Source organism: Pygocentrus nattereri, chromosome 13 (genome assembly GCF_015220715.1).
Source record: "Pygocentrus nattereri isolate fPygNat1 chromosome 13, fPygNat1.pri, whole genome shotgun sequence".
Lineage (NCBI taxonomy): Eukaryota > Metazoa > Chordata > Actinopteri > Characiformes > Serrasalmidae > Pygocentrus > Pygocentrus nattereri.
Window position 1 is genome coordinate 24,886,397 of NC_051223.1, and position 72,089 is coordinate 24,958,485.

The 72,089-nt window shown below is 38.7% G+C and overlaps 1 protein-coding gene across 1 annotated transcript; it reads left to right on the top strand.

Moving 5' to 3' along the window:
• The first annotated feature begins 12,809 nt into the window (after positions 1 to 12,809).
• Positions 12,810 to 38,122, top strand: jcada (junctional cadherin 5 associated a). The gene is made up of 4 exons (XM_017710980.2): positions 12,810 to 12,907; positions 28,425 to 28,890; positions 30,382 to 34,451; positions 35,696 to 38,122. Exons 2-4 carry the CDS (start codon positions 28,541 to 28,543, stop codon positions 35,728 to 35,730), a joined length of 4,455 nt encoding a protein of 1,484 aa, XP_017566469.1. The 5' UTR covers positions 12,810 to 12,907; positions 28,425 to 28,540; the 3' UTR covers positions 35,731 to 38,122.
• The last annotated feature ends 33,967 nt before the right edge of the window (positions 38,123 to 72,089 follow it).

The following is a 72,089-nucleotide window of genomic DNA, read 5'->3' on the forward strand; positions in this document are numbered from 1 at the left end:
TTAAACAATGACAGATTAAGATAAAATACTTTTTGTGGTACATACACATACAGGCTCCTGCTTCAGTCACGTAACACACACCTCACATGATCTCTGTGAAGTTAATGTTTGGGTGTGGATGTGGGTGGAGATTACACTGATTACTCACTAACAGTAATTCAGGGAAAAGAAAACAGTAGTTCAAGGGAGGGAAAAGAAGACTGGAAATAAGATGCATGAATGATGTTTCACTGTTATTTTGCAATTGTCTGATATGGATCATTCCACTCAGAAGTCATAGTTCTAAACTTTCTTTGGACTTTTTACTGACATAGACTAAAAATCTTTTTGCTTCGAATGACTCTATATGCCCTATATACTCTGTTTTATTAAAATAAATAAGTGAACATTGTATTTTGTCAGTGCCAAAACAACACTAACACCTTTTACTTTAACAAATGTTGCAGTAGTGACTGTTTTGTTAATGACAGTTTTAGCTCATTTTGAACATAACTTAAAAATGCTAGCTAGTACATGACTGGCAGACACAGCTCTGAACAGTTACACACAAAATGTTTCTCAATAAAACACAAAAAAGTTTACTTAGTTGCAGAAAATATATATTTCAATAGTGTCAGTTCTTAAGGATACACACTGACTTTCAGACTTCATGTTCAAACACATTTACTTCAAAACATTGGGATGTATCTGCTCACCATGAGGTACAGGGATGCAGTCTCACTTTCTGCTCTAAAATGCAGGGGTGTGGCTAAAGTAAAGCTCTGCCTATGAACTAAAACTCTGTTTTGGTAGCGACTTTTTTAAATGAAGTTTTTTTTAATTCAAAAATAAAACTCAAAGTCAATCTAAATCTTTCTGCTTCACTAAAATAAATCAAAGATTAATACATAAATGTGTATCATATACCTCTCTAGGCATTTATTGAATCAAATGACTTTCTTTATTTCGGTTATTCTTTCCTGCACACTGAAAAAAGTAATGCACTGACTTAATTTGATTCAGATTTACACTCATTATTTCCACATAAATAAAATAAACAATCATGTGCAAAAGTTTGAACTCCCCATACATTGTGGTTGCATGTTCAGAGCTCGGAGCACTCTAGGCTGATTAGTCAGTAGAGTGATGGAGCAGTGAGAGCAGTTAGAGGGATAAAACAACACACTGCCGAGCCTCCAGATGCTCTGGAATTTGATCTCTGAGCACGCAGCTGAGCTTTGGTCCACTTTTTCTGAAGTTTAGCAACCTTTTCTCATAATTTCTTTGATTTAAGAGTACTGGATCATCTTGGATCATGTCCTGTGCGCGTGTGTGCGTGTGTGGCGGGGGGGTGGGGGGGTTTGTATGTGGAAACTCCAGATGTGCATTATCATTGTCTGTCTTCCAGAAGACCTTCCACACTGTCCCCCTCTGTCTTTATCTCTCTCACAGGCTGAGTACAGAGCTTCAGAGAGAAGAGAGAAGGTGAAAGAATTGGCAGTGCCTGGTACTGAAGCTGAGGTGACCTCATTCACATCCAGTGTCATTGTATTCACTAAATAAGAACAAGCATTTACAGGCTTCAAATTCTTGCTGATGTTTCTGAACTAGTACTTAAAAACCTCTCAGAATCACCCTGAAGGGAGAGGGAGACTCTTCTCTGAGACAGCGGTAGAATATTGTGAGTTTTGTCACAACAGACAGATCTACTACTAGAACTACTGTGAAACTGTTTCGTTAGAAAAGTAAGAGAGAAATAAAGAACAACAGAACTAGTATTCACACACGAATGCATGGTGGTACACATATGAGGATTACTATACTTACAGTTTTGAGATGAATTTTAAACTTGTCATGTCCCTTCTTGTCATGTCTGCTTCTGACTTCTTATAGCAAGTTTTGAATTTTGCGCTGAGTTTTTCTAATCATCCAGTAATTCGATTTTTTTTTTTTTGTTGAACTTCAGTGGCCAAGTGGAACATGATGCAGTTTGTTGCACTTGAGGTGAACAAGGCATGGCATAAATTTACAATGCATTCAACTAATCCAGCTATGCTTTGTATGTTTTTAACATTTTCCCCATATTAACAGTATCTGTACTATCTGAAGACCTTTCCTGATGACCTTTACTGTAGTTACAGTTTTGTGACTTAAAAAAAGGTTCTGGATCCTGAATATAGAATCAAATACTAATGTGTAAGGAGTGAATACTCACATATCCAAGTCATTTAGGCTGGACCACAGAAACAACATACAGTCCTGGCTCTATAAAGGGCTTTTTACAAAACTACAAAAACTGAATGCCCAAAGGCAGTTAAGGTTAGTTTTGGATTTAAGTTTAGAAAATTCTTATGTGCCATAAGTTTTACACAGATCACATTTATGCTTTATTTTTTTCAAGATTTTTTTACTCAGAAAATCAGAAAAACATCAAATGTCATTTGACCTGGGGTGCCGAAATATATGCATGTGACTGTATAAAATGTCGGACATAATATGATGTACATATAGGCAGTTGCATACATATTATACATATAGGGCAGACAGTAGGAGCCCACGTCCTGTATAAAAAACACACTTGTGTGTGAGGTGTGTACGCAGTGTGTGTGGTTTTGTTGACCATCTTCAACAATTAAAGCCATTCACTTTTACTGTAAATACTTCTGACCTTGTTAGAACAGCCAAAACACTCTCCCTCCCTCTTTATCTCCCTCCTTCCCTTACTCTCTCGCTCCCTCACTTTTCACTGTGCTGTGTTCCTGTGATACGGTAACACACATGCACACATATACACTTACATTCTTTTATTGTTTTGGCAGTGTGCTTGTCTGCCTTGGAGTGGTTGATGTTTGTATTTTGCATTCTGCCAAGTATGTGTGCGTGTGTGTCCTGGTTAATGAGCTACTGAGAAAGAGCTGTGGGCAGTGTGTGTGTGTGTGTGTGTGTGTATTTTTACAGTGCAGTGATAGTTGGAGCACAGACCAGATTGTAAATATCTCTGACTCCTGCACTCACACATCAAAACACACAACAGAGCCTCAAACAGCCTCGTAACGTTTCAGTTGAGTGAACTGAAACACAGAGCTTGCGGTCACGTTTTTCCCTACTGTAGCCGTACGCTCATTGCTCTTGCAAAGACATCTTTCTTACTTTGTCCATTTTACTAGTCTTGCTTGGAGGACTTGCTTGCTTTCCATTCTACCCATATTAGCTGGCTAATTACGTTAAAACTTTAAAATGGTGGAAGACATTGATGGTTGTTAAAATGATGCTAAAATGTTGCTTTACCATGGTGGATGGTAATGCATTGCTAGGTGCTAACATAAACAAAGTACTATAAATTCTTTGCCACTTTAATTTTAGGGTTATTTTAAATCAAATTCCACCTTAAATTCTGTGCCACCTTAAATTTAGTGCTGTATTAATTGTAGTTCCACCTTAAATGACTTTTCCACACCTCCAAAACGTCTTGATTTTTGATTACATCACTGTGTACCAGCGCCAATGTGTAGTATTGTTTGCCCTCACTCTCCAATCAACCCCTATCAACGGGTGAAAGACAGAGACCCTTCCTGATACTGTGCTTGACGCAGAAATATGTACAGAAGAAAAATGCCCTGTGATTTCCCATTCATACATACTTTAAATGTGTGTTATTCTAATTTTTGTGTGTGTGTGTGTGTGTCTGCACAACAGAGCGTGAGAGAGACCAGAAGAGCCTGTTTAGATCTAAACAGTCAATTATTTTACTGTTTTTGTTTATTGACATTTTTTAATCATTATTTTATTGATTTTACCCTCACCTTTCAGAGGGATAGCATTTAAAATACAATACAAATAAAATGGCAAGTAATGCAGCAAAGTGAATAAATAAATATAGTCATATGCAAACTTTATGCATTTTTCTACAGTTGTAAACAATTTTAGTGCACCATTTCTATTTTAAAAATAAATAAATAAATAAAAACCAAAAGAAAAGCAAAGTATGAAATATGCCAGAACTTTTGCACATGCCACAATTTATATTTTATTCTTTCCAATATGTTAAATTCAGCGAATAAACAATAATTTTACATTAAATGTGCAGAATTGTGTGGAGGAAGTTTATTTATTTTCACAAATATGTAATATGGCAATAATTAAATCATTACGCAAGTGCGATTAAAAAGATTTCATAAACTGTTTATTATTCAACACATGACTCTCACTTACAGTTTCTTATAGTTTGTTTTATATATTTTGTCTCTTCTTAGTGTCTCTCTCTCTCTCTCTCTCTCTCTCTCTCTCTCTCTCTCCCTCTCTCTCTCCTGATTATAACTGGGGGGAATCTCCTTTCTCAGCTTTCTCTGAAGTGCTGTGATGTCACAGTTGGCAGAGGAAGGGTCTGCACTGGCCATATTAAATTAGCCATGCTGTCTGGATGCAGGCATGCTGTTGACTCTACTCATCCAGCCAGCAAGCGGTCAGATGCTGCATGCTGCTCAAATAGAAAAACAGGAAGCGTTTAGCAGCCTTTGGCACATTAACATTGGTCCAATTCCAGAGGCCTTTCACTACTGTTTGATTATGTTTTCTTATTTGGCTGTTTCTGAATCTGTCGATTGTCTGCAAACTGAATGGACTTTTTAAGGGGCTCTTATAAGTGAGTTACAGAGAGACTGAGCTCCGTTAAAAACAGTCTCCTGACATTTCTGAATGGATAAGCAAGGCAGTGATTGAGAGTTTGAGAGGGTAGAGAGAGAGAGAGTTTTCTGTTTGCTGAAATTCTGATGCATTTTGAAGTGTCTGCAGAATGCTGTGTGGTATATATTTTTAATAATTGGATTTCACTATCATTCGTATTTCTATCATTCATGTGGTTTCCTGAATAACCATTTGGATCAGCTTTATTATCTGGAGATCACCTAGGGAGCTAACATACTGGTTATATGTGCTTCTTTCTCAGCTTTACTGTATTGCTTGACTTTCTAGCTCTTATTTCAAATGGATATGTATGGATCATTCTACTGAACTTGTTCAAAGTCAGAGTTGAAAATAAACAAAATTTTAGATTTTCAAACAACTTGGATTTTAGACTAAAATCCTTTGCTTTGGGTGACCCTATGCCTTAATTATGCTTATTTTATTACAATAAATGGTTAAACTTTTCATTTTGTCATTAAGAAAACAATAATAACATCTCCAAAACTTTACTAAACTTCCTGCTCTTAATTGCAAGGGTGTGGCTCTGTCTATGGGTTAAATTCTGTGTTTCATTAGTGATATGAAAATGGTGTTTTTTATTTATTTATTTATTTTTTTTATGAAACTCATTATGAATCTACATATTTCAACATCACTTCAAAATAAATTATTAAACCAACATTGAAAAAACGGCCACTTCCCAACAGAAAGTACGGTATAAATTATGATTTCATATATTTTTGGCTTATTGCTATCTCTATTAATGTTTAATAGATCATAACAAAATCCCTTTAAATATTTAAGGTCACACTAATAGTTTCATCCCCTCTTGAGGAGGATCACGGTTTGAAAATCACATTTACATTTCTGAATCATCACACATCAACTTATCTAAACTTAAACAGGCTTTCTTATGTAGTTTCTAACATTGTATGACATACTATCAATAAACATTAACAAAAGTATGAACGAAATTCAGACCTCAAGATGGCGGGTACCATTTTTCTTAGCCATGCAACTGACTCAAGCTTTGAGATTTACCCAGTCAGATCTATCTGAGGTTACCCACCAGTTTGAGGCAAAGGGTTTGAGGCATATGTGTGATGATTTATACATGACGTTAATTGGTGGCTGTGAGCCTCCATTACTTGTTAGCTATTTTAGCAAAACAACAAAAAAAGGAAACTTTAGACACTTTAGACAATTAAATTACAGGTTGTCTTGATTTCATATTAAAGTTTTTATGCGGGAGGTGTACATGGTCACACAACCACAGCCACTTACTTCAAGTGTGCACTAGAGAAAGATGATAGGCTAGTTCTCCTTCCAAACCAGATACAGCTTTGTGCACTTTTTTCCTCAGAAAAAAAGTTAACCAGATCTTCTCGATTAGGAGGCGCTGAAATATGAATATTCAAGCTTCTGCTGCTGCGTGCTGAACTGATATCAGAAAACTGGCAACCTCACCAAAAAAACCCACACTAGTTAAGTTGCTACAGTTTGACCAACTGGTGTGATGTAATTGGGTTTAATATGTGCAGGAATGTTGACTTGCTTGTAGCTTGTATGTGGCATTATTCATGCAACAAGCACTGAATGCGTTTGTTCGATTTTGCCATAGAGAACTCGACTTGGGCATGACACCAGCTACACTTACTGAAACATACACATTTGAGTGGTTAAATACATTACGTTAAAGATGATTATTATCAGATACATTCGTGTTTTGATTATTTCTGACTTCTTCAGAACAATGTTGCCGGTGCCGGTAAAGAATATGAAGTCAAACCAGATAAGCTGCCTTGCTGAAGCCTTTCATTAGAGTGGGCTTTGCTATAGCAGCTCGCTGTATGAGGCCGTGGGCTCGTTCCACATCAAAGTGGATCAGTGTGAATCGGTGTATCAACAGTAGGCAGCTGTTCGGCAGGCAGTTCAGAGGTGAGCCGATGCTACATGATCCTCATGTGCTGAACACAGCCCTCCTGCGCTCTTCCCTTCCTTACCATATCCAGATGCCCCAGCTGAGGCTGAATTTTATACACAACTCCACCCTTGCCCTACACCCCCTACTCCTCACCCTTCAAATGAGATTGTACTGCAAAGTCTCTTCTCCACCCCACACACATCTGTTATGCGTTAGCGTGGTTGCAAGCTCAGGCCGTCCCAGTCACTTAAGGATTCGCATTGGCCAAGGTGGAGGAGGAGTGGGGGATCACGGGAGGTCTGCTTGTCGTGTTAAGGGTATTTGCTTGCCATATTATGTGGTGAGTGAGCAGGCAAAACCACCGTGGCACTACAAATATCCGCTCTGTGTGTTTACCATGCTGTGTTTACTGTGTGCGTGTGTGCTTGGGCGGATGGACTTTATTTGGGGGTTTCCGGAGTCCTTTCATATTTTGACGGCACAGAGTCGAAGCATTTATTCATTAGTTTGAGGGCTAATTGAATTGAACTTTGTTCAGCATCCCCCCTATTTATGCCTGCAGCTTTATTTAGATACGTTTACTCTATGCATTTCCAATTTGCTTAAACAAAGAGGCTGCTGTGGCATAAATCAGGCTTTTTCCTTTCTTCATTCCAGTTTCTTTCCAGAGGAAAAACTGTAGATTTGACACTGCGGCTGGAAATAAGAAAGCAGTGACAGTTTTGAGAAGTGCCTGTACTTGTGATCTAACATAAGTCAGCTTTCTTTCTTCATTCTCACAGGGCCCTTAAAACTCATCTTAACAAATGTGTCAGCTTTAAGTGTGACTTTAATTTATAAGTTCTAAAACTTTGAAAAGAGTACATATAAAAAGTAATACTCTTAAAGGGGCACTCTGGCCAAAATTAGTAATTTAACCATTACTACTTGCCAACTAGTCTTCTACAGTGGTGCCATGGTAGTCTATAGACTGAGATTTCTGGGTTAAATACTAGGAAACCTCCCTTTTGCTAAAGTATCTTGAAGTAAGGTGGAACTTTTGCAAAGCCACATCTATATTTATTAGCCTCTACATCAGTGGCTATGCCTGCAGTCAGGAATTCTTTATTGCTGTGGGGGGTTATATTTATTCCAATGGTTACGGTTAGAAATAGACCAATTTTTTTCTTATGGTACAAAACCTTTATTTGAGCACTTTTTCCTTATATCAACCGCAGAGCAAAGAAACTCATTTTCATAAACTATAACATCATTCTCATCATTGTATTACAGTACATGCAAATATGCTGGACCACAGTATGCCAAAAATGTCCTTTCTGGTTTCTTGGTTTCCGATTTCAATATTCTCATGTGTCAACTGCAATCAATGCGGTGGCCATCAGGGGGTTCCGGCCAGGCGAACCTGAAGCAGGGGCTGCCCAGTGGCCTAGTGCTTGGTCTTGGAAACATTTGCTGGTCTTTTTAGGTGGTACAGACCCAAGTGACCATGGGCCAATGTGGGGTTTCTAAAATAGCCTTGCCAAATTATAGGTTCAGGCTGGACCCAGAAAGAGGAGAGCATGATTTCAGTCTGCAGTAACACTGTCTATGAACACTGGTAGTTATTCCATCTGATTTCAGTTTGGCATCCTTGTGTTTGCATGGATCTTGTGAACCCTGGTAATGTTTTCCTACTCTGGACTTTTTTCTCTTGAAACCACAGTCTGACTTTTCACTTTTTACTATTCCTGGCTTTAGTTTGTATGTCTATCAGCAAACCACAGCATTTTGAACTATGAAGGCCGACAAACAACTAAGTAGATGTAGCTGAAAAGAGAGCACATATTAGCTTTTTCATATATATATATATATATATATAAATGCTTTCTTTTCAGCTCTAAATCTGCTTGGTTGATATATATTAGTACTTTGTTGCACTGCAGTTTTTTTGTAACTACAGCTTCAAGACATCTACAGTTAAATCCTCCAAAATCCTTTCCAAAGTCCTCCATCTTCTCCAGTTCGGTTTCTCAGCCAATGAGATTAAAATCATGTTTCCTTTGATGTGCAGTAGTGCTTGCAGAGAAGCACAGAGAAGCAGCCCCATTTGTGACGCCTCTCACATCTGTACTTCACTTTGGTGTTGTTGAGATCACATGCAGAACTCTTTCTCCAAACATGATTGAGTTATTGCCAAAGAGTTCTATTTTTGTTTCTTCTGAATTCTGATTTGTCTGATTTGTCTCCTATACAAATCTTGAAGATAAGGATTTGATTTATTTCAACCTCATAAGCTTTAGTGAGCTCAGGTACTGGTTAAGGATGGTTAGTTGTGGATCACAAACGCTACTCTGACTCCAAAAGGCACTGGATGGTGTTCCATCAATCCAGACTCTGGCAATGGTCACCATAGGCTCATGTGCAGCTGTTTCAGAGTGGCCCCTTCTACTGGCAGTGCTCTTTTATGGAGAAGACACAAACTGTGCAATTGAATGCCTGTGTCAGCAAAGGGTGCCTTTGCTGAATTTACTAATTAGAAGGAGCATCTGAACACCTTTGGGCAAACAGTGTACAATAGACTTAGAGAACACTTTGAGTATACAGTTGTTTTGTCTGTTTTAATCTGTTTATTAGCTTTATATTATGCTAAACATTTATTAAAGCTCTAATTGGTGACAATAATAATGTGATATCCCTCCAAGCATTTTGAAGTCTTAAATTTCACTGAATGAGAACTAAATAATGTGTATAGCAGTGCTCAGAAATATTATATTGACTCCGTTAATCACATTACACAAGGGAGTTCAAGGTGAAGTGTGTAGATCAGGGGGGCTGAAACCTTGACTGGTGGATAATCTCTGTGTCTCCCTCATGCTAATCTCCCTGTGAGAGAGGTTAGCCATCACACTAGCTATCACCACTGACTGATTGGCTTTCCAAAGCCCATTACCTTGCCTTCTATTTCAGGCCAGCAAACCCTATAGCAGCCATACAAAAACACAGTTATACCCTGTGTACATATCTGCTACATAGCACATAAATGAAAAGCAAAAAGTTCTCTCTTATTCTTATGTATTTATGACCTTTTACTTTCACAGAAATAATAGACCAATTGTTGAGTTATTACAGCTTTTGCAGACAGAAGCAAGTACATACCATTAGGTCACAGTATTCTAGATTGCATCATACAAGCTGCTTGGACTTCGTAATAGCTGCAAGATGTTAAATAATCACACTCCCACCTGTAAGTGAATCAGAAACCTGAAGATCAGAGCCACCTACCACAATTCCTCCCACAAGACATTAGAAACAGATCTAAATCTTGGCCATGGTGCAGCTCACCCTGTCATACAGCTTACCAACCCCCAGTTCTACCGTGTGTTATATTAATACAGGCCTGCTTCATAAACTCAACCTGCATGAATTCAGCTACCTACTGGTATAGAGGTGTCATGTCCTTGACAAGCTAGAGCAGTGAGATAGCACCTTGAAGTGGCTTTGATTTGAAATGGTTTTTCAAGTTCCTTGACAATTCATCATACCTCTGGCCAGCAAATGAATTTGTCTTACTTACAATGACCTGTCCCATATAACTACATATAGGAATCTTACTTTAAGACCCCGAAAACTAAATAAAAAAAAACACATTGATATATATTGTAATGACCTGCTACTGACTGGAGGTGTGGTCATGTCAGTGGACACTGTGGAGGCTCATAGTTGGCATGCACCCTTCTGAAAAGCAATTTTAATGTGCTCAAATGTTGATGTTTGTTAGTGTAAATATGTGATGCATTAATTGCGTTAATATATGTTGGTGTACAGGTTTAGTGTATTTTGTCTTGGGGGTTGGTCTCCAACAAGTTCAGAGCACAAGCCTTGTAATGTTTATTAAGCTAACTGTTATCAGCTAAGCTAAGAAAACTCTGATCTTAACATTGTTCTGTGGCATGTTTTATCATTAGTCACCATATTAAAATGTGCAGTGTAAATGAAGTTCAGCTTTCCTAAGAGCTTTTAGTAATTTTGGATTTGAGCTATGACTGTTCGACCACCTAGTTTAACACCTTAAAATCCCAGCCTTGTTATTCAGTAACTACAGGGACTTGCAAATAAATGCAAACTGGCTGAGCTGCTCTTAGGCTATAGAAGTGGGACATTTAAGAGGTTAATCCATTTTTTCCAGCTTTAGGGGTGAAATAAAAGCAACTTCATCCTTTCTATGATCAGGACAGCATGTGTCTGAACTCCTCAGCAACACGTTTTACCATCTTTTAGCCTAATAATTCTGACTCATTTGCTGATATTGCTGTTCTTACTGCAGGATTGTTGTGAGGAGCTTTTCTTTCACTTGAGGGATTATATAGTAGTTAGAGATAGTTGTAATTGCCTGATTGGTGTGTCAGTAATAATACTGCAATAATATCTGATAGTTATCAGAAGTGGAATGTTAATGGTGCTATATCTATGACTAAAATATGGGAGGTTCAACCAATGCTATAATCATTATGATATGAAAATATTTGTGCTATATTATTAGATTTGAATGGGAATGGTCTCAATCTCTGTTCATCCAAGTCAGCCAGGGGTTACTTTCTTACGAGCCTTCATACAGTCTCTCACACAGTTGCTGTGTGTTACATTATAACATTGTCTATTGCACATTCATGCACTCCAAAATACACATATACATAATAGATGCAGTGAGAGCGGGAGCTGCATCATGTTATACAAGCTATGATTTTCCTTAAGTTTGTTTATCTAAGCTTAAGTAACCACAGGAGATTGGGGGGTGTGGAGCCAGACCTAAACAAAGGACAGATTTGCAGGAATCAGATAAGCATCAAATAGGTCATGTGAAGTGGACCGGATCTATCATGAACGTTAAAGTGGTCGGGGTTCTGTGGCCCTGAAGGTGCCCTTGGCAGATGTGCAAACGCTGAGGAGCCCCTGAAAACAGATCTAGTGAACACCAAAACAAGTTAATCATAGCACTTGCAGCATTAGCCCTTCTGCTGCCTCTTCAAATATTGAGGTGTGTTGTGTATTAAGGTTGGCCTACCACATACAAACAGCCCAACTTTCCATGAAAATCGTAGGCAGATTCAGTTATATGCAACATCTGTGTCAATATTGTGAAGTCTGTCTGCCTTTGTTCTTCTGAATTGCTCAAACTCTGCTCCATCTGAGAACAGTCAGCCATGAAAACACCCAGGTATGTGGAGTTTGTGTGTGTCTGTGCAGCTTACGCGGACAGCAGCTGCCAGCGATCAGTGTTTACTGTCAAACTCATTTTTAAATTATTTATGAAAAAAGAGACTTATCAGATATAGTCCAGATATAGTTTTACATGACTTACTTATATCAAATGATTATATAGTGTTAATCCATTAATTGCCTATTCTTGTGCTGTAGTGTTACAGTATAAATTACACTGCAAACAGATTATTATTATTATTATTATTATTATTATTATTATTATTATTATTATTATTGTACTGTTAGTATTTGTATTATTGATAATGCTTATTGTTGTCATTTTGCTGAATTACATTTATCAAATGTTTATGTAAATACTGTGTCCTTAAATTGCTGCTTCACTACAGTATTACACTATAAATAATGTTCAGTTATTCTTATTATTTAGAACTTTTGGGATTCTTCATCATCATCTTATTATTATTATTGTTGTTGTTATTATTATTATTAATAATAATAATAATTTCAATACCATATACCGTCTTATAATCATCATTTACGTTGTTGCTGTCATTGCTTTGTTTTTTCTGAATTACTTTCATCAGCAGAATTATGTAAATACCATGTTAATTAATTAATTGGTTATTGTCCTATTTTTTATATTAGTATTGCACTAGAAATAGTATCCCTGTTGTGTACATGATTGTTGTCTTCTTGTTTTTTCTGAATTGCTTTTGTTAAATGTTTCTGTAAATACTGTTTTAATCAGTTAATTAACTTAATTTGAGTTATTGTCAAACATTATTACACTAATATTACACTAGAAATAGTCAAATTTTGCGTGATCATCAAATGTTTCAGGTTTGTGTGTGCGCGCGCACGTGTGTGTGTAGGGTGAAGTTTATTCTCTCTTTGGGAGGAACCATTCCTGCCCTGCCCTACACACAGAGAGAGAGAGAGAGAGAGAGAGAGAGAGAGAGAGAGAGAGAGAGAGAGAGAGAGAGAGAGAGAGAGAGGGAGAGGGAGAACATTTGGAGTCTGGAGGTAGCAGCTCATTCCCCTCCGCCTCCTCCAGGCAGCCTCAGGACTACAGAGCAGCTCTCAGTGTTGAGCTGCAGCACTTCAACCGACAGCACAGCTCAGGTAGGTGGACACGCGCTTCACCCTGATCAATAAGACTGACCGGGCTGCGCGTTAAATTTGAGCGCACGGGCTTGTTTAGCGGGTCTGTCGCCTCCGTTGGGAGTGTGATTGGTGGGCTTTGGTCAGGGCTGGGCTGCGCTGTGTCCCGCATGCTTGAACTCGCTGACTAACGGAGCTGAGGGTGAAACCTCGCCGCAGACCGCGCTGCCGGACAGCCAGGCTTAGCCCAAGTTAGCTAGCAGACGGATTACACAAGGACGAATCATCGGGCTGATATATGAGCCGGAGCCGCGCTGTACAGCACAACTTTCCTCTGAGAAGAAGCGGCTCTGGTGTGATTCGCGGGGCTTTTTCAGTGAGGAGAGACAGTTTGGTCAGGCAGGCGGGAGCTAGCTGGTGAGGTTAGCTGCGTGGCTGTCTCAGGACGGGCTCTAACGGTCCTCACTGCTAGTTTCCTCATCAGCAAATTACCAGCGGTGACGCCAAACTGACTGAAAATAAGCAGTTTGAAAAGGAGCTAATATGTGGAAATAGGCTGTTTGGAAAGAAGCTAATGGACGGAAATGGGCTGTTGGAAAATGTCTACTTCTCTCAGACAATCTTTGGAAAGAGAGTGAAGTGCAGAGAACTAGGCGAAAAACAATGTCGACGTTTCGGACGAATCTGTCGATCATCTGTTTGTGCCCCCCCTTCGCACATCAGCAGTTGTTGTCTAGGTTTGGCAGGCTAACAGTTGGGGTTGAGGTGTGTTCACACCAGCTGGTAACTGAACTACTTCAAAGGGCAAACGTGTCTCTTGACAGTAAGGGGAGCGGACTGTACCCTTAGTGTGAACCTGGCGGGATGCTGCTAGTCGCTCAGCCGCCCCAGGTCGATCCTGAGCGGGGAAGTGTGAGGTCAGCCTCCGCGGCTCCTCTGCTACGGTGCTACTAAGGTGTGAATGGAGTCCAGTTGAGGAGGCTGACTTTCCCTCCGTTCAGAGCCGCAGCTTCATCTTGATAATGGTCTGTGTATGAACACAGCAACTAATGAGACTAGCTCTCACATTTTCACAGCTTTGAAACTTCAGAATACAGCTGGAGCATCTCTGCGATACATACATAAAATATAGTGCTGGAAGTTTAGGAGCAATTTGCAGCCTCAGCTGCTAATGAGTTATTTTTCCTCACATGCCATGAGCCCCAAAGTCCACAGACATAAAGAGAGTGATGGGGAGAAAGTGAGGAAAAACAAAAGATACACTGTCTGCCAGTAAGGAAACGTGCAGATGTCAAGTTGAGGTCAAGAGTATTACCTCAGCATGGAAAAACTGAGATGCACTGAATGTGAACATTGCTGGAGTTAACTGTAATATATTCAGCCCCCCTTTTAAACTAGAATCACAGTCCGCTTCCTGAATACTCCCTTCTCAGTGAGGACGAGTCTCATCTATGAGCTGTGAGGAGACCTCAGCGTAGGCCTAACCTTAGAAATCAGAGTGGACTCGGTGGGAGTCATAGGAAAAAGGAGGAAGGTTCTTTAGTCACAGCCAGAAAATCACTTATCTTATAGGATGTTAGGCCTACGTGGCAAGTACAGCAGAGTCTGTTTCTTGGTAGTAGGCAGATAGTTGGAGCTTGCATCTGCTTTTGGTCACCTAACTTGACTGCCCTATGAATAATACCGGCAGGTATGCATGTCTGAGTGTTTATTATGAAACCGATCAAAGAAAGGGATACACTGTATTGTAAAGTTTCTTATAGATTTTCAGGATGTAACTATTTATAGTTTTGCCTGCTTTTTGTATGGATTTTCTAGCAGACTGCTGCTCTCCGAATGCACTGTGTGTCAAGATGGCAGCTGCAAATAACATTAAAATCAGGGTCCCTTTCATCTAATGTCATACAATAGTAGATGTCCTTCTTCTTAAAGATGAATGGATTAAGCAGTTGTGTCTGGCTGTACTGCTGAAGGAAGACATGCATTCCTCAGTCTGATTGATTATCATGTTTGTACTCTGTGTCAAAACGTCTGCTAAGCATCATTATCTCATTCTGTTAAAATTGAGTCATTGTATGAATGCAACAAGGACCTTATTCACCAACCATGTCTTGGAGAGAGGGTGGTCTCAGAGCTACTTCTGAGTTTACATCAGGACTTCTTGAGTAGTTCCACTTCCATACAGTTGACATTATTGGGATCACCTAATGTATTTTTGTTTTTTCAGGCTGGGGATGAGTTAAGAGAAATAAATAAAATAATTCATTAGTTCAGCTGGAAATATAAACTGTTAACCCCTTAAAGGAACAGGGCTCATATGTGGGTCTACATTTAAGATCCTCATTCTCATAACTAGACAACCTCTATATTAGTTTTATTGCAGTTAGTGAATAACTCATGGTTACTGAATAAGTGGGCTAAAATTAATAATAAGCCTACTCTGTGTTCAAAATTATCCAGAAACATATAAATCTAATTTGAGATTTCAGCTGCATTAAGGTGTACCCCTTGTGGACACAGGTGTTCAGCTGCGCACACACAGCTTGTATAATCTGCATAGAAAGCACTGTCAATAGAATAGGACGATTTAGAGCAGCTGCAAATGAGCCTAATGTCACCATGTCTAATGCCAAGCGTCAGCCAGAGGGTTATAAATCTCCCCAGCATTGGGCTGTGGAGCAGTGGAACTGTGGAGTGATGAAGCTCCCTCCATTCAATTTGGGATGAATTAGAGGGCCGTTTGTGATCTAGAACTAATCATCCAGCATCAGTACCTGACCTCACCAATGCCCTTGAAGTTCCAACGTCTAGTGTAAAGCTTGAAGACTCTCCAAGTTACTGCAGCAAAGAGATTGGTTTGCCAAACTCGCTCTTAATCCCAGGAATTCTGCTGAGTTTTCAAAATTTCTGTGTAAGTCAATCATTGGGATGTAAACAAAATCAGCCTGGTTAGATATGAAATGGTCGTTGTAGAGAAACTTGGATTTCTTCATGCTCTTGTTTATAGAAATCAAAGGTCATGACATCAATGCAAATCTAGCTTTCTTATATACAAAATGACTAGTGAAGCTAAGCCTGTCTTCTGTATTTTTATTTATATTTATGAATTTCTTTTATGTGTTGATTATGGTCAAGTAATTGTATATAGGAAAAATATGTTTTCTTTGCGTTTACTTCTACACCATGAATTACTTTAAAAAATATGTTTTAGATGAAAACCGTTTTCACACAACCACTCTGAATGGCTGGTGTAATTATGCACACATCTAAACAAAAATCAACAGAAAACCCTTTAATACCTTTGATTTGTCAAAAAATACTCAAAGAGAAGATGTGTACAAACATTTAAACTTATAGTGTGGGATTGTATTACATAGTGACACGAGCTTAAATTTATTTAGTATAATATTAATGAACATATGGCATTTTGATAAAAATAAGACTACGTTTATCACAGACAGCCTTGCTCTGGCTCACAGGGGTCTCAGAACCCCAGTTTAAGAGGCATTGTTGTTGTAGCCTGTTGTAGTCCATGATAGGATTCTTGACCTGTAATACTGACGGTAAGGTTTGTCTAGTCTTTGGAGTTAAAAGGGCACAATTTTCATTTCACTGGTCCCTTAATGGTCCATTCTAAAGAGGTTCAGCTATTAGACCACCGCTTCTCACCGCTAAGTTTAGCTAGTCACGAAATCCACCTCTGATGGTGGCTGTATTGTGTGAGAGACACTGTACTCCCAGTGGGAGACTCTCAGAGAAGGGAAGAGTGCAGAGAAAAGTGAAGGAAAGGGAGAGTGTTGGGGTCGGTGTGTGTAGCGTGCCATTGTTTGTGTGTGAAAGAGTGAGTAACTGTCTTTCAGTGTGTCTGTGTTTGTGCGAATGACCTAAGCACACTGGTCATTCTTGACACTGCTACCAGAAGAGTGTGGCGTGTGAGAGCAGAGTTTCCCTTTAAGTGGGAGCGTGTCTTTGGCTCCAGCTGCAGAGGAAAGGGCTGGTCAAACACTGCTGAGGCACTGGAAGATATTCCATGACTCATTGTTTTGAAAGTTCTTTCCCAGTAGTTCATCAGATCTCCGCAGAGACGCCAGTGCTGTCTAGATCCAGGCTATCTACAACCCTGATAAATAACTTATTGTGGTTATGTAATGTGGAAGGAGGATAGTAAGATGTAACATAGTGTAATAATGTTGCCCAAGGAAAACCTGACACATTTATAATAACAAATGTGGAGCTGCTCTTGTATTTAGGCTAATCACTGTACAAGCTGTACACATTTGTTTTCTATAATGCATGACCACGGAGACTACACTTGGCATTTGAAATGCCAAAAAAAAGGACTGGAAATGTTTGAAATGGTAGATAGCTAATGTGTCAACTAGACTGAAGTATTTTCATGCTCTGTCAACCAAAGTTGTTTCATTTATTTATTTAAAACGTGTTTAGTAGTGCCTGAAATTAAATTATGAAGTGGCTAATTCTGGTGCTAAAATCTGTTTGGCGGAGCCATTTGCCTATTGTGAGAGTACTCGATACATGCACATCGCTGACCACCTCACAGCGGTTGTACTGTTCTATATTACTGCACAGTCACTTAGAACAACATTTGACTAGCTGATCGCATAGACCACCAAGCATAACGGTGAAGAAAGAACCCAGTTCATTGTCCATGTTCTAGATGGATTTGCCTCGAGGAATACTAAACTCAGCATGGGAAAAGGGATGTACAACACAGTAGCTTGGTGCTAATATAAGACTGGAAATGGCATAGGAACACTGATGGAAATTTGCATTGTCATTGTAGTTAGAAAAACTGCTTATACAGAGAAAATCTTTATAATAAACAGCCTAATGATATGCCTACCTGTGAAAAAGTCACTGTCATGCACAGCCTCACGTGGTTTATTGCTTTCATAATATCTTTTTATCAGAAATCGTTGATGCTGATATTGTAGACAGTATTGCAAAATTGCTGTTTGTCATCATTTCTCAGCATATGTTGTAAAATAAGTAACAGCACCAAAGAGAGAGAGAGAAGCATGACAGTCATGTGACTAATACAGAAATTGAAGGCACCTTATTGCAAACACCCTACCACAATATTATTCATATCCCTGATTAAGCTATTGTTTGGTTTGATTGGGCATCAGGAGAATGTGTATATTAGGGATGTAACCATGGACATTCTTGGACATTCTCTTATCTGTTGCATTGAATGCAGTTGTATTGTTTCAGCCATAAAGTTTACAAACAACCAGCACTAGTCAACATCTCCCTCCATCATATTCATTAGTAAGCTGTGCAACATGGATACAGTCATAATTTTCCATCAAAATATTGAACTGTGAAGCCAGTATTAAGAATTGAAATGAACTATGGGATGAATGTATTGTTGCACTGCTAGTATATACCATGTGAAAAGTGGCAGTGGTAGAGTTGGCAAAATCATTTCTTCCAGCTAGTAGGAGTATAATAACAGAGCGAAAGAGGGTGGCTTCTGAAGATTTCTGTTGAAAGGTTCAGCTCAAGAGTAAGACTTGGCCTTCTCTGCACAAACCCTACATTCAGCAGTAATGGAAAAAAGTAAACTTTCAAATTCCTTCTGGTTGTGTTAGGCTGCAAAGTGCAACCATATGCAGATTAGTAGAAACTGGATTAGCTGCAATTAAAAGTGATGAAAGTTGAACGCGTGTTTGTTGCCTAATGATCTGATGCAGTCATTATAGACCCTATAGACATATGGAACACATGTGCACTGTTACACTCTCTATTCTGTGTAATTTTTTCTGGTCAGATTAATTACCATGACGTGATTATGCTCAAGGGAGAAGTATGTATAGATAAGCATCTGCTGTCGTGATTGTGCTGAGCTTTTTCCCATCTCCTGTTGAAAATAGAAACCTGTGTCAGTGACCTGCACTTTGGACCAAAGTGTAACAGAAAAACAGAGGTTGTATGATGTCCCTCACGTTCATCTTCTCTGTTATATTCCACAAAATTAACATAAATTAAATAAATCGTCAAAACAATTGAATTGATAGAATTCAAATCAGCGTGTTTTGAAACTGGTGTTTTATTTTATGGGTGCTGGCTACGTCCAACAATGTTTTCCATGACATGTCATGTTTAGTAGAAAGGTGTTTGTTTAAATGTCTCTTTCTCTCCTCCCTTCTCGTTTGTGATCTTGGGAAGTTAAATATGGTAATTATCATAGTGCTTGTGTGTGCTGATTCTTTGATCTGAGCCCCTGAACTGATAAACTTTGTCACCGTCATCTCTCAGTAGTCATAGCCCCTTGATGGATGCTAATTACGTACAGACATGCTGAGCAGGTCAAAAGCAGCTCTGCACTGAGGATCAGTCTGAGGAATAGCCTCAGCCATAAGTCACGCTCAATACTTTGAATTTTATAGGCACCAGTGCTGCCTACCTCATGATATATCGACCTGCTGGGTTGTGCATGTCTCTGCCAAAGCCTTCACTTTTTCCAAGCTATTTATTCTCTCTAAGTATTGTTGGATGTTTTTTGTTTGATCAGATTTTTAACTGTTTTTGCCGAAACCTATTCAGAATGAATCACTTTTGAAAAATGCGTTCAAATTCTTGGGCAAAAAACACATTATAAAATGTCTCTGTATAACTTTTATAGTCCCATGTAATAACTCCTTGGTGTCCCCAAAAGTGTATTAAATGTTATTGTTGTTGTTATCATTATTAAATAAAACATCATAAATAGAGTTTTAGCTCATAGGATTGCAGTTTATATTGCATAAACTATCATTGAATAAAACAGCATTAAAAGCAATAATATGACAGAATAATATGACCGCACTAGTGTAGCATAGCTTTTGACCTGCAATTGAAAATATGGCTTTAAGGATCCACAATTAGTGGTTTGAGTTGAGATTAACAGCACTACTGTATTTACTTGTGATAAATTGGACGGTCATGACTGAATTAGCAATTCAGTACTTGATTCCTCTTAGAAGAAACCTGATGATGTTTCCACATAGTTTGAAATAAAGTTTAGCCCAGTCTCTGGATGAACTGTATTTCTAACCATGTGGAACTCCATCAAGGTTAACTTTCGTTCAGGCTAGTCACTGAAATTACTCCAAGTGCACACAAGATTTAAAAATCGGTGTAAAACTCTGGGATGGTGAACACGTGTGTGTCTGTAGAACAGAAGCCTGGCACTGTGATTTGTAATGTGGTAGACCCATCCTGAAAAAGTATTATTTCCTGCCTTCACAGGCCTTTGATGACACTGCCAATCGAATTACTGGCGTCTGAAAGCGTTTCTTTAGTGCTGGAGTCGTCACCTCACTTGTAGTCTATTCTATGAAAAACCTGCTTTTGAGAAAAGCAAAACATTAAGTAACCATGGACACTGCCTGAACAAAACAAGGGTGGTGGGTGGCTTCAGCTTTGCCCAGAAGGGTTAGATTAGGGCCTCTTTGTGTGTAAAGAAAGCCCTGGGCGATTTGGCTGGCATTAGTGCTATGAGACGCAGGGGTCTGACTCTTTGTGATATAGGCTAACAGATGAGCTCAGATCCTGTTGTATGTATGTAGGATTAACTTGACCTCTTTATTTTAACCTTCAGGTCAATTTTTACAGTCCACTTTTGTGTTTTTTCGCGATGCTGAAAGTCAACCAAGAGTGGATTGATGTACTGCTTGAGAAAATACAAAACATGCTGTAGACGTTTGTTTGGTAGTTCAGATTTTGATTTAATTTTAAAAAATGGAGAAAATTTCATGTTTTTGTACTAAAATAAGTATTTTAATTAAGTATTTTAATTACTTATTTGATGTTTTTTTTAAATAGAGAAATGTTTAGACCCACATCCTAAATTCAATGAAGTCTTGACAAAATATGACAAAATATCCTCAAAGTGCTTTGAGTAATATTACCCAATCATGTATTGGATATTAAGAAGGATTGTTATTCAGTTTAGTTTCATAAAGGTTTAATTCAACTTTTTTTTTAACCTATGTATGATAATTTGCCAGGTTATTACAGTAGCAATATATGTAATTTATAAACATTTTTAGAATAATTTGTGTTTTTATAATCCATAACTTAACAGCACTTGATGGCATAAGATTATTCTTGTTATTTAGGCCCTTTAGCTTAAATCTATTAAATGTATTCTGTAATGCAGGGAATATACCCTTAACACTCTTCCTTAACTAATTTCACTTTGTAAATTAATAATTTTTGTTTCCTCTGTTTGTTTGTTTTCCCTCTTTTGTGTTTCTAGCTCTTTTTGCAGGTAGAGAAATGCCTGAATTTGGCCTATGTGGATATTTGAATCGGCTCACCAGAAAGTTACCTTTACCTCCCTCCTAATAACAGAACACAATTTTTATAGTACATTTGTCATGTTAAATTCTTATTTTCTTTTTGAAATTGTTTTTTGGGAAAAAATATTTATAGTCTATATTTTTTATAGTTTTGTCTTTTTGTGTCTTGGCCCACCTCAACACATTGTTGTGGTTTAGGGGCGCTTTAACCTCCCAGGACAAGAGATTTGGGCACCCCTGCTTTAGAGGGTGAAGCTGAGTGAACAACAGTAATGGGGGGGCTCAGCCTCAGTGACGTTAAGGCAATGAAGAAACCTTTAGTGTAAAGGTAAAGGCCAGCTCACTTTAGCTGATTTCCTCTGTTATGACTTTCTCTTCTGAGGAATCAGCGCTAACCAGTCAGATCTTCCATCACGCACAGTCACACATTCTACTTTCCCTCGAATCATTTGCATCCTCAGGAAGAGCAGGTCGACCCCTGTGATCTCACAAAGTAAACAGTGAAAGCGCCGCGATCAGAACTGAATTTGTGTATGTGCATCTTGAGGCACATTTTCAGGGTGTCACTGCAATGGAGAGTGTAGAACAATCATTAGGTGTGGCTCAAATGGAATTTTTTTTAAAGGACATAACGTACTTTGTTCTTTTTTTTTTGTATCCATTTGCTTGTTGGCTGGAGACACTGAAGTTTCCACTTTGGTTCACTTCTGCTCCCATAATCCCACTGCTGTCTCATAAACTAAGCAAACAGTTAACCATAACCCAGTATCAAAATCCTGCAAATTTGAATGTAAAGTGGGCAGCTATGTGATTTTCAGTTAAAAGCATATATGCAACCTGCTATGAAATGCTTGTGTGAGACCAGCAAAGCACCAATTCTAAGCTTATTACCTGTGAAGTTCTATAATCTCTCAAAAAAGTTTAGCGATACTGAGATTAATAACTGATCATCAAGTTGGTTTATCAGTCTACTCAGGCTTTAGGACCTATAGTGGCGTTTGTGATCCCAAACTATTCGTCCAACATCAGTACCTGACTTCACTAATGCTCTAGTGGCTGAATGCAATCAAATCCTCACAGTAATGTTTAAACCTCTAGAGTAAAGCCTATTAATAGACTCGATTTCAGAAAAAAAACCTTAAATGATTTGGTGTCTGCAGACCTTTGGATGGATGTGTATAGTGTATTATGATTTTGCCTGGACTCTTTGGAACTACTAAGTAACCCAGTCCAATTTTAGATACTCAGATGGCTTTAGTTGATTGTAGTCAATTGAATAATTTTACCCAGAGGAGTTGTAGTGGGGGAAATAATTCTGTCGCAAGATGGAACTTTTGAAGCCTGTCTCTGTGCTACAGGACTTCTGAGCACTCAAAGAATTCAGTAGTTTTGAGTTTCTATCGTTAATTAAATGGTGAATCGTGATCACAAGGGTTTCACACGATCATTAGTTCTGTTAGCTTGAACAAACTCAGGAATGACTCCACAGGTTTTGCTTCTGTCCTGCACCATTTTTTCTCCATCCCTGCCTCCTCCCATCCTCTCAAGCACACTCCACAAATCTCACTAAGGCTATGAATAAGGAGCTGACACCAAACTGTCAGGGCGGCAGTGCTGGGCGCTCTGTGGCCCTGATGGGAAGGCGGGCCAGATGCCCTCCAAACGCACAGATCTAAAAATGTGTGATTTATTTATGAGTGAGGCCAAGGATTTACGCCACAGTCATACCTCATTGTCTATGGAGGAACAGAGCCAATACCTTAGCCTCCTCGCAATGGAGAGATTTAATTCTAATCTTGTAACTGTAATAAGGGATTATTTCCAAGGAAATAAACTCCACAAGGCAGTTTTTAGTCAGGGTTGCTAAAGGAAACACTTTTTTTCGCAAACTTGTATGTTAAGCTCCGCAGTACTGAATGCCTAGAGGATTTATTATGCATGTTTTTGTTTTTGTCATTTGTGTTCCACTCTGCGGCTTTGGCCTAGGAGGGGGCAACTCACAGTAAAATGGGTCTATCTACATGTGTGACTGTTTCTATGAAATTTATTCATGCCTTCTCAGTCTAGGTTTTGCACAGCGTAGTCTCATGACATCATCAGTCCGCATGTGGTTTTGTTTATTTTTAGCCCGCCGCATATGTTAGCCATAAAAGCAGGTCATTAATAAAAAAAGAGCGTTATCGTCCAAATCTACCAGATCCGCACGTCTCTGAGCCACACTGAGAAGCTGTTTTCCATCATGAAAGCGGCAGCCGTGTTTTTAAAATCAACAAGCACTTCTCTGTGTCATTCAGCAGCAGCACAATAGCTTTGCTTCATTGTACGAGTGCAGCTTAGGCTATTGCTTACTTTTGCAAAAACAGTGTATGAACGCTGTATCAAATGTTAAGACCATTGCATAAGAGGGTTTACTGGAATTTAAATAGTGCTGGCTTTCGGATAATAGAGTTTGTGTATGTGTGTGCGCGTGTGCAAGTTGGTGTGGATATTGTGATGGTTTGGGTGGAAGTTGTGGAAAAGTGAGGGTTTTGATAGTATCTGTGCTTACTGCATTTCCTTCTTTCTTGCTTTTGTTGCCAATGGGAAACACATGGTTGGAAGACATCTGTAGTTTCGGTTAAGCTAAATGTTGCTTACGATCTCACCTATCATGGGCCTTCTCAGCCTGTGTGTGTGCGTGAAGAAAACAACTGGAAAGTGATCAATATTATTTTAGAGGCCACTCTTTTGACCTCTGTCTGTATTAGTTGCTGCAGTGGGAGGCAGTGTTCTCAGGTATCAAACGCTAATGTCTGTGAGGCTACTTAAACTAGCCAGGCAGGAAATTCTAAAAGTCATTCAGTTGCGACCTCTCCGCATCCACCTTACAAATTCATATTTGTTAGCCTTTTCTGCAGAGGTAGGCATAGGTGTGGGCAGAATGAGGATAAGTTGTCGTTATTGTGACAAATTACACCACAATCAGGGACACGTGAAGGTGTTTTTAAGGGGGGTTCAAATGTCTAAGCAGCATATATGTAATGTGACTGATGATGTAATGCAAAATGATTTGCTCTTTTTTGCTAATTGACATCAAACAGAACATGTCATACAGTGCTAGAATGAGGCGAGAGATGACAGTGTAGACATCAAACAACTGCTTTCTCATTCTGGATGAACTTTATGCAAATGAACTGAGCAGCAACCAGTCAGATTGTTGATTTGTGGTGCGGTAATCGATTGTGTTGCGCCTACATTCACACACCGAGATTGTGGAACAACAGTGGAATGCATACTGGATGCAAGATACGGCAGTTTATAAAACGCTATTATTACATTACATCCTCAACCTGTGTGTGTTTGCGGATACACCCTCAAAGAGGCCAGCAGTTTTTTCTCACTGTAACAAAAATATGGTGTTTACAATGCAGGGTTACTACAGGTTAAAAAAATATATAAAAATACAAACTCTGCTCTAAAAAAACACACACGGGTCTTTACTACAGTCAAATCTTTATTATTATTTTGAACAGTTGTAATCAGAGGTGCTGCAGCACCCTCATTGCCCCTGCGTCTCATGTCCATGATCCTTGATGATCCAAAGATGCTCAAAAAACATCTTTAACAAGTTATGCAATCATGCTTGGGCAGAAAAGGAGCATCCAGAAAAGGCCTTGTCCTTTATGAGCAAGGATGGGTTGAGGCTCACCACTTTGCATAAATGCATCAGAAAAATATCCAACAGCTTAAAAACAAATAATAGTATTTCACCCTCCATAAAGCATAAGATCATCAAAAGATTTAGGAAATCCAGGGAAGTTTCTGGATTGTGTAAAGGACAAGACCAAAAACCACAATTGAAGGTCTGTAAGTTTTGTTTCCTCAGGTGACACTGCATTAAAAAGCTGTATGTGAGGGATATCACTGCTTGGACTCAGGAATACTTTGACAAACTGTTGCAAATAAATACTGTTAAGACTGTACTCTGCACACTGAAAGCCACATGTAAACAGCATCCAGAAACGCTGCTGACATCTCTGGTCTCTTTTGGCCACTTTTCATGCACAGTGGAAACGTGGTCAGACGATTCAACCTTTGACTGTTAATGGAAATAATGGACATTAAGTTCTATGAGCCAAAGAAGAAAAAGACCATCCACATTGCCACCAGCGTAAAGTTAAAAAGCCAGGGTCTGTCATGGTATTGGAGGGAGTATTAGAGGGTAACTTGCACATCTGTGAAAGCACCATTAATGCATTGATACAGTGCTAGTGGTGGAATTGGAGCAACATATGCTGCCTTTTAGATGCCATCTTTTTCAGGGACACCCATGCTTATTTCAACATGACAACACCAAGCCACATTCTGGTACATCAGCGTGGCTGCATAATCACATGTGGGTGCTAGACTTTACAGGCAGGCTAAAACTGAATATCATCCATATTGTGTGCCGTGAAAATGTGTTGAAGTATTGAAGCTTTATTTTTGCCATATTGCCCACCCATAGGTAGATAGATAAAAATTACACTGGCCATCTGGTTCTTGATTCCTGTGGCCAAAACTAAGAATTTGTGGCCAGACTTATAGGGTTATGTTATTCGTATGTATAGTATTTACAATTAAAAGCTTGCTTTGGTACAAAAACCTGTCATGGAAACTGATGACATGCTTTACAAAATATTACATCCATCTCTCAAACTCTAATCAAGCCACACGCGGCTCTGTACATTCTTTTTTGTTGTTTTTGTTTCATTAATCATCATTGTTGTCTATTTTTTATTTTTTATTTTCGGCGCTACCACTAGCACTGAAGCCATGTTTTATAACCCAGTTTCTTTCTAGAAAGAAATGGTCACGTGTCATGTTGGCTATCTGCGACAGTATTTCTAACGTAACTGTTGGTGTATTCCCACAAAATCTTATGATGCAGTTAGTTGTATGTCTGACCAATCAGGCTCTGGATCTCGCATCGTAGGTGAAAAGTAGTTGTTTTGTTACTAATGGTGAATATTTGTGAATGTGTGAAATTCAACTGCTCTAGGTGGTTTGTTTAAAGGAAAAACACAAAAAAATCTCCAAGCTCTGTGTTTTTAGTGGCCAAGATGTGAAATGTTGTGGCCAGGGCCACTGGGCAGTGTCGACCCCTGTTTTTCAGATTCGCATACAATATCCCTCCATATTCTTTTTAAAACTAACTGGAAGTTAAACAGGAGGTGGTGTCGCCAAACGAAAGTCAAGAGTCAATCCTCCAAGACTAACAGGTTTAAGGTTGTGAAAGAGAGGTAATCGCATTAGTGCTCTCTGTGCTCTGACAGACTTGAGTTCCACAGTCACAGATCCACTCAGCCATATCTGTGTATGAATGAGCAGATGCACTCACGTGGAATAAAGGACATAGAGGTTAAAGCTTCGTTCATGAAGCATTTACACTACAGCAGTAGATTAAACAGGTATCATCTTTCAGTTTGGACTGGGGCTTAACGTCTTCCTACGGTGTAGAAGTAGTGCTTGCTTTATAGACTCAACTTGACATTTCCTTCAGATCTGAAGGTGTTTTTCACGAGACTCAATATTTAGTTTCTTTGAGGTTAAAGATTAAATTGCAACAGATAAAATGCACCAGTAAAATAGAAACATTACAGAAAAATAGGCAATAAAACCACAAGCATGGTAATAATTTTATTTAATTTGCAAAACTATAGTATTAAGAGAGAGAAAAATATATAAATAAATAAGATAATGGCATAATGGCATTTATATGATAATGTCATTTACTATGAAGTTCATGCAGTTACTATATATTCATTGTACATTTTTTGAGTGTTCTAGAAGCACCAATGATACTCTTGATAAGAACCAAATCAGAATGTTTTTGAACATAAAGGTTGGCTATACATCCAGGTGGATAACTTACAACCAGTCAGCAAAGAAGCAGCTTATTTACTTATTAGTAAATAATACTAATAATACTAGGGGTTTTAACTAGTTTGGTGCCTCAAATCAGATCAGAATGTGAATCTGAAAAACAGGGGTTGACACTCGGTATTGCCCAGTGGCACAACTTGGCTAAAAATGCAGAGCTTGTATATATATATTTTTTTCTTTTAACGAACAACGAAATCAGTTGAATTTCATCCGTTCACAATTATCCAAAGTTATGTAACTTTTACGCCTTGACCATCACTGTGAATAATGATAACAAAACTCCGTAAACAGCATTTTACAGTGTTTTATGTTGGTTATGGCAATTTGTCCATATAGGCAAAGACTGGCATCATGTGCAAAGCAAAATCACTCAGATTAAGTCAAGCCTTATAGCTTTGCGCTTCTCTGATAAATGATCGTGTTTATAGCAAACAGTATAGCATACTAATCTTGTGCAGAACTGTAACATCCAAATGTGAATATTAATGGGAAATAAGAAATGTTTATTTATTTTATGTGGAATAAATTAAAGTCTAATTAGTATTATACATTCTTAATTAATATCCTGTGCTTAATTACTATCTTATTTATTCTTATGTTCTTTTTGTTGTCCTCTGTTTAACATTACATTTACTTCTTTACAGACAAAAGTTGGTTATTATGTTGGCTGCATGTCAGTATTGATTCTATTAAACATTGGATAATCTACTGATTACTGAGGCTTTCTGAAGTAATAAAATTGTCTTTTTCTAATTAATAAAAAACTGAACAGTTAGAAAATATCTGTAGCGTTTCTAGCTTTTCTAAAAGGGTTAATCTTTTTTACAGTTGGAGAATTTAAAATGTGCATTTTTGATCATGTAATTAAGTTTAATCAGTTAATCGTGATAACCCTTAAGTTTTTTAAACCCTCACTGGTGAGTGTGTATTGTGAACGTTGCCTCTTACTTCAGTGGGATGGACTGAGTATCATTGCTGCCCTGAAAGTGGAGGGGAGGGTAAAAGGGGAGGAGAGGAGAGGAGCAGGGAATTGGAGAGACAGGCAGGCAGACAGCCATTGAGAATTCCCTCTCTTCTTGTAAGATAGGGCCTTTTTGGTTTGACTGTCTCCCCTATGGGTAGGGGGGCGCAGTCTTCACATGAAAGGGATTTGGAAGGATAATCATATTAATGGCACCGTTCTCTCTCTCTCTCCCACTCTCTCTCACTCTCTCTCTCCCACTCTCTCTCTCTCTCTCACTCTCTCTTACTCTCTCTCTCTCTCTCTCACTCTCTCTTCTCCCCTCGTCCCGTTTTTTTCTTTTTTTACCCATCTCTTTTCACAGTGATGGCCCCTTTCATGCAGCTGTTCCTAGGCTCGCCTCAGCTGGGATCCATATAGAACTCTGACGATATTCCACGCACACGCACTTAGGACACCACAACACACTCCCGCTCAGCCATGTACAGTGTGGAGGACCTTCTCATCTCTCATGGATACAAAGTCAGCAGCAGCAACAACAACGTTCCCCCTTCACACTCGCCCTCGTCCCACCACACCACCTATGATCAGCGGCCGCCGACACGCAGCAGTAGCCGGTGTGAAATCGGTGAGAAGCGGACGGGACATGGCACGGTGAATGGCTACAAGGGAGACTGTGTTTATGGTGGCGGCGGTGTCAGGCAGATGGCGTCTAGGGGCGGCCCCAGTGACACAGAGAGCAGGGACAGGAAGCAGAGGACAGAGGAAGAGGACAACGGTAACCTAGGAGATGGACAGTCACCAGGAGATAGCCTGACCACAGACAGTGGGTGAGTGAAAGTGTTTTCAGTATCTAACACCCCACTGCCTTCATCTTAAAGCCACTCTTTACTCCAGCACATACAAGACCCTCTCTCCTTTGTCGTTGTTTTTCCTTTTTTTTTCTCCTTTTTTGATCTTGCAGAGCAGCTCAGGTTTAAGCTGGCTTGGGGGATGTGGAGTGGTGGAGTGTTATGTAAAGGTGGGAGCTGTCAAGGACTTTTCCACAGCTGTAGGACAAGAATCTAACAGCTCCCTCTCTCTTTTGTGCATACTCTGTCTTTCTATGCCATCATTCTTTCTTCTTTAAACCTATAACCAACTTTTTACAGCCTTCAGTTTATATCGAGTCTTTATGTTCTTTAAACAACTCAAATTTCTCTTGTATTTTGGCTTGCTGTCCTGCCCCTCTGTTTCTCAGTCCCTCTTGCTCTGTCCCTGATAGGCTTATTAACTATATTATCTAGAAATGACAATCTGCTGTTTGATTCATTTCCTGCCATCTGGGACTGCTGTATTGTAAACAGCACTGTAGCGGGACAGCCCTCAGCACCCCCTGCTTTGCATGCTCACTGCTACAGGCAAACCCACTGGTAAACTACAAATCCCATGAGACCTTTTTCAGATCAATATTCCGCTCCTTAATGTCTTATGTAACATTGGAATTAATAATACATGATGAATTCAAGTGTGAACATCGTTATGCTACTAATTATAGTACAGCAGTTTCATAGGCGGAGTCAATGCAGTGCTGCCATGAAAGCTGGGAAAAAGCCCTTTTCGTGAGGACGTGTCTTTTTTTGTCAGCACTTGAATATGAATATAGTACATATTTCTGGGGAGTACTTTGCAAAAATTAGGCATTCTGCTCTCACATTGTTAGATTTATAGTCTATTATTTAAAATAAGATATATCAGTAATAAATCAGAAACATATCAATAATAAAAAACCTTAAAATGAATTATTCTGTGATCTTGTACTTATTTCAGCTTTTATACCCATTGTAAATTTCAAGGCTCATCGTCAGGCTAATTTTTCCTGAATTAATTAATGTTAGAGTTGATACATATGCTGATCAGAAACCCTCTGCAGTCGTGATACGGTAGTTAGAGTGGTCTGTCAGTGCTGACATCCATTTATACTAAGCTAGAGGCTAGGGGATTCAATGCTGGCTCCCTCCTCAAACCATCAATACTGATTTGAACTTCCCCGCCAAGGCCTAATTGAGATTTAGAAGCCTCACTTTATTATCTCTATATCTATTCATTGCTTTATAATTTATTTTGTAAATGACATAGTTTTGCCAATCGTAAGTTTCAAAGATGTAATTTTACTTAGTAATGTTATACAGTTGATCTGCTTAAGAAAGTTACTATATATGAAAACTTCATCACCCATATTTAGACAGACTGTCAGTAAGATTAAGATAAAGTAAATTATTTTTGCCTTCAGAAATGATGCTAACTCTCAGACTTTTGTTTCTTGTGTCTTCTCAATGCAGATTCCATGAGAGCCACAGGGTAATGTACTCTCAGCCCAGACCAGAGCGGGATGTGTCTTACTGGCGTAGACGGGGTCAGGACTTTAATGCACTTCTGGACTACGCTGATTTTAGGGAGCTGCATGGAAAGGAATCAGGGGTTCCTATTAAGCCAGAGGGCATGCAGCGAAGGCCAGAGTCAGCCTTAAGCACAGAGGAGCATCGCCGTGAGAGGCAGCGCAGGGCGGACAGTGCGCGTGCCAGAGAGCGTGAACTGGCCCTGTACCAGTGGAGAATAGCAGCAGAAAGGAAGTATCAGAGCCTGGGAACAGAAGAGTGGCGCCCAGCTGTGGGAATGGGCCGACAAACCTCTGAGAGTGAAAGTGAGAGATGGGCACAAGAGCAGCAGCGGCGGCCTCGAACAGCAGAGGGTGCTGTTCCACCAAGGCCCAAAGCCAAATCCCAGTCACTACCCAGAATGGCTATGCCCTCAGACAGCGTCCAGTTCTTAAGCACATCATCCCCTGGCCAAGATCCATATGGGAGCTACCGAACAAACGGGCATCAGATACGGGAGTCACATGGACGTCATGTCAGTGAAGGCGAAAGCAGGGAGCGGTGGATTGACAATGTGCGGACAGGTGTGCAGTCTGCACCCCCTTCAAAACCCCGTTTTAGCCGACCTCTTAGACCTCCATCGTATGAGGTTCACCAGCAGATGCGTGGAAGTTCAGAAATGCTCTCTGGCGAATTTATGACTCATGCCAGAGACAGGACTCCACTGCCTTTCACCAGACAGGAGTACTTTGCACAGGAACCTGGAGGGTCTGGCGTGGAGCCTCCAGGTTACATCCCTCCGCCATCCTACAGGAGACAGCCTCCAATCAGGGGAGGGCACAGGACTTATGCAAATTCAATGGGGAACTATCAGTACAGAGGTGACCCATATATGCAGGGACCAGCCATGGCAGAAGTACAGGAGTGGTTCATAAGACAGACAGGCATGTCTTGGCCAGATCATCACAGGGATGGGAGAAGGAGTATGCCCTGCAGAAGACAAGCCTACCCAGCTTACAGTGAGGAGAGGATGGGAAATGTTCAGTACATACCCTTTGATGATCCACGTGTCAGGCACATCTCAGGAGGGGGGATAGATGGGAATTCATTGACGGACGCTGACAAAATCAGAAACATCAGAAAAGAGATTCCTATCGTCTCTTTATCTGAGAAAGCTCCTGATGACAGTGCCTTTCCACTCACAGAAAAAATATACAGCAGCACAGAAGCAAGTAAAAGCAATATCAGTGACTGTATTAACGAAGCAGCCATGCAGAAGGATGTTTCAAAGGACTCAAAATCAGTATCTGATGAAAATTCCAACAGGTATCTGTCTGGCCATGACTATTCTGATTCCTTCCAAATGACACCATCACAGCAGAGCTGTGAGACGATTACCCAAGTAAAACAATTTGAGGCACAAACTGCAGCTGAGAATAAGAAAAACAAGAAAAAACTGAAAGAGACCATGTTTTGCCTAGTGTCGGTTCCAATAAACGTGATGGCAAGCAAGGGAACCGCTGATCCAAACAACAATGAAAAAGTGCCGAGTCCAGTGGTGACACCCTCAGAGAACACAGTGACTCAGCCTCATAGCCAAGACTCCTCTACAATCTCCATCAGCAGTGAATCACATATACAGCCCAGCAGCGCCTCAGCAATCAAGAACTCTAAAAGAGCTCCACTTAAGAAAGAGATTGTAGATGTTTGGTCTCTTCAAGCAAGTGCTGACAAAGAATTGTGCTATGCGGGGTCCTGGCCAGGAGATCAATACAGGAACCAAGAGACTCAGACAGGCTCTCCTGAGGTTTCCAGAGGTGTTTATTCACCAAGCTCTCATACCCAAGCCACATATGACCCTCCATCCTCTGACACCACTACAGACAGTGGAGTAAGTACAGATTGCAATGCCACTTTTGGGTATCCCATGAAAGGTCAAAAGAATCTTAACCTTTCCAGCAACAGTGCATTTTCCCGAACGAGGGCAGGGAGCAGCTCCAGTGCAAAGAGTCCAGCTCAGCTCCTAACATCTCCGACACCACCATCTCCTGATCACCAGCCTCCAATGAGGAAGAGCGCGCCTAAATCCCGAGCACCAGGTGGCCAAGAGATTTTTGGCCAATTTCTGTTAAAGCCTGTCAACAGGCGTCCATGGGATGCCATTGGGGAGCTTGAGTCTTTTAACAAGGAGCTGCAAGATCAGAACAGCAAACAACAACCAAGCATTGACCAGACATTAGAGGATCTGGATGAGGCATTACAAAACATTCTAGAGGTGACCAACACATGCACAGAAGTTATGCAGCCTGGGAAAACACCAAAAAACTTGAAGAGATACCTGTCACATAAGGAACAAAGTCCTGAGCAGCTTTTGAAGAAAGACAACTTAAACATCAAGTCAGATTTAGAGAACAAGGGCAAAACAGAAGTGGATCAAGAATACAGGGAAGTGAGAAGTGCTTTCTCCAGGCCAAAGGAGAGAGTAGCAAATTCTGACATAGCACAAAGACAAGACATGCCTGTACAAAATGACACTAGTTTTGTAAGCTATGAGGTCTTGCAGAGAATACAAGGTGAGCCCAGGGGACAAAGGCTAGATATTCCTGTGCCAAAGGAGTCCTTACTGAAGGATGTGGGGCTGACGGTGTACACAGCAATCCCAGACACGGTGACATCAGGATCGCCTACAGGCTTAAGCCCCGACTCCCCAATGCTTACAAGTCCCTCTGACAACTCAGAAACATGTGAGGCCTTACACATCACATCATCAGATAGTGGAGGAGACAGAAGCAGAAACAGCCCTGAATTTATTGTGGATCAGAGTTTAAATATTCAAACGTGCATCACTGCTAAACTTGACCTTGAGAAAGAAGTGGAGAGCAGGAGCAAAGGGGTCACCAAACAAAGGTCTCCTCACATCCATGGTGCCAGAACTCAGCATTTTAGGTTTAAAGGAAACTATGCTGATGATGATGATGACGGCTATTCAGACTATCTCAGCTGGAGTAATGAGAAGACATTAGCAGATGAACATCTGGAAAGTCTTTTGAGTCAAGAGAAAGCCAACAGCTTGCCAACAGAAGATCTAAGCAAATTGTACCAGGTTCAGTGTGCTCAGGGCATTCCTGAGCATGAGTCAATTGAACAGAGGGCTGCCCGGATCTTGGGCATTGCTGTGCCAGCTGAAGCCTTGGTTGTCAATCAGAATGATGGGAAACAGAATGAAGGAAAAGCGAAAGTCATGACTCAAGCAGGCTTTGCTATGCAAACCAGGGAGATAAGCCTAAATGAGGATACACAGTATGTGAGTAGAGAGTATGAGGAAGTGGTAGAGACATCAGTACACAGCTGTGAACTGAAGATGGTAAAGAAAGATCCAGGCATTAGGCAAGATAATGCCTCTAGAGAAGAGCTCAGCACAGAGAGCCAAACAGTTTCCGCAGTGTTGGAGCTGCCTGAGTTTCCCCCCAGCAACTTGCGTTTGTCGCTACCAGTGACTGAGGATGAAGAATTAGCTTTAAGTGTTTGTGGAGGTGAGAAAAAGGCCTCTCTTGCTGAAGAGGTGTCTGAAGGCCAAGAGGACAAGTCAAGTGCGCATCTCGTATCTTACATGTTCAGAAATGAAGAACTGTCTGCAGAGCACATTAATCCTGTTGAGGAGGGAGAGCCAATATCATGCATCAGCACTTTCACCAAAGAGATGGAGAAAGAGGAGGAAATGGGGGAGGAAAAATCTGTTCAAGAGGAGGAAGTACTAGAGGGAGAAAAAGAGCAAACTGTAGAAAGTGAAATGGAAGCAGATGAGTGCGAAGCTGCTTTTGAAAAAAAGGAGGATGAAGATGACAGAAAAAGCGAAGAACCAGAAGAAGAAATGTTTCAGGAAAGTTCACAGCAACAACCAAAGTTCATATTGTGTCCAGTCCCTCAGCCTCGCAGTGGCACAGTGACCAAGAGAGAGATTACCTTGCCAGCCACATTCAGTATGTCTGATGACTTGGCTGCACTAGACGATGATGATGTTCACTCTGTCTCAGGTCAGTACATTCATTTACATGGTGATAATTAACCAAAGATTAAAGGTAGTCAGATGTTGAAAGTGTGGAACCAGAGTGGCGTAAGCGACATCTGACCAATTCCACAGAAGAGTGCAATCAAATTTCAGCCATACTTTTCCTGACTGTGTGTGTTTTACATGCATCATCAGCATTAGAAACTACGCTCATATCTGAATGTATAGTGGCATTACCTGAACAAAGCAATTAAAATATTTTAAAAATCGTTATTAATATTTTAAAAATCGTAAATAAAAAATTGTAAAATAACATGCGCTTTTCTGGCACCAGGGATTACCCAAATATCCAGTTTTTGAATGTTGTAAACAATGTATTAAATCAGAATTAAAAGAAAGTAATTCATTGTTATAACATGTTTAATTTGAACACACATACACACACAGTCATTTGCAAAAGTTTGGGCTCCCTGGTCAAATAAATGGCGTTTCGTTATAGATGAAAATAAGAACACATCCTCTATAGAGAGCGCACTTCTACACATTTTAATGCACAGTTACAGTTTATTTGCTTGACTCAGCATATTGAGGGGGAAAATATGGCCTCTGCAAAAGTTATGACACATTTTATGTATTATTTTTTGTTGAACTTAGCAAATAAGTTGAAATTAAAATTTGCACCAAATTTAATAACAAAAAAGGCATTAAGGTTTTTCCCCCCTGTAAAGCATATGTTAAAGGATTTGCACTTATAAAATAGCATAAAGCATAGATTTCAGACATTTTTTCATTTTGTAGATCTCATGACGGAAAGAATTGTCACATACACCACACTGGTTCCAAGCCTTTGACAGAAATCTTTTTATTCACAGTACTATCTTAACAAGGCCTTGCAATCACTGCATAATACAGATGAAGCTCCTGTGTGAGTGTTTAGTTTAGAAAAATGTTTCATAGTAGTGGATAGATTGCAACTTGGAATGCTCATCAAAAGACTGGACAAAATTTAGTTTCAAAACCTATATTCAGTTCAGTGCTTTTCAGGAGTGTTTTCTGAGGTGGTTGCATTGCGCCCTTCACATTACAAATTCAGTTGCAGTAAATGTTTCTTGCCACAAGAGGGAAGCATAGTCTAGTATATTTCACTGATAGCAACCCACACACACTATCAAAATTCTGAAATCCAGAGAGATTTTGCTCATCTTAACTGCTGGATGCTGTTCCTGAATCAAATTGGTGAATTGATTCAAATGTCCTTTCATTCCTCAGATGCCTATGATCCCAGCAGAGTTGAGAGGGTGTGAACTCGGAGATTGTCATAACAACTCAAACTGTCATGCCATATCACTGTATCTGCCATATCCTGGCTGGAATATCTGCTACAGTCAACGACTCCACCTCTTGGTATTCTTTTCTTCATCTCTGTATAGATTAGGACTTTTTGCTTTGTACAAACAGCACCCTCTCCTCATCTGTTACATATTTTTATAATTATAATTTTTTACTTTTGCTTTTCTCGAGAGAAGATGAGCAATGCTGTTCATTCTTGACACAGCTGTTGAGATTAACATATATCTAATTAAACAAAGACTGGATGCAAAATAACTCAGTTTTAGACATAAAAGTTGTAAATAATTTTCTCTGCACCAGCAAATGTTGACGTTTTGTCAGATATTCACCAAACAGTTTTACAGTGCCATTGAAATAAAATACAAAAACATGCCAGTTTACACGTGTCATCTACAGTATTGCCAATACCAAAAACATTCACTTAGACACATAAAGCAATCATTCTGAGCTTTGTGCTCAGTGTGTTATCTTTGAGGCCGGACCAGATAGATTACACTGTGCTATAATATAAAATCAAAGTATTTTTTGTATGAAGTCATGAATGGCTAGAAGATAAATATATATAGAGATATATTGATATACAAGTTGGGATAAATGTCCTTATGTGTGTATTGAAATCCACTTCCATATAGCAGAGTAGCAAATACACTTTATTAAACAAGTTTGCTGTTGTAAATAGTACAAGTTCCATCTCAAGTGTGTGTGAACCTTTACATTCGCACCTTTTTCACTCTTTCTCATTTGATAAAACACAGCTATAGCATTGTGATTCCTAAGGTACACAGGTTTTATGTGTTGAACTTTACATTATTAAACATTGTACCTGCTAGTACATTTACAAGGACTTATGGTCACTGAAAGTCCCAGCATTATACTGTAATTCTGAAGCTTGATCTGTCGTTTTTTCATAGCCTATGATGTAAAACCTTACCTTAAAACCTTGGTCTGACTTTCAGTATCTTATATGCAATCCAAGGCTTATGATTAGCAGTAGCCAACAGAAAACACATCACATCATGTCACCCATGCAAAAAGAAAGTGTATTTATTTTTATCAAGCAAACCTCAGAGTGTATAAATGAAAATATTGTATTCTAAGTACTTGACAATTAACTGTGTCATTTCATTTGCTTGATTACAATCATTTTGCCTATGTGTGAGTATGTGTAATTTCCTGCAGAGCCTGTGAGGTGTTCAGGTGGTGTTGGCGTGCCTTTTGACACAAAATTGACGAGATATCTTGTATGTTGTTGTCTTCCCTCAAGTTGTCATGCTGTCAAGTTAATAATGCTGTCTTGTATGCTCAGCATAGGGCATACATGACATTCTGCCAAACAATATCAGCCTTTCATTCGTATTTTAGCAGTCAGTATGTGTAGCTGCTTTGTAAGTGCTGTGCAATGTGGGCAAAGTGTATGTACACATGAATAACAGCTACATGAGAACAGCAACCTGATGAAATAGTGTTCAGCATTGTTTGTCATAAGGGTTAAGGTGACTGAAGGTGGCTTAGGTCACCACAGTGCATAAATGGTCAATATACTCCAGAAGCTTATGGATGTTTGGGGTCAAAAAAACAGTAACAGTAACTCATCTATCCATCCAACCCCGTCCCTCAAATGTTATTAGCTGTTGAATAGCCATTAGCATCAGTGCATAGTTGTCTCTAAGCCTTTGTAACAGTTTGTGCAACATGGAAGAACTATAGTGTTGCAAAATGTATGTTTCGTGTATTATTTTTTTCTATTTTCATACAGAAACTGTGTGTGTCTGTTTTTGTACAACTGGGTATTAATGTGTGTTCCCTCTCCGCATGAGTTAAGCAGTGTATCCTGGGTAAAACTGGGGCCTAAGGTTTTGCATATTATTGCATTTGGTACTATATACTGAACAAAACATTATATTTCATAATGCATATTTGTATCTTCCAAAAGAAAGCTTTGACAGATATTTAAATTCAGAACATTATTTTTAGAGTATTTTAAAGAAGGGAAGTGTTTATTATAGGCACGTATTTGAAGCAATCAGTTTTAAACACAATGTTGGCAAAGTGCTTCCTTTGTACATTACAACAAATTATTCATTAATAAACTCTTTGCATGGACTGCTTTTGTTTGCTTTCTGAGATCTAAGGGAAATTGATTCTGGGTGGAGGATGTAAATGATTGACCGTGTGGGATCATATTACATCAGACGGACATTTCCATGGAAGTCTGACCAGCACTTTTTATAATCTGTCATTTGTGAGTCATGTTTTGTTTATTTGAAAGGTTTTGTTCCAAAAAACACTTTAATGAAGTAATATAACCTTCATTTGAGAAATAAAAATGCGTCTATTGATGAAATACATTAAACATCAGCTGTTATTTTTTTCAGATCTCTTTTTCTTTCAAATGAATGTGCAGCTTTTATAATGAAACTCTTAGTTTATTCATGCATTGAATCCAATTTTTTCAAATGTAACGATTAAAAATAAAGCTTCTTGGAAAAATAATGTGAAAGAAAAAAACTGTATGTACATATAATTGCTTATAGAAGAAATACATGTGCAATAAATGCAATATATGCATCCTAAATATATAATTGTGCAATTTTTTTATATTTAAATATATGCTAATACATGCACATATATCAAAAACCTGAAAAAAAAAAACTCAAAGGCATTCTCCTTTCTAAAGCAAAAAAAGCCTTTATTGTCATGGCATGGTCATATTAAATCTGATGCTTTTCGGCACAAGCCTTCGTCAGGGAGTCAAAACAAATCTCATGGACAGCATGACCCTTTTCTACTGGTATTCCACCATGTTACCATACTTCACCAAACTGAAATATACACATGTATGTAGAAGAAATCTATGCAACATTTTAAGCTTTTAATGTTTACATATATGCCAAACCCCCCCAGTCTGTACATCACTATGGGGAAGAGTTATACTAAATGGATAAACAGTTTGCATCTTCAGCAAATTCAAAGCAGTAAGAACTGAAACAAAAATGTGTGTTATTATATTTCTATTCATAAGGTGTCAAGCAAATACCTATTTGAAAATAAACTACAATCTGTCACAGACTGAGATCAAGATCAGTAACGTAATTGCTCATGACAAATAAACAGTGATGTCATAATACAGCATATTGACTGATGCTTTGATGCCATAAAACTGAACGGCCTGTTTATCTCAACGATTTGCATGAAATGCAAAATATCCATCCTTTTATGAGGTGTTGACTTCCGAGCACAGAGTGACACAGGCTGCGTTGTACCAGTTTACTCTCGACTCTGCAAATCCAGTTTCAGTTGACCACATGAATGCTCGCATGATTGGGGCTTGCATTATCCCTTGTGTTCAGCGAGCAGAGCCCTGACCAGAGGATCAATAGAATAATGAAATTAAGAAGCACGGTATCCGCCTGTGCTCTGTGAGCAAGAGCGCAGCTCGGGAAACCCTCCGGACGTCGGACTAATCCTAATCTGGTTAAAGGACCCTCAGGAAACAGGATGTCCAGTCTGGACTCTGGAGATCGGGAGGAATTAGTGTATAGGCATGAAGGAAAGTGTGTGAGGGATGTTGTTTTTACTGTATAGCATGAAAGCGTGTTCCTTAGCAAAATAACTACTTACAACAATCTCTTCTTATTCAGAGCTAAATGGGTGTATTGTTGAGCTGCTGGTAAACTTTTAGAAGGTAAAGGTCAGTAACACTGTACATTGTTCTCATGTGTGCAATTTACCACTGAAAAAAGGTGATGCGGTGAATTTCGTCTTTCAGTTTACTTAGCTTTGGCCATAATTATGCTGATCTAATATAGTTAATTCATGTGGAAATAATGCATCAGTTTGACTCATTTGAATCAAATTCACTATTTCACAGCGTTCCCAGTAATTTATGCAATAACACTTTCAAAAAAAAAGCACAAGAAGTGCAGTGAAATGCAGCCCTACCGGTTTATAGCCTATGTTCTTCAGTCCTCCCAACTGTCCCAGATGTTTTCATTCTCTCTCACACCAACATCTTTGTCATCCCAAAAGGTCAGCAGCATAAATAATCAGCCTTAGTTAATTCCAGGATGCATCTTTAATTGTTGATTGAAACTGGTTTGTGTGTGTTTGTGTCTCCAGTTACAAAGAGAAAAGGTTAAGCTGAAGAATTACCCTCCACTCACAGAGCCAGAGCCAGTGGCCTTTCTGAAGCAGACACGTAGCCGAGCAATGGGGCTACAGCTAACAGTCATGAGCTCATTCCAATTAGACCAGCAGAGAAAAGGCCCTCTCTTAATGTTGAAGAGCTCTCTCTGAGGCCAAGGCTGACTAATGCCTTTCATTTGGCAACCCATCCGACCTTTCAGACAAATCTCAGGGCTCTCTCACTCACATCTTGGCAAACGAGCGAGTACAAACTGTCAGTGTTTCTCTCCAGATCAAGATAGTGCTTGAGCTGAGTTTGGAGTGAGTTGTGCTGCTCTTTGGCTTGTGTGATTCAGTAATTCACACAGTGCCCGACTGATATCAAACCAGAGCTGAGGCATGTAATTAAAAAATAGGCAGAGAAGCTGCTTTTTTTAACACTACTGAACAAAGAAAGGGAAGACACAACATGATGAAGCAAAGATTGAATATGTGTCCAGTTTTCATTCGTTGTCTTCAGGTAACACGTTATAATACTATTATAATACCATTATACTGTAGCTAATAGGAACTAATGCACAGTGTTGCATTAACAGTTCCATGTTCCTCTGTTGTATAAGCACAAACACAAATTGAGTTGCATCATTAAACATAACCAATACAGACAAAACTAACTCAAAATGTGAATATAGTCCTGAGACTGATCACTTTTATGGTGGTGTAAATCTAGTAACATTTACTATTTCATGTATAATACCTTAGTTACTTATGTAAAGCTAGATAAGATCAATTCATTTGAATAAGTTCTACAGACTTGAAGTCTTTTGCCTAAAATATCTTCGCAGCATTCTTTTAATTTTTCATTCGTTCTCTTCACATATCAGTGTTATGTCTGTGTTACAGCATATTGTCATACTTAATGCTATGTTTGGGTGCATTTTGCATGTTTCTATTATTCTCACCATGAAGGTAGATTAAGGTTATGATTTCAGTCAATTTTATTGAGTATAGTGACGTTATTTTGCTGTAATTAAATGAGGTTAAGCTTTAACTAGGCTGATCAAAGTTAAATCACTCATTCAAGAGTAAACAGAACTCAAAAGAGTAGAGCTCAGATGAAACTATTTAAATGAATTGTGCTGTTTGAGTTAACCTTACTTGCTGAAGATGTGTGTATCTCTGACAGTTAATAGAATTCATATATACAGTTATTTAAGCTTAAACCTAAGGCAATAAGTTTGAATGCTTTTTTTTAAAGTCAAGTAATTTAGGTTTACAGTGTATCTTACTTTAGTTTACATTAGTTATCCCTTTAAAATCTCAGGTTTATTACATAGGTTTATTATTTAGTAACTACAAGGACTTCAATGCAAACTAATTGAGCTATTCTTAGCTTGTAGAAGTGTGTAATGAAACTTTGAGTCCAGCAGTGGGTCCTTGGCTTGTTTAAGGGGTTAAATTAGGTTGAAAACATGTACTCACAATGCAACAGCAAGTTACTTTTACAAGTAACTAAAAAGAATCAAAGCAAATGAGATAAAAGAAGCAGAACACAGTGTCCGTTTAGCTAAGACTAGTTTGCTGGCCAGCTAGTTGCTTCTCTACGAGCTTCCTCAGGTTAGAAACAGACTTCCACTGGGTTTGGGAGGCATATCTGACAGCTTGTAATAAGCTGTTTTCTTTCATTTATTTAAAAATGAACAAATATAACAAATGTGGTGAGTATTTTCTTCATATTGTCTCGATTACACACAGTCTGAACACATCACCACTGAACTGTAGTGTTTTTGGAGCAGGAAACTGCTTTGCTTTGATTCACATTTACAAAGTAAAATACTTTATTAGAGATTAACGCTAAGTACTTGTTTACTTTTCGTCAGTTAGTAATTCTACTTGAAGCATGTAAGACTCAGAAATTAAACACTTAATGATGTGAATTAATCAATAGTTCCAATAAAGCAGCCATAGTGAATAAGTAGTTCTCCAGGAATTATATAAAACTCAATGATTATTGTTCAGTTAATGGTGAACTGAGTAGTTAACCAGTGTTCTTTAGTAGTAGTGAATAGTAGCTAATAGTGTTAAGGCAGCACTGTTCATTAGTCCCTGCAAAGTTTCCTATTATCATCACCTCATCTCTCTGAAATGGTCACCTTATAGAAAATGAACTAAAAAAACACTGTACACAATGTACAGGCAGCTGGCATTTTTAAATCATATATAAATAATTGTAATAACGAGAGGTAGACCTCAGAGAAGGTTTATGGATGTAGTGAAGGTGGACATGGAGATGGTTGGTGTAAAAGTAGAGGAGGCAGTGGATAGGGCAAGATGGAGGCAGATGATCCGCTGTGGCGACCCCTAAAGGGAGCAGCCGAAAGAAGAAGAAGATAAATAATTGTAATAACGCCCCTAAATAAACACACTCGCTGATGTGTTGTTTCCAGCCATTATCCCACAGTCAGCCTTAACGTACATACCACTTTATATCTGCTGCATTCTTTTGTAGATAAGATCGTTCACAATCCCTTGAGGGCCATGAATCTCTGGGCGAGTATGCTAAACACCTGGACATGATCCTGCTCCTGCTCTCCATGTGTAAACTTTCCTGGCAACCCACATTCACAAACACACTTGCATGCATTACCTTTTGGCTCCTATCCTACTTCAAATATGTTGCATCATGGTGTTTGTTAATTCTCCACAACCAAAATGTTTCTGCCACTTTCAGTAAATCTATCTGGATCTGGTTTGCTTGAGTTTGAAGTGTGAAAGCTGTGTTTCTGATTTCTTGGGTCTGAGTTGGAAGGAACAGCTGATGTTACTCAGCTCTTTCCACAGAGTGAGGAATTCCTCCAAGCCAATGAAAGGGTCAACAGTACTGACTTCACCACAGATACAATCATGACAGACAATAATTTTCAGTGTGTTTGTCTCTAGTAAGTGAAAGAACAAGAAGCCCACTGGATGAAAACACATTTAACAGAAGCCCTTACACAGGTGCCGAAACATCTTCCCATTGGTTTATGTTGAAAGTGTGTTTTCTGTCTTCTTACTTAATACAGGGAAACACATTGAAGTTATTGTCTATCATGAAAGAACCTATATAGAAAAGTCATCTGTAGTGTTTTCCTCATTTCAACATGCGAGCAAATAACATTTGTCTTACATTGTTTAACATCCCAAGTGGGGCACCTGTCTAAGCCTTGGCCCTGATGTTGAAATACTGTTCCATCCACAGTGATGCCACAGTCATCTCTCTCTCTCTCTCTCTCTCTCTCTCTCTCTCTCTCTCTCTCTCTCCCTCCCCATCACCCAGTGCAATGCTAACCAACGCAGTCATATGTTAGCTGACATAACAGAAATGGAAGTTACCATTCTCCTTCAATCATGTTAGGATGATTTTAAGGGGAAAATAATTCAATTTAAATTACTTATTTTCTTGCAATTAGTTGTCATCACTTAATCCTACTAATTTGTCTGTACTGGTAGAAATGTCAAGTGTGCTTTTTCAGTTCTTAGAACAAACTCAAAAAGACAAGTAATAAGAGAGTACAGGGCATAATTACCCAGAATTCCTAGTTAGTTATTTATTTTCTGTTTATTAAATCTTTTCCTTCAGATTTTGTTTTCAAATAAGCAACACACTCATGTTATATATAGGTTAAATGCAAGTTTAGATGCACTTTACATGTTTTAGGTGTCCTAACCATCAGTGTGTTTAGAGCCTCTGCTGAGTTGTCAGTTTGGCTGTAACAAAACAGCTTAAATAACTGCCAAACTCAGTAGTGTAAATTGTTGTTAGAGTATATGACTTTGAAGAATCTTTTCAAAAGAGTTTTCTTTTACATCTCAATTTGATAATTACAATTATGAAAATAAAAAATAATGTAGTTAATTTAACTTAAAAGCTCAAGCTTCTGCAACAGTATAGTTTCTGTGATGTGTGTTTTTTTAATTTGTTGAACTTAAAAATTGAGTTTACTTAACTCCTAAAATTCTTAAACTCATAACTGTCATGATTGGCTCCTCCCAGTCCTGTCCATTTGCTTGTGTTAACCTTCTAGTCCTGTCCATGTGATTCCTTGTTTTGCTTCTTCCCAGTCCTGCCCCCTTGTTTCCAGACCCTGCTCATGATTGTTACCACCAGTGTTTTCCACCTGTGGCTTGTTAACCTATTGTATTTAAGCCCTGTGTTTTCCCCTGTGAGTTTGCTGGTCTTTGTTTGGTCTTTGTATGGTATTGCTTGGTGTTTGTTCATCTGGCTTCCATTATATTTCCTAGTGTCTGTTTTTGTGTTTAGTCTGTATTCCTTTTGTCATGTCTGTCCCTCCATCTCTCCGTGTTGGCTCTTTGACCCTGGACATTCTTGACCCTGATTATGGATTTGCCCCTAATAAATCTCGCTTCTCTTCGCATATGCGTCCACCTCATCATCGCTCCCACACGTTACAATAACAACTAAGTTTCAAAACTGCATTTGAGGCAATGAATATATGGTTGAACTTAACAGGGTTCACTGTGTGTGGGAACATGAGAAGGTGACTAAAAGCATGTTCTACCTGAAGCTGTTTAACTACATAAATTATCACTGTTTATTTTCCTCTGCCTCAGTTCGTCACCCACTTACCATGACTTTTTACACAACTACATTTAATGACTCACTCCCACGTTGGTGATGCTGTTGTGTGACTGGTCACACCACTGGCTACTCAGCTCCAAGTTTTAGTTTAGACCGACAATGCATCAGAAAGAAAGGAACAGTGCTTATGAATGGTTCCAGTGCTGATAGATGCTGGATGTACATAGAGGTACCACTGCAGTTCTTTACTTTACTCAGAACTTAAGTAGAATTTGACATAACACTTTACCAAAGCTGCTTTTGGAAAAGTACTTTTATTTTAACATGAATCTTTATTTCACTAAAGTAACAGTACTTGAGGATGGGTTTAGGCTACACTACACAGCTCTGCTGGAGTCATTTTTGCAACTAGCAATGAGATGTAATCATCTAACACTGTACACCAATGCTGCTTTCTGTCTGTCTCTGTTTCTCTTAGTGTGTGTTTGTGTGCATGCATACGTCTGTCTCTCTCATCTCTCTGCTGATGTTAGAGTGAGAGAAAGAGAGAGAGAAGATGTTCATCAATTATTCAGACAGAGTAACTGGAGGCCACATGCAGGCTGAGGTCTCTGTGTGAATAGACTGGTCTGAATAATGCATGCAGAAGAGAGAGGGTCGTGGACATCATGACTCACTGACAAAGAAGTCAATGAGTCAACGCAACCCTCCGTAATAATATTATTCATTATCTCCTATGAGAGAGGAAGAGAAAGAAGGAGGCAGAGGGCAGAGTGATAGCTGCATTTCACCCTTTCTCTGAGGACGTGCAAAGTGCCGACAGTTGTTTCACTCCAGCTAGCACTCCTCATTATTCCTCATTACCATCAACTGCTCTGCAAATATATGCACTGCTACAGCATTCTGTGTACTATGTACATGCCTGTGTGCTTTCGGTGTTCACTGGATGGGTGACAATGAGCAAAATGTTGAATAGAAAAAACTGCACAGGAAGGATACATGGATACACAGTGAACAATAACTGATGTGACACAGAAATAATTCCGTTAAGATAGCTAGAAATTCTGGGTAAGGCCCAGATTGCAAGCAAACAGCTAAAGCATGACAAGTAGTGATGATGAAGCAAACAAGACAGAGGTGGTTAACATTAATGGAGTCATTCAGAGAGAAACTTACAAACTGAGATTTCTTCATAATGGTGGAGATATTCCATAAACCACAGGTCTTATTTGAAACACAAATACAATCTTTCTTTTTATCAAGAAAAAGGTTTCTTTGGGCACTATTTTCTTTAAAGTGGCCTGCATGTACCTCACCACCATAAATGTACCTTAAAAATTCATTTTAGACCAAAACTTTAAAAGTGTTTCAGGCATCAGGTAATGTACTCAATCATTTCAATGACCATTTAATTTCCGATGTTTTTAGTGTGGATGAGTTAATGTTGCAGAAATATGATTCAACGGCATGAAATAACTGCCTCAAATATAATGTATTACAACATGTCTACCTGTATTCAATTACATAGTGCTGTCCTTGGTTAGACTTAATGTAAATGTACTTATCTCTGGGTTTGTTGACTACTTCCTGTTCATTGAGCATCCTCATATTTCCAAAATAATAATTTTCCAAGATAAGGAAAAAACATGCGTTACTTTTAATGGAAGTCAACGGAACCAGACTTTTCATCCAAGTAATTCTGGGTCATTTGTTTTGGTCCAATGGTCTTGAAATTTACAAACAATGTATAGAGCAGCAGGTATTTTCAAATGATGTCAAAAACTGAAAAACAATAAAAATGTGTTGTAATAAAAACTCATATCTCCAGAATGGCAACTTGATTGGAAAAGGAAAAACAACATTTTTAAGGTTTATGCACATTATTGAAGATTTTATTCCAAGTAACATTTGGAACCTTTTTTGGTCTATTCATTGTTCACACAATGTAAATTGCAGCTGGTGTTTTCAAATAGTGGGGAAAAACATGTATCTCCAAAGTGGTAACTTTAGAGTAGAAGGCAAAACGGCCTTTAATGTTAATGTAAGTTTATGTAATAAAACTTTATTCCAAGTGATATTTTAGCATTTCTGTTGATCTGTTTCTGTTGGTCTGTTCAAATATTGAAATGAATTATCATGAAACAGCAGGAAGGACTTCCGTCATGTTCAACTGAGCCAGAAAAACTAAAAATGAAAAAAATTGTCTCTCTCTGCCAGATCCTGCCTTCTATCCAGTGAACATGCATTTCCTGAAAAACAGGGGACTGTGTAACGTGCAGCCAGAATTGTAGAAGTGGAACACGCAGTGACTGCCTAAACAGTACCTCGCAAAGTTCTGAACATGAGTCCCAACTTAAATATCCAAGTGGTAGATGAGTCTCAGTTGCAAGAGTTCAATAATCAGGCGACTGACATCGCTGATAGGTGCGAGGGGAAACCACGTGATCAGTCTGAGAATCCTGAGCGTTGAAGGCTTCTCTTATGATGGAGTCAGAGAGCACATGATCTGTCACGTGGTCTCCCCTAGCACTCTGGGAGATGAAGTCCGTCTCCTTTGCTGGATGCGTGACAGATTGCAGGTGTGACTTGGAAAACATATGTCAGTATCACAAGGTTTTGTGCTCTCACCCCTTCTCTTCAGTGTCTACACCAATGACTGTGTATCTACAGAAGCAGCTGTGAACATCCAATTTGCAGACAATACCATTGTGGTGGGCCTCATTGCCAACAGAGATGAGTCTGCATACAGAAAGGAAGTCGAACAGCTGGTCTCCTGATGCAGCCACAATCACCTGCTGATGAACATGCAAAAGACTGTGGAGATGGTGGTGGACTTTAGGTGATTTCCACGGTGGAGTCACTCCAGTTCCTGGGCACCACCAAATCCAAGGACCTGAAGTGGGAAAGGAACATGGTCTCCATAGCCATGCAGGCACAGCAGAGAATGTTCCTTCTGAGACAGCCAAAGAAGTTCAACCTGCCACAGAGCCTTATGAGTCAGCTCTACACAGCAATCATCAAGTCCATCGTCACATCGTCAGTAACCATCTGGTTTGGCTCCTCCACCTCATGAGAACAAGCCAAACTCCAGTGCATAATCAGGACAGTGGAGAGGATCATTTGATGTAGTCTGCCAATGCCTCAGGACATGTACAACAGCAGAGTGATGAAGTGCACTGGCAAAATTACAGCTGACCGTTTTCATCCGGGACATCATCCCCTTCCAGCCACTCTTCTCTGGTAGAAGATTCAGGCCCATCAAAAACAGCCTGGCCAGACTGGACCACCATTTCCCCAGAGCTGTAGCACTCATCAAACATAGTGGACACCTTGCACTTCAAACTTAAACTAAATCATCAAACCTTCTTAGTCTATTACAGTATATAACTCCTCTGTAGCAGAATGCTTATTTGTGCGATTGTACAAATGCTAAATAGGGGGTGTCCAGTCTTGTCCATAAAGGGCTGGTGTGGCTGCCAGTGCAGAGGCACACCTGATTCCACTTTAATCCTTTGGTCTTAGTCTTCAAACAGTTGATCAGTTGTAATCCTGCTTTCCTGTGAAAACCTGCAGTTACACCGGTCCCCTGAGGATAAGATTGAACATGTTTGTACTACATGAAACATTTTATACAAAAAAGACCAAAGATAAATAGATTTCATATGAAGTCAGTTTCTGTACAGGATAGCCCTGTCCCTCTTCATTCTTTTTCCTTTTGAAAATTAATGGTATAATTCATATAATCCTGTCTTCTGTTCCCATGCCTCTTCCCAGCGTCCACGGAAAAGAAGTGACCCCCTACTGAGCGCAGTCATTTCTGTATGTCTTAGTTAAAACTGACCCATGTGCATGTAGTTTAGCTGGGCCTTGACCTTCCCAGCACTGAGCTTCAGTAGGCACTATGAGATAGTGAGAGATTCGTTACAGGCAGAGGGAAATAGCTTTCTCACGTGCACACAGAACAGTGCAGTGCATTATGTAACCATGAAGCAATCAGTTTAAAACCATTACTTCAGCTTGTGGTCAGGGCACTGCAGGAGCCTTTTGTGGTCTGACTATTTTGAAAAGCCATATAGATTTCACTCTTCTAGTCATGTAAAGTATTGTGACCACTTAAGAACATTTGTCTTCCATGATAAAGAGAATTCTCTTTTCTCTTGTGCTCTCTTTCTCTTTCTCTCTCTCTCTTGCTCCCACTCTCTCCCTATTCTCACTGTTTTTGTTGGCTTGTTGGAGCAAGTGTGAGGTTGATGGTCAACATTCATTAAGCAGATACTTCTGCAATCCAAGGACTTTATCATTCTGTTCTCTTTTTAACAGTTCCATTTAGATTTCAATCTGGAAAATTTATTGAAATTGCTCTGGAGATTTTATTATTAAAGTATTTCTGGAGAATTCACCATTAAAGTAGTTCTGTAGAATTTACAATTGAAGTAGTTCAGGAAAATTCACTATTGAAGTAGTTCTGGAGAATTCACTATTGAAGTAGGTCTTGAGAATTCACTATTGAAGTGTCTGGAGAATTCACTATTTAAGTAGGTCTAGAGAATTCACTATAGAAGTAGGTCTGGAGAATTCACTATTGAAGTAGTTCTGGAGAATTCACTATTGAAGTAGGTCTGGAGAATTCACAATTGAAGTAGTTCTGGAAAATTCGCTATTGCAGTAGTTCTGGAGAATTCACAATTGAAGTAGTTCTGGAGAATTCACTATTGAAATAGGTCTGGGGAATTCACTATTGGAATAATTCTATAGAATTCACTATTAAAGTAGATCTGGGGAATTCACTATTGGGATAATTCTATAGAATTCACTATTAAGGTAGGTCTGGAGAATTCACTAATGACATAGGTCTGGAGAATTCACTTTTAAAATAATTCTGGAGAATTCACTATTGAAATAATTCTGGAGATTTCACAGTTGAAGTAGTTCTGGAAAATTCACTATGGAAGTAGTTCTGGAAAATTCACTATGGCAGTAGTTCTGGAGAATTCACAATTGAAGTAGTTCTGGAGAATTCACAATTGAAGTAGGTCTGGAGAATTCACTAATGACATAGGTCTGGAGAATTCACTTTTAAAATAATTCTGGAGAATTCACAGTTGAAGTAGTTCTGGAGAATTTACAGTTGAAGTAGTTCTGGAGAATTCACTATGGCAGTAGTTCTGGAGAATTCACAGTTGAAGTAGTTCTGGAGAATTCACAATTGAAGTAGGTCTGGAGAATTCACTAATGACATAGGTCTGGAGAATTCACTTTTAAAATAATTCTGGAGAATTCACAGTTGAAGTAGTTCTGGAGAATTTACAGTTGAAGTAGTTCTGGAAAATTCACTATGGCAGTAGTTCTGGAGAATTCACAATTGAAGTAGTTCTGGAGAATTCACAATTGAAGTAGTTCTGGAGAATTCACAATTGAAGTAGTTCTGGAGAATTCACTAATGACATAGGTCTGGAGAATTCACTTTTAAAATAATTCTGGAGAATTCACTATTGAAGAAGGTCTAGAGAATTCAGTATTGAAGAAGTACTTGAATGTTCACCATTAAACCAGCACAAGAGAACAAACACAGATGAATCTCTAGGTTCCTGCAACTGTCAAAACTACATAAAGACAGTTCTAGTTACAGATGAATACAATACACCACAGTAACACCAACACGCACACACTAGCCTCTCTTTCACAACAGATCCTCCTCCCTCCCTCCCTCCCTCCCTCATTCTCTCCCTCTCTCTTGCTTATTCATGCTAGCCAGAATGTCTGTCTCTATCTTTCATGCATATTATTTTTCTTTCTGGTAACAGTTCTAACACATTCAGCACCATCCTCTGTTACTTCATTCTCGGGTTGTCAGGGTACAGATGTCTCTCTCTCCCTCCCTCTGTGCTCCCTCATTCCTTTCTGTTTAAATCTCTTCTTTCTTTTCCCCAGTGCTCTATCCATCCTTCTTTGTCCTCACAACAGAAAAAAGAACTGAGAAGGCCTGTGTAGAGTATGCTGTCTGTCTTCAAGGGGGCGTTGATATGAATCTTGCAATGCACAGAGCTAGTAAATGATTCATTCGTTTGTCATCTTTGTTCTTTATTCAGTATTTCCCAGTGCTCTGTGTTTCTGATCCTTTAGGACACTTAGTAATTATGCAGCTGGAACTTTTTTCTTTGAAAGTTTTTGCAGTTGCTTTAAATAACATGGAGAAATGTAACTGCAGCTAATGCAATACTCCAGTTTTCAGTTGCAGTTAAATGTGTGTGATTTCTGTAAACTATTGCCATGGCATTGTCTCACAAACCCATTTATTTCAAAGCCTCCAGCAATCTGATGTATTTTTAATTACTGAAAAAATATATTCATATATTAATCACATTAAATATCCTAGCCATCAACATTTACTGCATCCTATTTACTCTTTATTTACTTTGTCTTTTTGCACATTACTTTATCTTCTTAGTCATGACACTGTCTGCAGCTGGTTTCAATTCACATATGACTGCCAGTAAATTCACTAAGGTCACACTGACATGTTGGCATTGCTTTAGACAGGAGTCTCATTTCATTAAGGTAATTTTGTCAGACACTGAACATACAGCATAGGGTAAAATTAAAATCCCATCATTCAAAAAAATCACAATGGGGATGCGGATATGCAGCTTTCATGTATGAGAGAAAATGTACAGAAATATGCTGGAAAATTCTATCATTTTTCATGTTCTCTCTACATTTTATGCGTTTAGTCAACCTGATGAAGAATCATCACTTGGTAAAGCATGGGAACAAGATCCTAATGCATGGCTATGACTTAGCAAGGCGTGGAAATGAGATAATTAAGCCTTGGCCACAGCTTATTAAGGCCTAATCTCATTCCCATGTTTTAATAAGTCATGGCAACAACTTAATTGTCTTTTTCCCACACCTAACTAAGTTGTGGCCACACGTTAGGATTTCATTCCCATGCGCTAATATAGCGTGGGTGATGTAATATTTTTATTTGTACAGCATGTCACCAGTTGGGCTCCATACATTGTTGCTTTTAATACATATTTTCTGTTATGTGTTTATGTCCCTGCGTATAGACTCATGGGAAATGTAATCCGTCTACAGTCAGCTTCTTGTCAAATGAACGTTTTTGTCGCTAGATTTAGTGACTTTTCAAATCTAGTTACTTTTTGGACAAACCTTAGCTACATTCAGTAGAAGACCAGTACTGCCAGTACTGCCCCTGCTCTGTTCAGAGAGTGGCAGAGAGGCGGAGCAATGGCTTCAGTCTGTACAGCTGCTGACATAGACATCAATGAGCTGTGCATGTGCTAACAGTGTTCCCAAGGAGCAATGACTGTTTTCATCTGTAATGTTTGGTCCTTGTTTGTTTTAATTTAAACAATTTAATTTGATGGTTTTAACCATTATCGCTGTCTTCTCACTCATTATTGCACTAAAAATGGAACATCCTTCATGTGGTTTGTTAAGAAAGACGTTCTGCTGCTTCTGACTTTCTCTCTGAGCGATCTTTTTACACATAAATACAGGCAAAATCACAGCACAACCATTGTGTGTATCTGATTTTGTCAGATGACATAACTTCATAGTTTCAGTCATTATGTGTCATAGTGTCTGACACCAGAAAAAGAAAAATATGTCAATGTAAATAGGTTTATTGGGAATTCAACTGTATCAAAATACAGTATATGTAAGCACAGAGAATAGGAGAGAAGCAACTCCAAGTAAAGGGTTGACAACATCTGAGAGCATGCTAATACAACTCAATGATGTCAAATGTGCTAATTAGCGCATGGTGTCATTTAGTGACATTTAGCTGCTTTTTGAGCAGGCTTTAGCTACTTTCCCATTGAAAGTGGTTGGCAATACTGAGCCAGCTTCATCTTTCTAATCCTCAAGACTGTCAGTGACGTTTAAAAGTGAGGTAAACGGATCAGGCTGTGATAATGTAAGACGCCGTCACCTTGTTATCCTGTTATCTACAGCGGGCTGTAGTTCTCCCCTGGATTAAAAACACTAATGCCATAACTTTCCCCCGTTTCCATATCGGTTTTAAAAAGCCTCAGCAGCAGACCGGGACCAGAAATCATTGCGAGCTGATGCATTTCTCCTTTCAAAATAATGGCAGATAAAGCTGTTTATAAGCTATAGCAATAAACTACTTTAAAATGCTGAGAATAAGATTCCATTTATTGGCCTTTAGGTTACAAACTACTCCATCTGTTACGCAGGACGACTGATAAAACTCCATCTCTTTACTCTGCTAGCTGAATGGTTAGCATGCTAAAGGCTACACAGCTAACAAGAACAAAAAGAAATTCATTAATGGTTCTTCTTCAAGTTTCTAAACAGACAAAGCAATTTTTCACACAAGTATGAAAAATTATGTGCCTTATGCTCAAACGCCTTAAAAAATGTTTTGCATTGCAAAGTTTGCATGGCTAGCTGTTTAGCTACCTAACTGTGTTCCATTTGAATAACCCGCTCCTCACGGTCACCTCCTCCACTTCTGCTGCGAGTGGACACTTGCGTAACGTAGAAACAATGCAAACTGAGTGGTGAGTCAAAGTGGTTAAGGGGCAATAGTGTTAGAGATAACTAACTATTGCTAGCTAGTTTCGTAGATCTAGCACAAAACACCTCTACATCTAAAAGTGTGCTTCTCTGTCTACATGATACCTGCTTATGTCTAGCTAGGGATGCCAGGTATCTGGTTTTGAGCTGGTGCCCTGTTGGTCCTGCCGACTGGATGTTCAAATGTCCAGATGAGTCTCACTCTAAAGGCATTTGATTTGTTTAGATAAAATGCTGTTCTAGCCTCGTCATTGCAGTTCTCTGTCTCGAACATGAGGAAGCCTGATACTAGAACATTTTGTAGCGTCAAAGGCAAAAAAGGATCAGGTGGAACAAGCAAAGTTGATATGTAACCAACACCACTGTCTGTAGAGTTGATCTGACAGAGCATTCAACTCTAACATGCTCTGTTTAATACAGTGTTCTCTGAAAGAAAGAGGCATGAAGTTTTGAAATTAATCTGAAATCAATTTGCCTGTTATTAATGAGCCTGATCACATCCAGCATGATTCATCATATCGACATTTACAGCATTTGGCTGACGATCTTATCCAGTGCGACTTACAATTTCATCATTTTACACAAGTAAGGCGAAGGTAGTGTTAGGAATCTTGCCCAAGGACTTTTATTGGTATAGTGGAGGGTGTTTACCCAGGTGGGGGATTCAACCCTAGTCTACAGTGTAGAAGGCAGAGGTGTTAACCACTACACTACACCAACCACTATAGCATTTAAACAGCATTTAAAAGACAAAGTTCTTGTTTTTCCTTAATGGAATCTTCCATTAAACTGTGCTAACTTTTCCTGCCTCTTAAACCTCTTCTGAATTTAGATTACATCACTGTAAACCTGCAGGTGGCAAAATAATATTAAACAATATTATCATGTTACACCTCCCACTCCTGACACTGTTTCATGAAAATCAGAGTAGGGAAGACAAATATGTTATTATTTCCCTTTCATGCTGACTTTAATCCAGGAGAGATATTCATAGTGCCTGTGTGGGTAAACTCAACCTATAGGGCATTTCATATCCTGTCCACCTGTAACAATATAAGAAACATGCATCTAATTTGTTGTTTACTCACAGCAGTCAAAATAGACACCATTATGATTGATTCTGCTCTTGACACTAAAGGTATCATGGCACTATAAACAGTATGCAACTATTAGAAACTTTTAGTTTGACTTTTCCTTTTGTGTTGTTTTATGAATAGGATGTGTGCTATATTGTCACACTAGGTCCTGATTTCTTTCTCAGTATTGATCAATGCTGTCCAGTCAGTGATAAATGTGGGTGAAGAAACTCCTCCATAATGATAGTGTCATTTGAATTTGATATATTTTTCATAACTGAAATGTGTTTTAATAACACATCCTCTGAAGCTAATTGTAAGCGAACACTACTAACCCCACTGTCTGCATGTCACCCTCCTTTTCATGCGTAAAAAACAAACACTATTGACAGTCATGTTGTTTATGTAATTTATTGTCTTCCTTCTTGAATTCAGCTGATACACTTTTTCCACTGAAAGACTGAAGTGATATTATCTGTGTGCAGTTGTCTTTGCTGCACTGTGTTCTCTCTGACCTGTGAAGCCAATCAGACAGAGTAATTACACGTGGGCTGTGTACTCATTAAAAAGTGGGTTATGTGCTATAAAAGGCTTGGGTGGTTTTGGTGAGTTTGAAAATCAAAGAAAAGTTTAATTGTTCAGTCCGTTCTTGAGTACAGTCTAGATAACTGAACAGGAAATGTTGCAAACTGTGGAAAATGTTCGTGTTGTGGTGCCAGCTTTTTACAAAACATTGCATTAAATAAATCAGCTGTATTGTGTTGACTTACCAAAACTTCTGTCCTCTTCTTCTTCTTCTTCTTCTTCTTCTTCTTCTTCTTCCACACGTTTCAACATGCAACTCCTCCTACATTTTTAAGCTACCAAATTTTCTCTAGTCCTTGCCTGGGTGTATTTTTTGTTTTTCTTTCTTTCTTATATAAAGAAAAATAGCACATTTTCATTTTTATTCCTCTATCCTATCCTATTCCTCATAAGCTATTCATAGGTTACAACTATCATGATAAAACCATCTAACTGCATACTCAAAGTGCATAACTGCACTTCATGCTAATAAAACACACTTTGCTATAGTATTTCATTGCATTGAAACCAGATTCATATATAGGTGTGTGTGTTGGTCCCCTGTAAGAACATGTGTGTCAGTGAGTGATATGATGCAGACAAGTGGAACAGGTGTTTTGTGTGTGTGTGTGTGTGTGTGTGTGTGTGTGTGTGTGTGTCTGTTTTCAGCTAATGAACAGAATCTTTCACTAACCCCACACCAGCTCAGTGGACAATAGACAGGTTCAAATGAACATCGTTATTAGGAAGTAGGATAGGAAAACAAGAACAGGACCTTTACTGTATTTCTGCTTATGGCTGATGCCTTTCCTCGTGAATGTTGCTTTGTTTACTTTATTTGCGACTCAAATGTGTACATATTTTCAACATGAAGAAAAACATTTTTTTTTCCATTTTTAATTTTCTACTTCATTTGGGCACAACAGCTGCCCTTGTGTCAAAATTGAATGATAATTGAATTAATAGAGAGAGTGTGTGTGTGTGTGTGTGTGTGTGTGTGTATTTGTCTGTCTGCCCTGCGATGGACAGGCAACCTGTGCAGGGTGTGTCTTGCCTTCCACCCAATGACTGCTAGGAGGGGCTCCTGCAACCCCTGTGACCCATGGGAATTGGAAAATGTGTGTGTGTGTGAACTAATAGAAATGGTCTACCATTACTTGGAATAAAATCTCTTCACATTAACTAACATTAAAAGTGAAGAATGTTTTGCTTTCTCCTTTAAAGTTATCATTTTGGAGATACTTGTTATTCCTTTAGACAGCAATAATATTTTATTCACATGAGTTTTATTCATTTAAATCAAATAAATTCATCACTTTTTGAAAGCATAGCACATTATATTTATGGGACACGTTTTATTTATTATGTTTTAATCACCTAAAGTATATTTAAAAAGCTATTTATTTGTCCAGTAAGCATTTAATTGCTCAAAAATCACTAATATTGGAATGAATGCAAATAATTACAATACAATATGTAGTTTTTATGTATTATTATTAGTAGTAGTATTTGTAATTATCCTCCAGTGCCTAATTTGATTAATTAGTGCTTCATTAGTTGTATCACCCAGATATAAGATTTTAAACAGTTTGCTCACATGTCTAAGACATTTGCATGGTACTACAAAGCTAGTAATTCAGCATTCATTCCATTCATTCAAGTTAGTATGGTCCAATGTGTATTAAACTTAGAAATCCAACAAAAAAAAACTTTCTCCATTCTTTTCTTGCAGTGATTTTCTCTTGAAATCACTTATATCAGAATTGACTTTACAATCTCTCTGATCTCTAACCCACATATAACATATACAGTGAAATATCAAATGACAAGGTTATTATGGTAATTTATGCATAGATTTTTGTTTTTTTTAGTGGTTGTGCAACATGGTCCAGAACTAGAAGTCCAAAGACCACAAATTCTTGACCAGGAAACACATGTGTTTCTCATGGATTAAGATGCCAAATGGAATCGTAATCAAACCTCTCCCTTTGCAATGAAATGAGAAGAACAACATTATTTACAGTGTCCAACAGCTGTATTTCATCTTTGGACTCACTGGGGGCAGACGCAGAGCTCCAGGCATGGCACTTTAGCTTTTCAGCTTTAGCTTTTGAGCAAACTCTGTTGACCAGCTTTTCTGTGCCTCTAATTTAAAAGAGGTAATTGTATGTCTGCAATGCAGAAATGAAAGCGGCCTCAAGTTATTTACTGGCTTGAATGACAGATGCACATTGTATAAGATGTCTAACCACTGAAGAACAGATTAGTCTGTCTGCACCTGGAGTAAAATAAGAAGTGGCTGTGCTTTTCATATTGCGACTGTCCTAACAAAACCAGATATCTCTGAAATAATAATTTATAGAAGAATATAAATGTTTTTCATTTTAATATGTAACCAGACTTCACTGAAAGTCATTTCAGGACTTTCTGTTGGTCCATTCATCATGAAATGTTCACGCTACATAAAGAACAGCTGGTATTTTTAAATGGTTTTGATATGACGGTGATGATATATTTGGTTATGTTCATTTTAAAGGGAAACTTCAGGCAAGATGAACTAGTTAATCATTGCTACATGTGTTGTAAACATGCTTACTTGCATCCTATAGCAGTGCTGTAGTCTCTAGAGAGGAATTTTCTAGTTTAAAGACTAGGATTGTAGCACATATTCGCAAGTACTTGTTGATATATTTAGCTGTTTGGGCATGTTTATTGTTTAGTTAAACAGGCAGAACAAGGGCTTGCCCCAAGCCTGAGAATACAGAGCTAAGTCAATGCAAGAGAAAATGTACCATTAACATTGTGATGCCTGAAAATGTACACGTAAAAGTGTTTTGCTTTCTTTTCTTGGCTTCATCCTCTCAATGTTTCAGCTTTGGTCTGTGGCTGTTGTTTCTGTTCACTTCATCTGCCAACCTTGAATCACCATCCTTGCTGGCTCCATTCCCCCCACAAAGACGTCTTTATCTTTAGAGTTTACAGAATTCTGATTTGCGTGGTAGTGAATTTGGGTGCAACCACAATAATGTTGCTGACAGTAAGAATATTATTTCACATGATGAATAATGTAGGAGGTAATAATGTGTGAAGAGTTGGAAAATAAATAAGGCATTTTCAGGACACACATGGTTTCTATGTTAGAAGTTATGTTCTCTGTTCTTTCTGCCATACTGTATCTAGGCTAGCTGCTATGAGATACTGAGATAATGTTCCAGTACTTTGGCAGAGCTTTCATGATATGTAACCATCCAACAAAGACAGCTTGTTTCGTGTTTATGTTTTTATAAACCTTTGTTAAATATATGGCTGTTTTTCTTTTCTACACTCTTAGAAAATATGGTGCTTCTATGGTTCTTTGGTAAAGGAAATGGTTCTATATAGCACCATGAACCCTTTGCATAATTAAAGAGTTCTTTGCATCATGAAAGGGCTCTTTGAATTGATGGAAAATGTGCTGTAGATGGTTCTACCTAGAACCTTTTTTTAATTTTTTCTTTTAACAATAGATGAACCCTTATGGGTGCTATATAGAGCCCTAAGGTTCTATATAGAACCATCTGTAACACATTCATGCACACTTTTCATCAATCTGAAGAACCTTTTATGAAGCAAAGAACCATTTAATCATGCAAAGTGTTTTTTGAGTGTTCATGGTTCTATACAGAACCATTTTCTTTACCAAAGAACTCTTGAAGAACTATCTTTTTAAAGAGCAGGATGTGCTTTTTATAAGCGGTGTGACTTATAGAACAACTGAGCTCATTTCTTCACAGTGGTGGTGATGGGAACCAGGGGTCTTGATGGATTGATCATTTTTTTATTTGCTTTCCAAAACCACCAGTGAACCTGAATGTGTCTTCTGAATTTTTCTATGTAATATTCAGAGTAGTAAAATTGTGGTAAATATGAAAAAATGATGTTTTTGGATTATTTCAATTTTGTGAATCAAACTCTCTGCCATGAGAAGCTTTTAAAAATACATTTTAGGCCAAAATCTTCTCTCTGTGTCTCATGTACTGTTGTACTGCAGTGGGTGTTTCTGCTTAGTCATGGAGAGAAGATCGATATCCATTACAGGCCAAGCACAAGCATATACCATACTTATATGTGTGTGTTCCACCACCACATGCACCACCCAAAGTCCAGCACAAACATGAGAGGAGATAAAACTTGATCCATTAACACCATAAACGATAAAGATCTGTAGCTTGATTGAAACTTATGCTCTTATACACTGTCAAGAGAGAGAGAGTTCATGAGATGTTGAGATAGTGGATGTTATAAAAGTATGGAATGTCACAAATGGTATGCAAACTAGAGAGAAAATATGACTCTGTATCGCTGAAAGCCATGCATGAAGGTTGTATAGGCAAAAATGTCTCGCTGGCAGAAGATGATTAGCCAGTGATCCTTTATGGATTCCACTGTGGATTTAAATGTACAGTTTTTGCCATAATACCACAATTTCACTATTTTATGTATCCACAACACTGAAGAGCCACAACAGAACCACTTATTTTATTGAGCCTTGTCAGGAACTATTTACAATAGCTACAGTTTTGGAAATCAGCAATGGCTCCATACAATCCAACAGGCTTCTGTTAGCTCTGAAATGCGAAATTAATCTTTAACAGGGTGTTGCTATATTTTTATTAACATTAACGTGAATTTTGTATTAGTATTAACAACAACTGGCCCTTTAAGTGCTCACTTAATGGTCTACACAGCCAAAAGGTGACTGTGGGTATTTATTTTTTTATCCACCCATATTCGAACAAACCCCGCCCTCCTGCGTTAGGATTGGATAGTTTAGCGGCCTGGTCGTGAATAAGAACTACTAGCCAATGATTACGCAGTGGGGCGGGGCTTATGAGAAAACGGGTGGGAAAGAAATGACGCCCGTGAGTTTGAGACGCGAACGGGAATGACAGACTGGTGGACGAGCCCGCGCTGTACTACACAGCTTCGTTACATGTAACAAGCAAAAAACATTTGTGGGGTTTTTTTTCTCTAGCTGGAGGACATCTCGAGTTTCTTCACCGGCCTGCTCCACGGTTTTGGAGTGCGCATTTGTATATAAACTTGTGTTAACACCGGAAAGAGAGAGCCATGAGTGTTTGAAGGTTGCCATCCAAACTCCACGGCTGTTTGAGTTGAGGCAGCAGCGCGCAGTTGGTCAGCTTTCATTCACGCAGCGCTGCTGAGGGTCCGTGAAGTAAGTTGTCAGACTGCTTTTGTTCTTATTTGCAAACATTTTAGGACGTCGTTGTTCTAACCAGTGTGGGTTTAGGATTAAACGTAGAACAGCTGCCAGTGAGCTCATTGATTTAACAGTGGGTAAACCGCCCGAGTGGCCTAATGAGAATATCAGCCTTGTTCACTCTTGCTGTGGAGCATTGTTTCCAGCTAGCCTAGGCTAGTCTGTTTACCCAACTTTCACACTTTTGCTTGTACCACTTTCATAGTGTAGCAGTTTTAAAGACATGTGGACGAGCTGAGCTGAAATTCTGAGCACACTGTGGTGAAAACTCGTGTGCAGGTTTAGCTTTGTGCGTTGTAATGCCTGAGGATGGTGGCGAATTAAAGCTATAAAGGCGTTACCTGATTGGATAACAAACATTACGCGCGCATGCGCACTCGGCGAAGCTGTGAACGGTTATAAGCAAGGCCTCATTCGCCTTTTTACGTCTTCTTTAAAGGGGAATTCCTCCAAATTTTCAACATTTTGTGAATAATTCAATGCTAGAGCTGTAAACAGAGTCGAAGTGGTTAATTGTAGAGAAACTTACAGACCCTGATTTTTTTTTTTTTTTTTTTTTTTTTTTTTTTTTGTGGTGATGGGACCCAGGGTTCGCCATGGCTACAGCACAAATTTAGCAGTTTTATTTTCTATCTAAAACTACCTGTGAACTTACACGTGTCTGTTTTATGTTATGTTGATTGTGGTAATAATAGTCATACATCTGAAAAATAAGTTTTCCTTTGGGGCTGTTTTCCTTACAATATCCTGCGTGTGTCCCTCAGACATGATTAAAATATATTTTATGCCACCGTTATCATATCAGTCAGTAACTCTATTGTGAGGTCCACAAGAGTTTGGGTCCCAATTAAAAGTCTGCTTTTAGGACTGGTTTCTCAAACATGGATTAAGCCTAGGCTTGAGTCTAAATTACCGTGTCAGTCACTATTGGAAATTCTTTTTATTGTACACTTAGACTTAATCTGGATCTGGGAAACTGGCCCATATATTTTCTTCCTCAGATCATCTTTGCCACAGTTGCCCTCTGCTGTTCACAATTTCTCCCAGTCCCTTTGGATGTGGTTCTGTATTGTGGAAAGTAAAATACCACAAAGTTCAGCTGAATTGAAACACCGCCTGATTGATAGACCTGACATCTAAATGCTCAGAGCGACAACAACCTTTGTTTTTTTAATGTTCCAGGCTTGTGAGACAGAACAAATGTGTGTTGCAACATGGTTTATTTAACAAAGGTCTGAATATAAACGTCACTCTGTGCCCACTGAATGCATATTAACATAGTAAACTATGTGTTGGAGTTCCATGAGGACGGCATGCTACTATAAGCCATTGGCACCATTTAAAAAGCTGTTCTTATTATGCACTGGTGCTTGTTTACATGGCTTGTTCTATACTCCATTGGGCTTGATTACCTGTTCATCCTGCCTCAGGATTTGCCATTGTTCTGGTCCAGTTTATAGATGAATTACTACAACCATGCGAAATGAGCATTGCAGAGATAAATGTATTCTTTTGTTGCTGTTAATATTGTTGCTGCAGGAAGAGGCAAAGAAAAAACCTGGGATGAAAACTTTTGCTGGTGCTTCTAAATATGCTACAGATTGCAAGATAACATTTTACAATAGAAAATCACTCATTAGATCAAGGCTGTGTCAGTATTTGGCAGGGTAAGTATATTTAGATTTTAAGGGATCTCCAGAGAGCTATTAGGAAATGCTGCTTCATGAACCATTTCTGAAATGTTAAAGGATTGGTCTGTATCTTTTTGTGTATATTATTAATAATCTTAATGTGTTAAGAGGTATTAAAGTCATAGCTCACAAACATTTATTTATTTTCTGTATCTTTGACATTCTCTCACACACACACACACACATATATATACATATATATATATATATATATATATATATATATATATATATATATATATATATATATATATATATATATATATATATATATATATATAATGTATGTATAAATAAATAATGTATAATATGGATAATGTAAAATGTGTGTGTGTGTGTATGTGTGTGTGTATATATATATATATATATATATATATGTATGTATGTATATATGTGTGTGTGTGTGTGTGTGTGTATGTGTGTGTGTGTGTATATATATATATATATATATATATATATATATATATGTGTGTATGTATATATATATATATATATATATATATATATATATATATATATATACACACACACACACACACACACTTGCTTTCAAAGACGCATTCATGGTCCACATGGTAAAAATGTCATCTGTTACTCAACTCTGTGAGAACAGGGTGCTGAGGCTGGCTGCACAGATATTGAACAAGTTAATGGCTGAATAGATTCCCACCCAGCTAATTCATGCCATTTAGTTAGGGCCTAGGCAAACACAGGCTTGCCCAGGTCTAAGTGCCACTTATACTGAGTTCATGATTAAAGCGCTTAGGTTTTTTTTTTTTTTTTAAAAGTGCTGTCTGCTTGGATATTTAGCACTACACTGAATGAGAGTGCACATGCACACTCATTAAGCTGTGAAAGGTGACATTCAAGGCATTTTGTGACTCTTTGGATCTGCATCCATCTCGTCTGATTTTATTTATTTATTTAAACCACAAAGTTACAGTGAGCTCACACTGATTTGTGCTGTTGATATTCTGTTTTGGAACACTGACAGGAAGGATATGACTTGGTGCAAATCACATGGTTTAGAAAGACCCTCACTAGTGCCAGAGTATGAAAGGGCCTTGTTTCTGTAGCGGTTCAGCAGGCCTAAGTAGAGAAACTGCCTGCTGTGTTTGAGCAGTGTCACTAGCTCTGTAGTGTTTTTCCCTAGAGTAGAAAGGGACTTGAAAGCAATGTCGTTGTGCATGGCAAAAAAACAAAAACAATAGGAAGTGCTTCACAAACCGGGCTATCATTTAAGGTAGCTGTGAAGTTTCACTTAAGGCAGTTGCATGGATCTGCACATTATGACTTCACACTTAGGAAGAGAAATGGAAACCAAGGTTTTTGATGCATAGTGCTGTTGAACTTCCTCTGACACCACCCGTTATTATCCTACAGCAGAATGCAGTTCCAGGTCCCCCTCCCAAACCCCCCCCCCTCCCCCCACCCCCAATCCTGAATTACAGCTGACCCTGTTGCGCAAGTCCTGGAGCTTACATCATCGATAGAGGCCCAAGAATGGGTGGTGGATGGGGTTGGGGCCTCAGCCTACCCTAGAAAACTCACCCCCACTGTGGATGAGAGGCAGCTGGAAGCCCTTGGAGGGTTGTGAAAATGGCCTTGCGGTCTGCGCTGTGGTAGGCAGGCTCTCCTGGTTTTTGCATTTTGCTTCATGATATGTGCAGCATTCCCCAGTTCTGTTTGTGGATGTCCTTGACTTTGAATTTTCCATAATATGGAACTAATTCAGAAATTATTGCTGATGATTAAAGGGGCTGCCAACGGATGAAGAAAAAAAATCTCAATGATCCTAAAGATACTATATGTAACCTTATCATTTAACCAAGATAAAAGGCAGTTGTTGGGCTTTGAATCTGTAGAAGTAAATTTACTTCTCTCTTAAAGTGGCTATAGTAACCATGTTAAGTGTTAGTGGTTGATGCAGATGGAATTTGGCCTGTCATTCAAACACCATTAGCATTTGCTATACTACTGGGGCTGGGTGGCTATGATGGGTGACAAATCATTTGAGCAACATTACTATTTTTTGGCAAAGTTAGACAAGGCAATCAATTATACATAAAGCACTTAGTTAATTTACACACTCTGCCTGGCAGCATCTCCGTTATCCAGTGACAACAGAGGGAGAGAAGGACCACTTTATCAACAGACTACTTAAACTCTAACTTGTGCAACTCATTTTTATAAAGTTGGCACTGCTGACACATCTAGAGCTTTTCCAGTCATTTTACCAAGGTTAAGGGGTGTTTTTAGACACAGTGCTGAAAATGCTAGGCCATTTGCTCACTTGTAGTTAGTCAGGCACAACTTTGGTTTGTGTGAGGTGGGGCTCTGTTACTGCACCATGGACAAGTCTTCTTTAATTCTGATTGATGTGAGGGGGAAAAGATTTATATCACTTACAGTCTCACAACACAAACGCAGTAGAATCTCCCAATCAAACTGACCAATGTTCTTTATTTGACAGTTAATTGTCTGTTCATGCAGTTGGCAGCCCCTTTCAAGTGAAATATCTAAAAATTCTCCTTTTAAAATTCTTCTTAGTTTAGGCTTAGGCTTAATATGGGCTGGGAAACTAGTCATTGGGCAACTTTCAGGCTGCTATGGCCTCATTGAGAAAACATTAGGCATTTAGAGGCCTTTGTCATCAGCTGATATACAGGATGTGAGGAGGATGTGTCAAACGTAAGAGGGGAGCTTTTCCAACAGTAAACACACACACAAAAGTGCAGGTCTGAGTCTTTTGAAGTGTGAGGCACCACTAACATGAGCCTTTCACCACATATACCCACATACTGAGGAAGCATAAGGCGCACAGATGTGTTGATCACTTAGGATCTACTCTGGCTCCAGTGCACAGAATACCAGAGCCGACTGGAAGGTGTGTCTGTGTGTCTGTGTGTCTGTGTGTGTGTGTGTGTGTGTGTGTGTCTGTCTGTGCGTGCCCTTGAGTGTGATTCTGGGTGTGTATAATTAGGTCACAGCAAGGGGACGCGATCTGTTTACTTATTTGCAAAACGAGCATTGATTCATCCATTGCTGTTTATATTTGTTCACATGTGCAGTAGGGGAGAGCAGAGCATGAATTAATGCAGAGTAAAATATACCATGGATAGTTTTTATAGTTAGACAGGTTTAAAGAGAACGTACTTTCAGTAATATCATATTTTCTTAAACACTTTCTGCCAGATTTAACAGCAGTCAGACCGATATTTCTCAAGATTCCCCATTAAGACTTTTTGTACCATAAAAGTAACTTTTTTTCTTCAGAAGTGTTTTTTTTTAATTATTGAATTGTGTGTATAATTTGTAGAATTCACTGATATATTTTTTTAATTGCCCTCTTGCTGGCTGTAATATAGCACTGTTTTGAAGCATGTAAACAACTTAGTGAGAGAGCCATGGTACAAGTACAGGGTTAGTTTTAACACAATGTTACAACTAAGCCTTCTAAATTAAGTAATGATAACATTATGATAACATTCTGAGAACAATGAGAACAGCAGTAGAAGACCTATCATTAGAACATGGTTACATTCTCTTTTTTCATCTCTTTTGAGTCTGTTAAACTGCCTTGCCCTAAAACGTTGCTGCTCTCTTAAAGTGCATGCAGTTATTTGCAGTTAATGCTGTTTTGGTTTGTGCGTTGATCAGTCTCTTAATGTGGAATTCACAAGGAGACTTTAGTACAGTTCATTCAGCTGAACAGTTTGCAGTATACACTTCTCTGTTCTCTCTCTGCTCCATCTATTTCTGAATGAACATAACAAATTCAACAGTTTATAAGCCAGTTTTTGAAATCCGGACGTCGCATTGGTAGTCCACTTGTTTATAAAAGGTTTCAAATGTTTTCGCCTTATTTTAAAGCCATGGTCTGTCTTAAAAGAGTGGTGGTCAATTTGTTAAAGTCTACTTAACTGCTGGTAGTTTCGCAGAGCTGACATTAGCAGACCTTGCCCAAAGTTTTTAAATAGCATCTTAGATGAGGTTATTTAATAACATCGTCAGCAGCAACATGGGACTCTTATTTAACATTTTTGATTTCCTTCTCCCTGACTTGTGAAGTGATTTGGAATATTGTATTGAAATAAAGGTATTCCAGTGGGTATACAAAGCCTCATCATTACAAGTTGGTAAACTGCAATAGCTGTGTTTATATATATATATATATATATATATATACATATATATATATATATATATATATATATATATATATATATATATATATATATATATATATATATATATATATATATATATATATATATATATAAAAAAAAAACCCTGATGTGGACATGATGTGCGGACTCACATATACACATATACCAGATGGCTTAGATGTACTCTTGTTTACTAATGTACTGCATATTCTAGAAGAAATTGGTGGCTGTTTAAGTGATCTATGAGCAAAGTTCTTGTAGGAGGTTGCTGTAATTTTTGTGACTTCAGTCTAGTATAATATGCACACCTACCAAGTTTCCTGCCAAAAAACTTCTTTTGCTACATAGCCCAAAAAAGCTATCAACTGTTGAATGTTGGTATTTGTTGGATTGGTAGGCTTTTGGTAGTCGACTTGATTTGGAGGTCATAGCACATTTCTGGGTGAATTACGATATTAGGAATGGCTTTGAGTGGTTCTGCGTGATGTGTGGGGTGGTGAATGGTGGTCGTCATAAGTTATACTATTAGTTAATATTGTTTTTTTTTTATTTTATTTATTTATTCCCATCCTTTGGTGCATGGTCACATAACCTAAACCCAGAAAATGTTTAAGGTAGGCAAAGGTTTTTTTGTTGGAAGGTTGTGTCTTTTGAATATGTGAAGAAGTAATACAACATGATGCATTGAATCGTACTTGAAATGGCTACAGACACAAACAAGGTATAATAAGTCAGTTTTGATTTGAGTTTGATCTTAAAATACTCGGCCAATTTTAATAGCAAAAGAATTAGCCAATATAAAGAAAACATATCTAAGACACTATTTGGGTTGTCTTTGCCTTACTTGACATGTTTGGTGCGTGTCTGCCTTACTTCTTTTAGTCCAGAGGACAACGTTTAAACAAACCAAAACAAACTCAAATGGTTGGTGTGGTATACTTGCGTATGATTCTCGGGAAAACATAGACTTCGCTGATCTTCGTTGATCACAGAAGATTTGATCGGTGTACTGGGGCCTGCAGTATATATCTCTCACACACACACACACACACACACATATATATATATATATATATATATATATATATATATATATATATATATACACACACACACACACATTATAAATAAAATAAAGTTTTCAAATGTTGCCACCTCTGCTTTAGGGAAAAATACAAGCAATGAAACTCTCCAGGTTGTGTGTTGTCATGAAGTGGCCCACGGCTGGATACACCTACAGAATGCGTCCCTGCTGGCCATCAGTCAAACAGAACACAGACTGATGATGTCACAGATGGAGTCTGAAATGTTGCTGGATCTCCCTGTCAACAGCGGACTGTTTTCAGGACGACAGCACTGAAGTTTGGGAAGGTGCTATGGTAACAGAGGGAAGTCCCAGAGAGAGAGGGCTGGGCTGCTGCTGGGCTGCTCTGTTAGGCAAGCAGCAGTGGATTCAGCCTGTTCTTCACAGAGAGAGAAATAAAAGAACATGATTTTTCAATTAAGTCTTCCCTCAGTGTTCCCTCCGTCAGAGTGCAAACAGCCACATCTGGGGCATGACCAAACCCCCACCCAAGGCAACACACATACGCACGCGCAGTGTTTGCATGTTTCCCTCTCACTCTCTCTCACTATCTTGCTCCCACTTATTTTCTCTCTCCCGTCTCTCTCACATTTTCGCTCGCTCGCTCGCTCGCTCGCTCGCTCTCTCTCTCGCTCTCGCTCGCTCGCTCGCTCATATATGTAAATCTTTATTACTCATCATATGCTTTATCAACAAATTTTTTTCAGTATTGGTTTTGAGGGAATGCCAGAGCTGCTATAAAACTTGGGCCCCGTCTCTCTGAACTTCATTCTCTTTTCCATCTCTGAGAGCTGGTGTGATATTTTGATAATGTATGTGAGAGACATGAATTCTGCTCAATAATTTTGTGTGTATGAATACCTACATGTGCAAACAGAGGATGAAGTCATAGGTATGTTGGTGTTTTAGTGAGAGATTTGTGGTTTAGGAGACCTCCCACATAATGAGTGATTTATAATGTCTCAGACCGTAACCAAAAACTGTAAGTCTTATTCCCAGGACTGGAAATAAACCTAGTCCTAAACTACATAGCATTCTGAAAGTTCTCCATTTGAAGGAAAGTGTAGTCCAGGACTAAACTTAATCCCTGGGAAATTAACCCTAAATGTGAGATTGTACATTTGGAATCCTTCACCCAGACAAAGCAGTATAATACTTCAAATATTCTGCCACCTCTTCCTTAGGGATTAATAAAAGCTCATATTTAATACTCACTACTCAACCATGCGTGGCAAACAGTGACCAGCAGCACTTCTGTTCAGTCTAGCATCAAGGAGAAACACTTAAATTTTGCTTCAGTTTTGATATTCAGTTTTCAGTTATTCAGTTTTGTTCAGCTTGTTATTGGGGCCTGTAGAAGTAACATTTGCCATGGAGGTATTTTCCGGGAATGGAAAATGAAAATGAGTAGGTGGAATTTTTGTAAGTCTGACATCATAGACCCCAGTACTATTAGTGCAGTATCAACAGATATTAGTTATACATTGTTTTAGGTGATATTTTATGCAGTGTTAACAGTTCATATTTGATGTTATTCGCACAATATTTGTCACTGTTTAAATATATGTAGCTTTATAGAGTGACTTTTTGACATTTTATGTTGTTTAATGATTTGTCAATGAAAGTCTTAACTGTGGTGTAGATGAAGGTCTAGTGTAATGTCCTCCCTTCTTTCTTTTCCTCTTGCCTTAACTTCCCAGTGCTCTCAACCTGTTTATAGAAAAACATCTACATGGGCTGCCTCGAATACCAGGGCACCATGTGGGGCTGCATGTGTATCATCTTAAGCTTCTGTTGTCTTCATAACAGTCATAACTTCTAAATATTGTTTGCATTCAGTGGGTTGTCAGTATGGCATTCACATAATATGGCAAAGATATATGACCAACCTGGTGATCAGGCTCTATTGAAAGATCTGGGCCCATATTACAGAAACATTCTAACTCTGAAATCTTGTTTGTTTAGGGACCAGTTAGGACTGAATTGGGGCCAAAGCTATTGCAGAATAACTGTTCCCAAGTTCACAATCTTATTCTAATTCCAGATAAGAAAGCAGGATTATGGAAGACTTGAGAAAATTTCCCAAATACTGTCCTGACTTTGGGATAAACTGTCCCAACTTCTAAAAAAAAATGTATTATTAAATATCAAATTACAGAACGCAGTGATGGTTAGGGAGAATTTAATGTGTGGCTGTTTATTAGGAGGAATAACATTAGTGCAGCTAGCCCACTGGCTAAAGCCTTGGCAAATGGAAACTGAAGTTGCAGAGTGGCGATGCCCTGTTAAACAACTTGACTGTTGTCACAATATACTTACCTGACAGTTTATTGCACTTTAGCTTTGTCTTGACATTTTATATGCTATTAACTGTAACTGTCTGGCACACTAAATTACATTTTTAATGTTATTTTGATTTATTGATTTGCTTCATAACAGGCATAACAATTGATTATCGACCTTGATCAAGTAGTTTGCCATCACCTATTTTGAGGAAAGATAAGATTCTGTACAATGAGACATAATTCCTAAATTAGTATTTTCTTCTGTAAAAAAGCTGTGAAAAAGCTTAACTTGATCACATCAGATGTGACTATTCAATCAGAATTTCTTTGACTGATTGTACATGCTGTCAGGGTGATTTATCATTTGTTGCTTTGTACCAGTGAACACCTCACCAGGGGACCTATCTCACAAAGTCGGATTTCTTGCTTAGCCAGCTAACTTTAAAGGTATACTTTGTAAGTCTTGGGGATTTGGAGACCTCTCTGGTGGAAATGTGTAATTGCTTGCAAAATGCCAAAGAATTTTATAATGTTGGTTGTTCTTTGGATCCCCTCCTCAAGCACATGAATCTGTTTGTGGGCATGTTTAGAGTATTCAAATAGAACACTCTTTAAACTTGAAAGACATCTATTATTGTGGTCATATTTTCATCAGTATAATATTGATTTTGCATTTGAGACCTAAACATTGAGGCAGACCTTGTTTTGGAACCTCTGCATGTGGCGTTAATACATAGACATACGACAGGGTCCCAAACATTCCCACAAAGTCCGACCTGACACCTCTGACTTTTAAATGACTATTTAAGTCTTTATAGTGTGACACACACACACACACACACACACACACACACACACACACACACACACACACACACACACTCACTCATAGACATCATATTGTAGTGTTTTTTTTTTCACTGCTTCTTTCAGTTCTAACAAAAACATAGCTTAGTTAAGTTTACCTAAGCTTAGTAAAGTCTAATTTTCTGTCTCACAGCAGTGGATCCCTCTTTTACCAGGCCACATCATCATGGTAAATTATGCTGCACATGGAACTGGCTTCAAGGCTGGTTTAGTTTGGGATTTGGGGTCATTAACAGTTCTTGGACCAATCAGGTCTTTTGACAAAAAACAAACCTTGATATCCAAAAATCTAAAGGAAAAGCTACTCCAGAGAGTGCTGACACAGTAGCAATAGTGACAGAGATATTTTTTAACGTTATAAATTCTTTACTTTCTGAATGTTGTTGTACTTATTTATTTATTAGTATAACTTAATATTTATCTACTTATAGTAATCATTTTTAAAAGTAAACATATTATTTATAATCATTGAAATATCATGAAATATCATTGTTTTCCCCCAATTCCCAACAGATCCCCCTGCAGTTAACTAATTACTGTTTTTGTTTTTTAAAAATATTGTTGCCCTCATTGCCCTGCTGTATTTGGGAGGCCTGAGGCTTCATTTAGCTGTTGACCCATGCAGATGTACAAGTGGACAAAGAGCTTGCACTGATTAACTGTTTGTAAGAAATTTTACCAGATGGACATACTGGCGCCGATCCATATTGTTGTGGTGTTTTTTTTTTTTTTGTTTTTTGTTTTTTTTTACACAAAGTGTTTTGTCCCCCACCCCCCCTTTCCCTTGTGGCCTGCTTGCTAACCCACATATGTGTGTGTGCAGCAAATTACCTCACTTTTTTCCCTCTTGGTAAATGAGAGATCTTTTATTATGTGTCTCTAGGTCATTAAATCTGCTTGGGCCTTGTCCTGGTCAAGTTTTTGATTTTCATCCCTTTTATTTCCCCCCCAGAAACTAGTATTGTCAGAACAACCTCAGAGGTGCTGTTGCCTTGACAACAGACTAACTGTATGTCCTGTATGTGGCCAAGAGAGTGACAGTCAGCCAACAGTTTAAACAGTAACAAAACCACTCTGTTGTGGTAGGGCCACACTGGTTTTGGGCTAGGGCTGCTTGTCTTTTGTGAGTGCCAGTGTGAATGGCTCCTTGTGGTCCCTCCCAGTCCATTCCAGTAGGCTTGTCACTCTCTCAGTTGACTTCCTTTCCCTGTTATCCATGTGGAATACCCTGTGGGTGACTGTGGTGGATAGGTTTATATCTCTAAGGCTGCTGAGTTGCACAGCAAGTCCTTTTCTTAAGGATCAAGGAAGTTACAGACGAGAGAGAGAGCAGGATGAGAGGTAAAGTGGCTCTTAGGTTCAAATTTTAATGCTGGTGTTTCTCTTATCTTGTTTGGGTTCTTTGCTCTTTTCTTGCTCTTTCCGCTGTTTTTCTTCTTTCAAAATATCATTCTTTATAGTAGTGATGAGAATCAGGGGTTGCAGTGTCTACTTTACAAATGTAGCCTTTTCTGAACTGTGCAGCATGAGTTTTAATTTGTTAAATTAGTTAAGTACTTAAATTAGTTTTTAAAGAAGTTTTTTTTCAGACACTGTTTTTCTGGCCTAAGTGAATGAATGAATTTTAAAGAATGTTTTAAAAGCTTTCAAAGCTTGTTTCCGAAGTACCAGCAAATGATGTCTCAGATATCAGACACTGTATTCGTAACCATTTTAGGGGTTGCTATTAGAGACATGAAGCACTTTAGATGTCTTGTTCCTATCACCACCATTATAAATAAATTAGACACTGTGTTCAGTCCCATCATTCGGACAAATCATCTTAATCATCTTTTTTCCCATTTTTGTGTGTGTGAGTGGTTCTTTGTGATTGTATAAAGATGAGATGCGGCTGCTGTGATATAGATGTCTGTGTGTGTGTGTGTGTGTGTGTGTGTGTGTGTGTGCGCGTGCGTTGTCTGTAATGCCATAATGAGGCTGTGGCTCCTGTTGGTTAGGCGTATGGGTCATTTAGGGTTGATATGAGTTTGCATACGTCTCAT

Excerpts from the sequence above, each read along its gene's own strand:
- jcada (XM_017710980.2), top strand. The coding sequence starts at position 28,541 with ATGTACAGTGTGGAGGACCTTCTCATCTCTCATGGATACAAAGTCAGC. Across the intron at positions 28,891-30,381 it reads AGCCTGACCACAGACAGTGG|ATTCCATGAGAGCCACAGGG; the intron begins GTGAGTGAAAGT and ends TTCTCAATGCAG. Across the intron at positions 34,452-35,695 it reads TGATGTTCACTCTGTCTCAG|ATGCCTATGATCCCAGCAGA; the intron begins GTCAGTACATTC and ends TTCATTCCTCAG.